Genomic DNA, 71,423 nt, shown 5'->3' on the forward strand with positions numbered 1-71,423 from the left:
GCTTGGACTGGGAGGGTATATTACCATAGCCCGGGGGGGAGTGGGTGGTGGGTATATCACTATAGCAGGGTGGGGGGGGGGCTTGGTTATCATATCATAGCCTGGGAGGCTATTTCGCCACACCGAGTGGAAGGACGGGAGCTGTACCATGCCATCGCGTGCGTGCGTGCGTGTGTGGGGTATCATGCCATATAGTCAGGTATGGGGGTATCATGCCATATAGTCAGGTATGGGGGGTATCATGCCATATAGTCAGGTATGGGGGGTATCATGCCATATAGTCAGGTATGGGGGGTATCATGCCATATAGTCAGGTATGGGGGGTATCATGCCATATAGTCAGGTATGGGGGTATCATGCCATATAGTCAGGTATGGGGGGTATCATGCCATATAGTCAGGTATGGGGGGTATCATGCCATATAGTCAGGTATGGGGGGTATCATGCCATATAGTCAAGTATGGGGGGTATCATGCCATATAGTCAAGTATGGGGGGTATCATGCCATATAGTCAAGTATGGGGGGTATCATGCCATATAGTCAAGTATGGGGGGTATCATGCCATATAGTCAAGTATGGGGGGTATCATGCCATATAGTCAGGTATGGGGGGTATCATGCCATATAGTAAGGTATGGGGGTATCATGCCATATAGTCAGGTATGGGGGTATCATGCCATATAGTCAGGTATGGGGGTATCATGCCATATAGTCAGGTATGGGGGGTATCATGCCATATAGTCAGGCATGGGGGGTATCATGCCATATAGTCAGGTATGGGGGGTATCATGCCATATAGTCAGGTATGGGGGGTATCATGCCATATAGTCAGGTATGGGGGGTATCATGCCATATAGTCAGGTATGGGGGGTATCATGCCATATAGTCAGGTATGGGGGTATCATGCCATATAGTCAGGTATGGGGGGTATCATGCCATATAGTCAGGTATGGGGGGTATCATGCCATATAGTCAGGTATGGGGGGTATCATGCCATATAGTCAGGTATGGGGGTATCATGCCATATAGTCAGGTATGGGGGGTATCATGCCATATAGTCAGGTATGGGGGGTATCATGCCATATGCCATGTTGCCAGGTAGCCAGGTTGGGGGGGGGGGGGGATTTTGCTATAAATAGATCATCATACCCCATGCCATAGACCAGAGGTATATCTATCATAGGGTGGGTGTTATACACAGCTGGGTGACAGTCATGTGAGAGCTGTAATGGCAGTATTGGTAGTCACCCAGCTTTTCTAGAAGAATTAGGACACACAGATATAATACATCATATATTATAAAGCACCGTCCATACTCACCTGGGGATGAGCGCTGCTCCTGGAGGTATCAGGGGGAGACGGAACAGCCGCTCTGTACTGTCCTCTATGGTCAGATCATCTCATAACACACAAACATAGCAGGTATTAGAGCCTAACAGGCTAAAGGACCTTTGATGACGTCACGATCATGTGATCAGTTCTAGGCGGGGCCAGGGTGTTAGTCTCTAGCAGGCCAAAGGACCTTTGGTGATGTCATGACCATGTGATCAGTCACATGTATCTAGCTGCACTGAATAAGGCAGGGGTCTCAAACTCTAATTATCTGGGGGCCACTGGAGGGTCGCATGTGCCGCTCAGCATTCACCAGCAGCAGTACCCCCCCCCCCCCCATATAATCGATCGATCTATCTATCTATCTATAAACAAAGAATTGCAGCAGCACTCAAAATATTTTAAAAAAAATGTGTGACTTTATTCACCAAACATTGTCAAGCAACAAATGGTACAAAGTGCTGGGTATCCAGGCATGCTGGGAGTTGTAGTTTTGTAGTTGTTTTGCAACAGCTGGAGGCTCCCTGGTTGAGAAACACTGCCTTAGGGTACGTTCACTCTACGGAATTCCGGCGAACTTAACATTAGTGTGAATGGGTCTCCGCGAGGCCCTTCCACACTGGAATTTTAGCGGTTAACAATTCCGCCACTAAAACTTCTGCATAAAGAAAGAACATGTTCATTCATTGCGCGGATTCCACGCGCACTGCATAGCCGTCAATGGTGACGGCTCAGTGCCCCGCGGCCCTAGCGGCAAAGTATTTTTGCTGGCGGAAAATCCACTCGTCTGAACGTACCCTAAGGGTGCGTTCACACTGCGGAATCTCCGCTCGCTGAATTCAGCGAGCGGAGATTCCGCAGTGTGAACGCACCCTTAGGGTACGTTCAGACGAGTGGATTTTCTGTGCATATTTCGCTGCAGATCCCCCGCTGAAGGACCTCTGTATGCTGCCTTTACATGTGCCTGCTAAGAGTGGCAATACACCACTACGAGCAGACACACTGCGATGTGCGAGTCGCCGCGCGCATGCGCAGTTTACTCACACATAGAGCTGGATGAGCGGCCGCCATGTGTGCTAGTACACCGCGCATGCTTCAGTGTGTCTGCTCATAGCAGTGTATTGCTGCTCTGAACAGGCTCATATAAAGGCAGCACACAGCAGTCCTTCAGCAGCGGATCTGCAGCATAAAATACGCTGAGGATCCGCTCGTCTGAACGTGCACTTAGGGTGTTGCTTAGCATTGTACCTGGGGATGTAAGGTTGGCAGGTATCTGTTTTGTGCTGATTTTAATGCCAGATGAGGCTTGGTCTTTGCAGTCAGCAGAGCAGTGATGACTATGAGGGAAATTTATCAAAACCCGTTCAGAAGAAAAGTTGCTGAGTTGCCCATAGAAACCAATCAGATCGCTTCTTTCATTTTTCACAAGTCTTTTCAAAAATGAAAGAAGCGATTGATCTGATTGGTTGCTATGAGCAACTCAGCAACTTTTCCTCTAGACAGGTTTTGATAAATCTCCCCCTATATACTCAGTGACCCCGCTCTATTGGGGAGATATATCAAAACCTGCGCAAAGGAAAAGTCGACCAGTTGTCCATAGCAACCAATCAGATCGCTTCTTTCATTTTTGATGACGCATCTGAAAAGTTAAAGAAGCAATCCGATTGGTTGCTATGGGCAACTCATCGACTTTTTCTCTGCGCAGGTTTTGATAAATCTCCCCCTATAACATTATATGGTCTCCACTTCAGGACATTGATTCCCTAACAGGGTCTTACTATAGGAGAGACCTGGGGGGAGATTTATCAAAACCTGTGCAGAGGAAGAGTGGTGCAGTTGCCCATAGCAACCAATCAGATTGCTTCTTTCATTTTCCACAGGCCTCTAAAGAGGCCTGTGGAAAATGAAAGAAGCAATCTGATTGGTTGCTATGGGCAACTGCACCACTCTTCCTCTGCACAGGTTTTGATAAATCTCCCCCCTGGTTCTTAACTTAATATACCAGGCCCTTTCTCTACGTCGTTGGGTTCCCCTAAATTAGGGGCCAATATCATTGCCTAGCTATCTACACAGACCTCTGTTTTGTCATCCGCCGTCTATCTACCCGTGTGCATTTCCACTAGGAGTTGGTGTCTCCCATCTACTACATGATGCAAGAGTCATTCTTCATTACCCAATTAAGATAGGGTGTGGCCCTAATGATTGAATACATCTACAGTTCTATGGGGGGAGATTTATCAAAACCTGTCCAGAGGATAAGTTGCTGAGTTGCCCATAGCAACCAATCAGATCGCTGCTTTCATTTTCCAGAGGCCTTTTCAAAAATGAAAGTAGCGATCTGATTGGTTGCTCTGGGCAACTCAGCAACTTTTCCTCTGGACGGGTTTTGATAAATCTCCCCCTATGTCCGCATTCTTGGTCACACACCTATGGTCCTACATCTGTGAATATAATTGGGTATTGATGCTCTAATGCTGTATCAAAGCTGTACCAATGTTCTACTAACATTATACTAATGCTGTACTAATATGGTACCAATATCATACTTCTATCTAGTAATCCATCTTTCTATTGATGTATCTATTTGACGTACAGCTGACTCTGACTGACACAGACTCTTTAGTTATTATTTTTTGTGGACACCTGTCTAAAACTCCTATACATCCACTCTATCTTCACTTATTGTATCAATATTTTTATGGTATCTGATGGTACACTTTATTCATCTCTATGAATGGGATTTCCTCTTATCCCTGATGAGCCCCTAGAATGTGAGGGGTGAAACGCGTTGGCAAGAGAGGTTTTGCCACTAATCACCTTTATGTTTTGTACCTTCCTCCCCATTCCACACTTAGCATTTAGGAGATCTTTTGTGTTTAGGGATATTAGGTTAGGGCGTCACCTGTACCCTCCATCCCCATCCCTTCTACTTCATGTTATTTATGTGTATCCTATCTTTGGTTATTTAATCAATATCTTCGCCTTATTGGTCTTTTTTCCAGTTGGTAATATATTCTCCACTTCATGACCGAGTTGCTGGGGCTCCTAAATGCTTTCACTTCTTAATAATACGGCTGTGGCTGACTAGGCGGGAAGAAATTCCAGTAACTGACTTGTTGCAGTGATGGCTCCTATTACATGACCGCACTAGATTAGTGAGCTCTATGGAACAACCCATTCTGTAATATATACTTTTTAGAAGGTGACTGAATTGGCACTGATCCTGAGTTATATCCTGTATTATACTCCAGAACTGTACTCACTATTCTGCTGGTGAGGTCACTGTGTACATACATTACTAATCCTGTACTGATCCTGAGTTATATCCTGTATTATACTCCAGAGCTGTACTCACTATTCTGCTGGTGAGGTCACTGTGTACATACATTACATTACTTATCCTGTACTGACCCTGAGTTATTTCCTGTAACTCTTTTTATTATAAAAATGCAAAACACATCTGATACAAAACAACAAAAACAAGCTTAACCAGCTATAACAAACATAACAAAAATAAAATTACAAAAACAAACTCTGCCTAACCGGCCATCCCAAATTTACTAAAATACACTTTTACTTTTTTCCCCATACCAAAATAACAGACACAAACATGCATTCCAAAAAATGAACATAAAAATAGCCCAACTTGGCTTAAAATATATAAAAAATATATAAACATAAAATTCAGCACGACTTGGCTATAAAAACAAAAGAAAAGGAACATAAAAAGTAGTACAACTTGGCTATAACTAAAAAATTACCCTTACCCAGGGGAGAAAAAAAATAGCTTAGCACAACTTGCTACAAAATAACGCTCTGCCTCCAAACCAGAGATTCGTTAATTTCTAACGATAATTTGTTTTCCCTTAGTCCTAACAGTAGCACAGATGGGGTATTCCACCCCCCGCGAACTGGTAGGACAGATGGAAGTTTTATTGAACCTAATTAAACAATCAGTAAAGACACACCCACAACCCCCTGTATAAGTAAGAGGGTCATCCTCTGCCTCATTGTGTAGTAACAAGAAGAACTAAAGGCAAATAATAGAAGAAAATAACTTAACTAGGGAGGGAAAGTTGTGCTACTGTTAGGACTAAGGGAAAACAAATTATCGTTAGAAATTAACGATTCCCTTACGTCCTAACCAGTAGCACAGATGGGGAAATGGCAAGCAGAAACCCTATGAGGGAGGGCTCTCATGCCTGACGGCAGATAATACTGTCCGTCCAAATGAGGAAAAATCGGCCAATCTACTGTCAAGTCTGTAGTGGGTGATAAATGTGGAGAGTGAACTCCAGGAAGCAGCTTTGCATATATGTTCCAAGGGAACAAGACTCCTTTCCGCAAAGGAGGTAGATACAGACCTGGTGGAATGAGCTTTTACAAACTCAGGAGGCTCCTTACCTTGGGATACCATGGCAATACGAATGGCATCTTTTACCCATCTACTGATGGAGGGCTTTGAAGCTTTAAGACCTCTCTTGGGTCCTGAAAAGAGAATTAGCAGATTTTCATCCTTCCGAAACTCCAAAGATCTTCTTATATAGATCTGGAGACATCTCGAGATATCTAGGCAATGAAGAGCCCTATCTTCATTGGAGGATGGAGGAGAAGAAAATACTGGCAGGGATATAACTTGATTTATATTTTGGAATGATGGAACTTTAGGTATAAAGGATGGCATGAATCTGAGTAACACTCGATCCGGCAAAAATTTAGTATATGGTTCAAGTGCCGAGAGCGCTTGAAGTTCCCCAATCCTTTTGGCTGAAGTGATTGCCAGTAAAAAAGTTATTTTAATGGTAACAAACTTCATGTCCACCTCCTCCAAGGGCTCAAAGGGGGAAGATGCTAACCCCTTGAGCACCATCGATAAGTCCCATGCTGGGACAGGTTGTATAATTGTAGGTTTTAACCTTGAGGATCCCCTCAAGAATATTTTGACTAGTGGGTCTTGAGACAATGGTTTATTGAGAAAGGCAGAGATGGCTGATACCTGAACTCTGAGTGTGGAAGGAGATATATTCTTGTCTAATCCCTCCTGGAGAAAGTTGAGGATTGTGGCAACAGCTGGATTCTGTCCAGGTAGTTGTTTCTTGGAGCACCAAGACTGAAAAGTTGTCCAAATTCTTTTATAGGCTCTGTTAGTGGACTCCGCTCTGGAATGCGAGAGGGTATTCAAGACCGCACTAGAAAGCCCTTCTAGATGTGGAAGGGACTGGTCAACCTCCAGGCTGTCAGGTTGAACATTTGAAGATTTGAGCAGCTGTGAGTGTCCCCCGACACTAGTGCTTGCTCTGGGGGAAGCCTCCAGAATTGTCCCCGACTCATTTGCAAGAGTTGGGTAAACCAAGCTCTCTTGGGCCAAAATGGAATTATGGCTATGACAGAGGCTTGGTCCTGCCTGATTTTCATCAATACCCTTGGGATCAAGGAAATTGGAGGGAAGATGTAGCCCAGCCTGAACCTCCATGGGATTGAGAGAGCATCGATTGCTACTGGGTTGTCTTCCCTGTACAGGGAACAAAATCTCACCACTTTGGTGTTGAACCTTGTTGCCATAAGATCTATTTCTGGCATACCCCACCTGAGTGTTATTTGTTTGAACATCTCTGGATGGAGAGACCATTCTCCAGTTGAAAGTCCTCTGCTCAGGCGGTCGGCGATCACATTGAGAGATCCCCGAATGTGAACTGCCGACAGGTGGGTTAGGTTCCTCTCTGCCCAATCCAAGATCAGATCCACCTCTCTGAGGAGGCTTTGTGATCGAGTGCCTCCCTGCTTGTTGATGTACAATACAGCCGTCATGCTGTCGGATTGGATCTTTACTGCTTTCCCTTGAAGAAGAGAAGCAAAGTGGAGGAGTGCTAATCTGATGGCTCGAATCTCGAGGAGATTGGAGGTTAACCCTCTCTCCTGAGGAGACCAAGCTCCCCGCACTAACAGATCCAAGAGATGCGCTCCCCAACCTACAAGGGACGCGTCGGTAGTAAGTATGATCCAAGGGGGTTGGATCATTGACTTGCCGTCCTCGAGGTGAGACCACCATCTGAGAGAGGACCGGACTCGATAAGACAGGGAGTGGCACTTGTTTAGGCCCGAGGGCCTGAGATTCCAAGTGGTGAGCACCTCTGATTGAAGAGGGCGTAGATGCCAAAGAGCCCAAGGAACCGCATCCACGGTAGCGGACATAAGTCCCAACATCCGCATGAGAGTGCGAATGGAAACTCTCCGGGGTACAGAGAGAAAAAGGGCCGATTCCTGAACCCGAGATTTCCTCTCGGGAGAGAGGTAAAGTGTCATGGAGATTGAGTCGACTATGAAGCCGAGGAACCTCACTGAGGTCGTTGGGAGGAAATTGGATTTGGCCCAATTGACTATCCACCCTAACTGGTGAAGGAAGGATACTGCTAGTTGCAGATGTTGGGACAGGATCGCAGAAGAAGGAGCTCTGAGGAGCCAATCGTCTAGGTAGGGAACGATGCTGAGCCCCTGGAGCCTTAGAGCAGCAACTACCGCTACCACCACTTTGGTAAATGTGTGTGGGGCCGAAGAAATTCCAAACGGGAGGGCTAAAAACTGGAGGTGTTTTAGAACTCCCCCTACCTGAACTGCGATCCTTAGATACTTTCTGGATACCGGATGAATAGGAATATGAAGGTAAGCATCCTTTAGATCCAGAGTAGCCAGGTAATCCCCTGGCGAGATGAGGTTGACCACAGATTGAATAGTTTCCATACGAAAGCGTTTGTGCTTTACATACTGATTGAGATATCTCAGATCTATAATCATCCGCCAGTCTCCTGTTACCTTGGGAACTAGGAAGACTGGAGAATAAATTCCTGACCCCCGCTCTGCAAGAGGAACTTCCTCTAAGGCATTCTTCTGGATGTATTCCAGAATGTAGGTTTCTAGCGCCCCCTGTTTGATTGGTGAAAGAACTCTTGTCTCCACATAATTGGATGGGGGAATTGATTCGAGGTCTATCGAATAACCATCCGAGATTAATCTCAGGACCCAAGGATCCTGAATGTGGAGGGACCAGGCGCTTGAAAAGTGGTGAAGACGACCACCAACTGGAATCTGGGGGGCAGGATGGGAAACTGGAAAGGTCACCTCGGCAAGGAACCCAGAGCTTCGTAGAAGCCCGCAGTCAGAGCTTTCTGTTGTCTTTGGGGCCACGGGAGCGTTTTCCTCCCCGGCGTTGATTACCCCAGTCTCTCTGAGGCTTAGGCTGGGGGGCTGATCCGCCCCCAGAACGCCGCCCTCGACCACGAAAGGAGGAATAAGGAAGGGACTTGCCTTTCTTGTCAGAAAGTCCCTCCATAATGCGGTCCAGCTCAGCTCCGAAAAGAATGCCGGGTTCGTAAGGCATAGCACATAAGGTGTTCTTGGAAGAGTTGTCAACCTTCCAAGGTTTTAACCATAGAGGACGTCGTCCAGCGGAAGCCAGGGCCATAGACTTGGAGGCCAATTTAAGATGCTGGGTGGAAGCATCGCACAAAAAATCAACGGCCAGATTGGACGTCTTGAAGGATGAAAGAATTTCATCTCTAGGAACCCCCTGGTCCAAATCCGACTGGATGTTAGAAAGACGGGTCTTCAAAAAGTTTGCTACCTCAGGGCAAGCTATCGCCACTGATGCAGACGCAGAAGCAGTGGAGTAGGAGCGCCTCATGGCACAGTCAGCCTTCCGATCCATTGGATCCTGCAAGGAAGACCCATCCTCAGCAGGGACCACTGTCCTCTTGGACAGTTTGGCAACTGCCATGTCAACCTTAGGGACAGGGCCCCAGGAGGAAAGCTGAGATTCCTGTATAGGAAACATGGTCTTAAATCTTTTAGTTAAGACCGGACCCTTTTCTGGTTTTTTCCATTCCGTTCTAAGCACGGACAGAAGGGTATCATCCGCTTTAAAGACCCTAGGTCCCTTAGAGGCGGAGGTAGAGGCTTCCCCGGGATCAACATCCTGGTCCCCCGACCGGATGGATCTCAGAAGACGCTGGGTCTTTTCCAGCGGAAAGAAATAGGATGCAGTGACCTCCTCATCCGAAGAGGAGGACTTGGAATCTTCTCTCTCCTGATCCACAGACGTCTCCATTCTGGGAGGTGAAGAAGGTCTGGCGCGTTTCTGAGAGACAACGTGTTTCAGCTCCTCAATAGAGGCTTGCATAGCCGACATGTTAGAGGAGACCCACACATACATATCTTGGACTGTAGGTTCAGTCTGGTGGGAAGGTAGAGACTTAGCCCTACAAGGAGGGCACCTGGAAAATTCATAATTATCCTCAAGGGGAGTATTGCAGTCATGGCAAGAGAGGTGCTTGCGCTTGGCGGATCTTTTTGCCAAGCCTTCACGATCCCCTGAGCCCTCGGTCGACATATCTAGGTAAATATGAGAGGAGGATTAGATAATGTAGCGGCAAGAAAAAAATTGCGGCTAGCTAAAATATAATAAAAATACCCAAAGTTCTCAGCAAGAGACCATGTAAGATAGAGAGATAGGGAAACAGTAGTATCCGCAAGGATGCACTACTAGACTCAAAAAGACAGGACTGTGGAAGTACCAACAGCTCTGCGCTCTAGGAGGCTGAATGACAGCCTAGGGGGAGTTTAAATATCCTCCTGGCTGGCGCCAAAACAAGACTCCGCCCACAAGGCGGAGTTACAGATAAAGAAATCCTGTCTTAAAAAAACAGGAGAAAAACAGGAAAAAAAGGAACCCTATTAGTTAGAGGGTTATGGAAGAGGCTCCTCGCTCGGTTTCGCCGCATTATTAGCAAAAACGGCGCAAAAAAACGAGCCGGGAGCGAAGAGAGAAACAGGAAGTGACGTCAGACGCCGCTGACGCACTTCCGGCCGGGGCCGCGATTGGAGTCGCGGCTCCGAGGTATAGAAGCAGATGGGCGCAAACTATGCCCAAATTTGCAAGTAAGAAAAAAACCCCCCTCCTACTCATATAACAGGAGTAAGGGGGTCACCATCTGTCCCACTGTCCGGGAGGACAGAAAAAAACACAATGGAGCAGAGGATGACCCTCTTACTTATACAGGGGGTTGTGGGTGTGTCTTTACTGATTGTTTAATTAGGTTCAATAAAACTTCCATCTGTCCTACCAGTTCGCGGGGGGTGGAATACCCCATCTGTGCTACTGGTTAGGATGTAAGGGAACCACAGGTGAAAGAAGGGCAAGGAAAAGCAGCACGGAGATGCGGCCGGAGAGAGGGCCCAAAGAGCCCAGCCCCACGCACCGCCCCCGCACGGCCGCAAGGCCCGCGAAGCACACCCAGCAAGGGAAGGAGCCGAGGACGGCCAGAGAGGATCCCCGTGCGGTCCAGAAACCACCGGACCCAAAAAGAGCAAGCCAGTACCGAAGAAAAGGACAACACCGCCGAAAAGCGAGACCGCGAAGCCGGAGGCGAGGAGAGCAGAGACACCGGAGGGAAGCAGCCCCCCCCCCCAAGGAGGGGAAAAATAAGAAAAAAAAATAAAAATAATGTAATACACAAACATGTATACATGCATATACACAAGCATACACATACATACATACATATATATATATATATATATATATATACACATATACACATGTATATACACATAAATGCACACATATACACACACATACATATACAATAAACATACACTGCCACTATACACTATATAATATAAAACAATATAAATACAAAACCAAATATATACAAAAATCACAGACAATATACAAAAATATAATAAATACACTGCAGAAAATAACAGAAAACACCTACACTAAAACTGTCCCCTCACCCACACCACCCCTCCTGTACATGGGTCAGAGTCCATACCGTCCATACAGTTCTCAAAGTCCAGTCCTTAACTGACCCATGTCAGGTCCCCAAAACACCACTCAAAAAAAAAAACACCACCCACAAATACACCCTCCCCACCTAACACTCCTCCCAACCAACTTATATACAAACTTATATACACACTGAACCACAACCCCCTTTAGGCCCAAATTTGGTTGCATGTAAGCCCTTCATACCATATCAGCTTAAAAACAAAACAAAAAGCTAATGTGCACATGCATCAGCCCTCCACCAGGGAGAAGGATGGCAGATCTGATACATAAATCATTTTGTACTCTTTCCCTAACTCCCCCTACAATTCTCCCTAATTCTATCCCTGCAATAAATCTGACCCTGCCCTCACCCTATCTCTACCCCTACAACACTGCCCCTAACCAAAAATAAAAGGTACTCTACCCAAAAGGTTTAGTACCTAGGGCACATGAAATGAGAAACCTCTCCACAGGAGAGAAGCCCTACTGGTACCAAGACCGCCCACCCGGTTGTAAACCCCTATATTAAAGGGACAATGAAGCAGGAAATGGTCCATGCTTTCCAGCGTGTCCCCACACTCTTCTCGGGGACATCCCCGGTCATCAGAGTTCCTGTACTTCAGGTTGTCCTTTACACATAGCTTCCCCTGAAAGCAGCGCCAGGCCAAGTCCCAAAACTTCTGGGGGATCCTTTTCATGTTTAAAAGATAAAACCCCACCCTCAGATCCCGACCTGGGCAGTCCCTGAGCACTAGAGGCTTCTGGAAGTCGGTCAACAGAACCCGTTTGTCAAGGAACTGCCTTGACTGGGTCCTGATCTCCCACACTCCCAGACCCCACCGACGTATCGCCTTCACAGTCGGGGTAGCGTAAGCCGGAAGATATCCATGGGGCGTACGGAGGTCCTTCACTTGCCCTCCTGTCTCCCATTCCTGGAAGAAAGGCCGAAACCATTCCCTGCAGGAGAGTACCCAGAGCTGCCCGGCATGAGCCCATCCTGCCCTTCCCTACCAACAGGTTGGGTGGGCTTCACAACTATTGCGCCCTCAGCCTTTTCTGATGCCATACTGTACCCCCCATGCTGGCCCCGCTCCACCACAGGAACGGGGTCTGGCAGTTTGGGGGAGCCCGCAGCCTGAACCAGCTTTGTAGCTGGCCCAGACTGCTGGAAAGGGACAAATACATATTGCACCTTTTCCTTGGTTTTGCGCTTCTTGGACCTCTGCTGGACCACCACATCCTCACACTCATCGTCCCCAAAGGTGAAATTCTGGAGGTGGACTGGGGACTCTTGCATCACAATTGCCCTCAGTAGACCCCCAGCCTCACCCTCCACGTCATCCTCCTCACTCTCACTTGGTGGTAGTGCCACCTGTCCAGCCTCAATGTAGCTGTCCTGGGTCTTTGTGTCACAGGGAGTAGCTACAACTTTCACACTTTCCTCCATCTTCTCCTCTTCCTCCTTTACATCTTCACCACCATCCTCACTATCTTCACCGCCACTACTCTCCCCATCATTCACCTCCACTTTACCTGGGGATTTCATGGCGGCAAACCGATCGCTGTTGATCAGTTTCTCCTTAAAGAGACGCTCCCCTCCAGTATCTCCGCTCTCCTCGCCTCCAGCTTCACAATATCGCCCCTCAGCGATGTTATCCTTTTCTTTAGTTCTGGCTTGCTCTTTCTTGATCCAGTGCTCACCAGACTCTGGGCCGCACGCAGATTTTCTCTGGCCATCCTCAGTTCCCTGCCGCACTGATCATACTCCGCAAACCTTGCGGCCATGCGGGAGCAGTACGTGGAGCTGGACTCCCTGGGCCCACTCTCCGACCACATCTCCACACTGCTTTTCCGTGCCCTTCTTCCACCTGTGGATCTCTGGCTGGCACCCGTAACCTGAGAAGCAGAGCCTGCATTGCCGCAGACTCTGCCAGATCTTCTCCCGGCCGGAACAATGGCTGTAGAAGTTTTCACTCCACTCCCCGCCAGCCTAGAACGAGAAGTGGAGCCATGAGGCTCTTCCCCAGGAATCTGCCACCTTCCTGGGAAAGCAGGTGGAAAAATCAGCCTCTCTCCTCTGGAAGTCTGGAGTCTCAGCTACAGACAGACGCACCTAGTGACCACACCCTCCAGAGCTGTACTCACTATTCTGCTGGTGAGGTCACTGTGTACATACATTACATTACTTATCCTGTACTGATCTTGAGTTATATCCTGTATTATACCCCAGAGCTGTACTCACTATTCTGCTGGTGAGGTCACTGTGTACATACATTACATTACTTATCCTGTACTGACCCTGAGTTATATCCTGTATTATACTCCAGAGCTGTACTCACTCTTCTGCTGGTGAGGTCACTGTGTACATACATTACATTACTTATCCTGTACTGATCCTGAGTTATATCCTGTATTATACTCCAGAGTTGTACTCACTATTCTGCTGGTGGGGTCACTGTGTACATACATTACATTACTTATCCTGTACTGATCCTGAGTTATATCCTGTATTATACCCCAGAGCTGTACTCACTATTCTGCTGGTGGGGTCACTGTGTACATACATTACATTACTTATCCTGTACTGACCCTGAGTTATATCCTGTATTATACTCCAGAGCTGTACTCACTATTCTGCTGGTGGGGTCACTGTGTATATACATTACATTACTTATCCTGTACTGATCCTGAGTTATATCCTGTATTATACTCCAGAGCTGTACTCCCTATTCTGCTGGTGAGGTCACTGTGTACATACATTACATTACTTATCCTGTACTGATCCTGAGTTATATCCTGTATTATACCCCAGAGCTGTACTCACTATTCTGCTGGTGAGGTCACTGTGTACATACATTACATTACTTATCCTGTACTGATCCTGAGTTATATCCTGTATTATACTCCAGAGCTGTACTCACTATTCTGCTGGTGAGGTCACTGTGTACATACATTACATTACTTATCCTGTACTGATCCTGAGTTATATCCTGTATTATACCCCAGAGCTGTACTCACTATTCTGCTGGTGGGGTCACTGTGTACATACATTACAGAATTTGATCTCCAATATCTGGTTAATGGCTGCAGATAGTTTCCTTTTAGCATTTTTCAGACATTATTGACAAGATGTCGCTGCTTTTCTTGGCCTGTGAGAGGGTCGCCCACTTTTCTGCCTCTAATCCTATATAGACTCTCATGTAACATGAACTGGATCTTCTCACTCATGGAATCGATTCCCACTTGAACTACTACAAAAGTTTACCTATGGAAGCCATACAACAGCTATGTCACTGCATTGCAAGTGATCTATCAATAAAATGACCCCAGGAGATTGGGTAAGTCTTGAGGACTCCTATTAATTCAGCTTTTCTTTGGTTTGCTGTACTTTTTATTATAAATAGTAAATTGTGGCGACTGTATAATCCATGAGGTACAAGTGCAAGAATTTGACAGGTTACAAGGGACACACCACAAAGACACCAGCGGCACCAGATAGATAACAGCACAGTGTAAGGAAACAGCACACCAAAGTTTATTTGCATAGCAAACAAAAGACAAAATCATCGATGAGGCTACAGAATCTTTGGCAAAAACTTTTAAAGGGGTACTCCTCCTGCCACGCCCCCTCCCATAGACTTACATTGAGAGGCGTTGACTGACAAAATGAGGGGGCGTGGCCGACCCCCCACAGCACGCACACAGTGTTCAGCTGGCCACTAGAGTGCCCCTTTAAAGATAGCAAAAAAGAATGAATACCCTATCCGCAGGTGTCTGATTGCGGGGTGGGGGGGGGGACCGACTGCTGTTACCTCCCGTACAGGGCCCAGGCTCGGCTCCTGGAAAGGACGATACGCACCCAGCATGTCAGCTGGTCACAACAAGTCCCCTCCATTCACCACTCTACACAGCGTTCCTGCGTCTCTGCCTCTCCCATGGGCTATATTCACATGGCAGAATCTCTGCATGTGGATTCCGCATCAAATTTTAGGGGTACTCCGGTGGTAAACATTTTTTTTTAAATCAACTGGTGCCTGAAAGTTAAACAGATTTGTAAATTACTTCTATTTAAAAATGGTAATCCTTCCAATACTTATCAGCTGCAGTAAGCTCCACAGGAAGTTCTTTTCTTTTTTAATTTAATTTCTGTCTGACCACAGTGCTCTCTGCCGACACCTCTGTCCATGTCAGGAACTTTCCAGAGCAGGATGGGTTTGCTATGGGGATTTGCTCCTACTCTGGACAGTTCCTGACATGGACAGAGGTGTCAGCAGAGAGAACTGTGGTCAGACAGAAAAGAACTGCAAAAGAGAAAAGAACTTCCTGTGGAACATACAGAGCTAATTGGTACTGGAAGGGTTAAGAGAAGCCATTTACAAATCTGTTTAATTTTCTAGCACCAGTTGATTTAAAAAAAAAAAATAAAATAATGAAGTTTCCACCCAAGTACCCCTTTAAAGCCCAATAGACTTCAATGGGATTCCGCATTTCCTTTCAGACTTCAGAATTTCTGCATGCGGATTCTGCACAAGCCAGAAACCACCCAAATGAATGCGGAAACGGAACTGGTGCAGATGTGCAGGAAATTCTGCTGTGTGAATATAGCCTAAGAGATGATTGGAGGGGGCGTTTCTACCAGCAGAGCAGTGATGGGGTCCCGTACAGGAGACCACCCAGCGGTCGGACCCCCCACAATCAGACATTTATCCATTTTTATTTCCCTGGACATCTTCTTTTAACACAGTGTTTTCCAACCCGCGTGACTCCAGCTGTTGCACAACTACAACTCCCAGCATGGCCGGACAGCCTTTGGCTGTCCGGGCATGCTGGGAGTTGTAGTTTTGCAACAGCTGTAAACGGGTCAGGTCCTGTCTATTGTTACCTATGTTCATGGATCCTGCTCTAAAGCATATCACTAAATCTCAGGCATGATGATAACCCTCATAGTAATGTGCAACAAAATTTCAATAAGAAAAGAGAAACAGATTAGAAACAATAATAAAAAATAAAAAAAGGAACATGTTTAAGCTTCTGGCACTAATCAGGAAAAAAATTTAGGCAACACGTTCCCTTTAAAGGAGCAGTGCAGCGAAAATAACTTATCCTCTATACTAAAGGATAGGAGATAATTTATAGATCGTGGGGGGGGGGGGGGGTTCGACCGCTGGGACCCCCGCGATCTCCTGAATAGGGCCCGGCAGTCTGCCGGAATCGGGCATTCCGACCAGGAAGCCGCGGCCAACATGCCCCCTCCATGTATCTCTATGGGATACATGGAGGGGACGTATCAGCTGCTGTTCTGTGCAGGGGTCGACACGCTCACTCTTCCAGTAGACTGCCGGGGCCCCATTCAGGAGATCGCGGTGATCCCAGCAGTCGGACCCCCAGGGATCTAGAACTTATCCCCAATCCTTTGGATAGGGAATAAGTTATCTTTCACTACACTACTCTTAAAGGGGTACTCCGCCCCTAGACATCTTATCCTCTTTCGAAAGGATAGGGAATAAGATGTCAGATCGCGGGGATCCCACTGCTAGGGAACCCCGGGATCTCGGCTGCAGCACCCACCTGTTGCGGCTTCCGGCAGCGCTGGAGGCTCTCATCTTAACGCCTCACGACCACGGTGATGGGAGATTGTGACGTCACACCCCGCCCCCTCAATGCAAGTCTATGGGAGGGGGCGTGACGGCTGTATTGAGGGGCGGGGCATTATGTCACACGGGGGAGGAGTCGTGACGTCACGATCTCACGTCACCGTGGTCGGGAGCCGAAGCCTCCAGCATTTCCGGAAGCTGCATCAGGTGGGTGCGGCAGCCGAGATCCCGGGGGTCCCCAGCGGCGGGACCCCCGCGATCTGACATCTTATCGCCTATCCTTTGGATAGGGGATAAGATGTCTAGGGGCAGAGTACCCCTTTAAGTCTATGTTCATGCAGAGGAATTTTTGCGCAAATAGCGGGCACCGGCAGAAAATGACGGTGCTAGAACCAGTTTCTGAGCAGTGGATTCCGCCAAAAGAATTAACATTTCAATTCTTTTGGCGGCGGCCGGAATCAGGATTTCCACGGAAGATATTTCTGTTATGTGCACAGTGCAGCAGAATCCCACTTAAAACAATGGGACTCTGCTGCAATCCGTTTTCTGAGCTGAATTATTCTGCCGGATTCCGCTCGGAAATTCCGTTGCGTGAACATGGCGTAGAGACTTGTCACTGGTGCAGAGACCTTACTGTTATACTGAAATTCTGAGGCAACTGAAGGGATACCGAACCAAACAAAAAGACTTCTGTCTTTATTAACTTAAGTCTTTATCTGCGCATCTGTTCTGATGTCCCGATACAAGCTAGCTGGGTCATCGACAATGATGTTGACAGTAACTTAGATACACAATACAACACTGAACTGATTTTCATGAAGTAACTTTCCTTTTATAGAATGTTCTGGTAGAACATTCTGCTTCCAGAATCTCTGGTTGCAGAACAGTCAGTACAGAAGTCTCATTTATGGAGTCATGCTCATTGTTGTGTTTATTGCTGCAGTCCTACTTGCACAGATGACTCCTGCATTGGAACCACAGACATATGTCCCTCCTGCACTGGAACCACAGACATATGTCCCTCCTGCACTGGAACCACAGAAAAATGTCCTTCTTGCACTGGAACCACAGACAAATGTCCTTCTTGCACTGGAACCACAGACAAGTGTCCCTGCTGCACTGGAATCACAGACAAATGTCCTTGCACTGGAACCACAGAAAATTGTCCTTCTTGTACTGGAACCACAGACAAATGTCCTTCTTGCACTGGAACCACAGACAAGTGTCCCTGCTGCACTGGAGTCACAGACAAATGTCCTTCTTGCACTGGAACCACAGACAAGTGTCCCTCCTGCACTGGAATCACAGACAAATGTCCTTCTTGCACTGGAACCACGGACAAGTGTCCCTCCTGCACTGGAATCACAGACAAATGTCCTTCTTGCACTGGAACCACAGACAAGTGTCCCTCCTGCACTGGAACCACAGACAAATGTCCCCTGTGCACTGGAATCACAGACAAATGTCCTTCTTGGATAGGAATCACGGATAAATGTCCCTCCTCTATGGAAGTTTCTGGCAAATGCCCCACCTCCACGGAGGCCTCTGTGATATGCCCCACCTCCATGGAGGCCTCTGTGATATGCCCCACCTCCATGGAGGCCTCTGTGATATGCCCCACCTCCATGGAGGCCTCTGTGATATGCCCCACCTCCACGGAGGCCTCTGTGATATGCCCAACCTCCACGGAGGCCTCTGTGATATGCCCAACCTCCACGGAGGCCTCTGTGATATGCCCCACCTCCATGGAGGCCTCTGTGATATGTCCCACCTCCACGGAGGCCTCTGTGGTATGTCCCACCTCCATGGAGGCCTCTGTGGTATGTCCCACCTCCATGGAGGCCTCTGTGGTATGTCCCACCTCCATGGAGACCTCTGTGGTATGCCCCACCTCCATGGGAGCCTCTGGGATATATCCTGTTTGACTTGATGGTCCCTGCAAAGCTTCTTCCTGCAGAGAGGTGATCAGTAAGTGCCCCTCACACACAGATAACCCTGGTGCATGTTCTTCGTGTGCAGATTCCTCTACTACAGGTCCAAGGCTCCCTTCAGCCGCTTTCCAGTTTCTTAATGATACAGGATGTGGAAGACTCAGAAACAGTCTGCAAAATTTGTAGGCCTTTGGGGAGGAGTTGTACAGGCTCAAAGCAAACTCTTTCATGAGGCTGCAGTACTGGGTAACACTGTGCCGCCGGTAGCCATTTTTCAGCTGCTGTGTGAACAGAACCCGAGTGAGGCCACTGCAGTGCTCCGCAATCACCTGCTCCGGCTCTCTCTCCATCATGTTATTCTTCCTTAAGTCGACCAGTGTCTTTTTCAGGCTCTTGATCTTGACGCCCTGACGCAGGACTTGCTTCTGTAAGGTTTTGATCTTTCTCCTCAATTTAACAACTTTTGGGTCGGCAACAGGAGCAGGAACATCGTTCTCCTTGTCGCCAGACACAGAAAAGTATGCATGGTCAAAGGGAATGTAATCTGCCGCGTTCTCACAGGGATGACGGGACACAACATTACAACTAGTCTGGGTCACTTCAATTGTCTTAACTGGTTCTGCCTCCTGCTCCTTGCACTGCGCATTCTCTGTTTGCCCAGGAGCAGATTTAGTTGTTGTCCTGTCACCCTCCATTACCTTCTGATCACCCTGGATTTGTAACTCCAAATTTACAACCCGAGTTTCTCCTGCCTGCTGCTCATCCTGCTCTTCCTCCATCACCTTCTCACTCCGCTCTTCCTCCATCACCTTCTCACTCCGCTCTTCCTCCATCACCTTCTCACTCCGTTCTTCCTCCATCACCTTCTCACTCCGCTCTTCCTCCATCACCTTCTCACTCCGTTCTTCCTCCATCACCTTCTCACTCCGCTCTTCCTCCATCACCTTCTCACTCCGTTCTTCCTCCATCCCCTTCTCACTCCGCTCTTCCTCCATCACCTTCTCACTCCACTCTTCCTCCATCACCTTCTCACTCCGTTCTTCCTCCATCACCTTCTCACTCCGCTCTTCCTCCATCACCTTCTCACTCCGCTCTTCCTCCATAACCTTCTCACTCCGCTCTTCCTCCATAACCTTCTTACTCCGCTCTTCCTCCATCACCTTCTTACTCCGCTCTTCCTCCATCACCTTCTCACTCCGCTCTTCCTCCATCATCTTCTCATCATGCCCTTCCGCTGGCTGCTTCGCACCCTGAGTTTCCTCCCCATTCTTCTTATTCTGTGTTTCCACCACTTGCTTTCCTTTCTGACCTTCTCCCACCATTTGCTTGCCCTGTGTTTGCCTGCTCACAGCCGTCTTCTCAGTTTCTGTTCCCTCGTCACTCTGTGATTCTACCATCAGCCTCTCAGCATGTGATTCCACTGCTTGCTTCTCAACTTGAGATTCCATCTTGCCCCTCTCAATCTGCGGTTCCACCACCTGCTTCTCAATTTGCGGTTCCACCACCTGTTCCTCTACTTGTGATTCCCCAACCTTCTTTTTCTCCTCACTCTGAACCCCCTGTGTTTCCTCGGCTCGATTGTCGCCATGAGCCCCTTCCTCCACTTTCTGTGTTCCCCCCTCTTCGCCATGTCTTTCCTCCACTTGCTGGTCACACTGTGTATCTTTTTCCTCCACGTGGCTGCTGCTCACACCAGATTCGTCAGAGTTCTCAGTTTTAATTTTCTTAGCTTCTGTAGTTTCGTTTGCCACCTTCTTGGTATATTTTCTCTTTTTAGTCTTCTCTTTTTTTTGGATGGGGTAGAGCGGAGTGGGCACAGCGTCCATGCGTAGGTAAGGAGTTGCCGCCCCAGGACGTATCATGTAGTCTTCCTCTGTGAAGTGGTCGCTGCAGACTTTGCTGTGAATGGTTGGTTTCCAGTCATCTCTCTGGATGGCTTCAAGCCACTTGGCGAGACGTTCCGGGTCTTTCATGGGAAACCTGTAAGTTGAAAGATACAAATTTTTATTCAATAAAAAAAAAAAATCTGTAAAACATTCTCATTTTGTGTTTTAACTCCTGCCACTTTGCATTATTTCTGCTTACTATAAGCAAATGGGAAAAATCTATCTTCAGAAAACAGATGTCAGAGGTTATATGAGAATAATGACTAAGTGTAATGCCAAAATGACAATTAGCTGATCAAAACCACACTGCGATACACATAGGGTCCAATCACAGTGCAAAGTCTATGCTGGATACAACTGTAGCAAACCCTCAGTCTATATTAAAGTTGCATAACATGTGGTGCCCTGGTTCTGTGTAATTTACTGGATGTGACATATGCGAATTACCTGAAGAAGTGCTTGCCGCATCCCTTGTGCATGCGGTTCTTACATCCGAACATAGAGCACACCGTCATCTCGCCACTGCAAGAAAACAGAAGGAAATAGTCATACAGTAGTGTAATATGGGGCTACAGCGGTGTATTACAGTATAATATGGGGGTACGGCAGTGTATTACAGTATAATATGGAGGTACAGCAGTGTATTACAGTATAATATGGGAGTACAGCAGTGTATTACAGTATAATATGGGGGTACAGCAGTGTATTACAGTATAATATGGGAGTACAGCAGTGTATTACAGCATAATATGGAGGTACAGCAGTGTATTACAGTATAATATGGGGGTACGGCAGTGTATTACAGTATAATATGGAGGTACAGCAGTGTATTACAGTATAATATGGGAGTACAGCAGTGTATTACAGTATAATATGGGGGTACAGCAGTGTATTACAGTATAATATGGGAGTACAGCAGTGTATTACAGCATAATATGGAGGTACAGCAGTGTATTACAGTATAATATGGGAGTACAGCAGTGTATTACAGCATAATATGGAGGTACAGCAGTGTATTACAGTATAATATGGGGGTACGGCAGTGTATTACAGTATAATATGGGAGTACAGCAGTGTATTACAGTATAATATGGGGGTACAGCAGTGTATTACAGTATAATATGGGAGTACAGCAGTGTATTACAGCATAATATGGAGGTACAGCAGTGTATTACAGTATAATATGGGGGTACAGCAGTGTATTACAGTATAATATGGGGGTACAGCAGTGTATTACGGTATAATACGGGGGTACGGCAGTGTATTACGGTATAATACGGGGGTACGGCAGTGTATTACGGTATAATACGGAGGTACGGCAGTGTATTACGGTATAATACGGGGGTACGGCAGTGTATTACGGTATAATATGGGAGTACGGCAGTGTATTACGGTATAATATGGGGGTACGGCAGTGTATTACGGTATAATATGGGAGTACGGCAGTGTATTACGGCATAATATGGAGGTACGGCAGTGTATTACGGTATAATATGGGGGTACGGCAGTGTATTACGGTATAATATGGGGGTACAGCAGTGTATTACGGTATAATATGGGGGTACGGCAGTGTATTACGGTATAATATGGGGGTACGGCAGTGTATTACGGTATAATATGGGGGTACGGCAGTGTATTACGGTATAATATGGGGGTACGGCAGTGTATTACGGTATAATATGGGGGTACGGCAGTGTATTACGGTATAATATGGGGGTACGGCAGTGTATTACGGTATAATATGGGAGTACGGCAGTGTATTACAGCATAATATGGAGGTACGGCAGTGTATTACAGTATAATACGGGGGTACGGCAGTGTATTACAGTATAATACGGGGGTACGGCAGTGTATTACGGTATAATACGGGGGTACGGCAGTGTATTACGGTATAATACGGGGGTACGGCAGTGTATTACGGTATAATACGGAGGTACGGCAGTGCATTACGGTATAATACGGGGGTACGGCAGTGCATTACAGTATAATACGGGGGTACGGCAGTGCATTACGGTATAATACGGAGGTACGGCAGTGCATTACGGTATAATACGGAGGTACGGCAGTGTATTACGGTATAATACGGGGGTACGGCAGTGTATTACGGTATAATACGGGGGTACGGCAGTGTATTACGGTATAATACGGGGGTACGGCAGTGTATTACGGTATAATATGGGGTACGTCAGTGTATTACGGTATAATATGGGGTACGTCAGTGTATTACGGTATAATATGGGGTACGTCAGTGTATTACGGTATAAAATGGAGGTACGGCAGTGTATTACGGTATAACATGGGGGTACGGCAGTGTATTACGGTATAACATGGGGGTACGGCAGTGTATTACGGTATAACATGGGGGTACGGCAGTGTATTACGGTATAACATGGGGGTACGGCAGTGTATTACGGTATAATATGGGGGTACGGCAGTGTATTACGGTATAATATGGGGGTACGGCAGTGTATTACGGTATAATATGGAGGTACGGCAGTGTATTACGGTATAATATGGAGGTACGGCAGTGTATTACGGTATAATATGGGGGTACGGCAGTGTATTACGGTATAATATGGGGGTACGGCAGTGTATTACGGTATAATATGGGGGTACGGCAGTGTATTACGGTATAATATGGGGGTACGGCAGTGTATTACGGTATAATATGGGAGTAGGGCAGTGTATTACGGTATAATATGGGGTACGGCAGTGTATTACGGTATAATATGGGGTACGGCAGTGTATTACGGCATAATATGGGGTACGGCAGTGTATTACGGTATAAAATGGAGGTACGGCAGTGTATTACGGTATAACATGGGGGTACGGCAGTGTATTACGGTATAACATGGGGGTACGGCAGTGTATTACGGTATAACATGGGGGTACGGCAGTGTATTACGGTATAACATGGGGGTACGGCAGTGTATTACGGTATAATATGGGGGTACGGCAGTGTATTACGGTATAACATGGGGGTACGGCAGTGTATTACGGTATAATATGGGGGTACGGCAGTGTATTACGGTATAATATGGGGGTACGGCAGTGTATTACGGTATAATATGGGGGTACGGCAGTGTATTACGGTATAATATGGGGGTACGGCAGTGTATTACGGTATAATATGGGGGTACGGCAGTGTATTACGGTATAATATGGGGGTACGGCAGTGTATTACGGTATAATATGGGGGTACGGCAGTGTATTACGGTATAATATGGGGGTACGGCAGTGTATTACGGTATAATATGGGGGTGCGGCAGTGTATTACGGTATAATATGGGGGTGCGGCAGTGTATTACGGTATAACATGGGGTACGGCAGTGTATTACAGTATAATATGGGGGTACGGCAGTGTATTACAGTATAATATGGGGGTACAGCAGTGTATTACAGTATAATATGGGGTACAGCAGTGTATTACAGTATAATATGGGGTACAGCAGTGTATTACGGTATAACATGGGGTACGGCAGTGTATTACAGTATAATATGGGGGTACGGCAGTGTATTACAGTATAATATGGGGGTACGGCAGTGTATTACAGTATAATATGGGAGTACAGCAGTGTATTACAGTATAATATGGGGGTACGGCAGTGTATTACAGTATAATATGGGGGTACAGCAGTGTATTACAGTATAATATGGGGGTACGGCAGTGTATTACAGTATAATATGGGGTACAGCAGTGTATTACAGTATAATATCGGGTACAGCAGTGTATTACAGTATAATATGGGGGTACGGCAGTGTATTACAGTATAATATGGGGGTACGGCAGTGTATTACAGTATAACATGGGGTACAGCAGTGTATTACAGTATAATATCGGGTACAGCAGTGTATTACGGTATAATATGGGGGTACAGCAGTGTATTACAGTATATTGTATAGCAAATTATAGTAAAATACAATATACAGTCAGAGCGGAGGTCCCCGGTGATGGAGGGCGCACTGTCCCGGTCACACACGTACCCGGAGCGGTCTGTGTTCCCCGTTTCCCCAGTTTCTCGGTCTTCTCCAATATGTCCGCCTCCCCCTCTCTGCGCTCTCTAGCGTTCGCCGCGGACACTGTCACGTGACCCACTGCTTATTCTCGCGAGTGAACTCCCCCTGAAGTACCGCCCTCCATAAGTTCTCGCGGGATCTGCCGCGATCTCTCTCTTTCTCTTGCGGCCGCCGTCATGGTAGGTAGCGAGGCTGGGGCGCGGAGGCCGGGACCGGGAGAAGTGGGATGTAGCGGCCGCTGTGTGTCCGGGGGAGGTCGATGGGCGGTCCGGGGGTGTTTTGTAGGGTCTGAGCCCGGTGTGTGCGCTGTTATACGGGTGTAATGAAGTGTGGAGAGCGGCATGTGCTCGGAGGCCTGAGGGGAGGCCATGCTGCTCCCGCACAGTACAGAGGCCTCAGTGTGTGGGGACATAGGGTCCCGCTATATCATAAACTGCAGTGTTTACCAACCAGGGTGCCTCCAGCTGTTGCAAAACTACAACTCCCAGCATGCCTGGACAGCCTTTGGCTGTCCGGGCATGATGGGAGTTGTAGTTTTGCTAGATGTCCCCATAATATGGAGGTACAGCAGGGTGTAGGTATATAGGTTCTCCTAGTATATGTATATAGAGGGATAGGTGACCCCAGTATCTGTATATAGAGGTACAGCAGGGTGTAGTTATATAGGTGCTCCTGGTATATGTATATAGAGTATAGGTGACCCCAGTATCTGTATATAGAGGTACAGCAGGGTGTAGGTATATAGGTGATCCTAGTATATGTATATAGAGTATAGGTGCTCCTAGTATCTGCTTATAGAGGTACAGCAGGGTATAGGTATATAGGTGATCCTTGTATCTGTATATAGAGGTACAGTAGTGTCTAGGTATATAGGTGATCCTAGTATCTGTATATAGAGGTACAGTAGTGTCTAGGTATATAGGAGATCCTAGTATCTGTAGATAGAGGTACGGTAGTGTCTAGGTAGATAGGAGATCCTAGGATATGTATGTAGAGGTACGGTAGTATATAGGTGATCCTAGGATCTGTATATAGAGGTACAGTAGTATATAGGTGATCCTAGGATCTGTATATAGAGGTACAGTAGTATATAGGTGATCCTAGGATCTGTATATAGAGGTACAGTAGTATATAGGTGATCCTAGGATCTGTATATAGAGGTACAGTAGTATATAGGTGATCCTAGGATCTGTATATAGAGGTACGGTAGTGTATAGGTGATCCTAGTATATGTAGATTATGATGATACAGCAGGTTATGTTTAAATTTACAAATTTTCTTAACTTTTCCAGTGACTAAATCTGTAGTAATTTCTGTACCAACAATAACTAAAATCTGACTAAACTGTTCATTAGAGAAGATACCGGATAAGATCCCATCAGATCTCATGTCTGTAGTCAGTGACCGAACCTTAATCCCATAGGTCATAACTGGTTAATAGTGATTGATTTCGTGTACAACTTAAGCTTTTTCTCCCGATTCTGTCACGTGATCAGGACGCGGTAAGTCTACGGTGCGTGCCGTGATCACGTGACACAAAGCCGGGAGCAAACGTGCTGAGTACCGTCTTCTCCTGGCTCGTTCTGTTGATCTGTGGTGGGCTGAACACTTGGACCCCCGCCGATCAAAAAGGTTCTGTGACAGGTACTCCAGCTAAACCCATTAGATTTTATTAAACAAATTCTACTGGAGACTAATTTAGATGACTAAACCTAAATCAAAATTTGCTGCCAAAACACTAATAGAAATATATATGCGCAAAACTTCAACTCCCAGCATTATTTTTTATACTTTTTATTAGGGATCGACCGATAGTTTTCTTTTTTTTTAGGGCCGATACCGATAATCGGTGGAGGTTAGTGCCGATAGCCGATAACTTATACCGATATTCCGGTATAAGTTATCGGCTATTTATCCCCCTCAACACCGCTGCAGGTCATTGATTTAAAGCGGGCGCTTTAAATCTATGCACTGCAGTGGCTTTTGCGGTGCCATAGGCCACCGCCGCCACCACCCGCTTCTCTCCCCCTGCCTGTCAGGGTGGTCCGGGCCATCCATCCTTCCTTCCAGTAGTGTCCGGGGGTGTTTCGGGTGAAGGGTGAACCGGTCCGGGCTGTCCTTCTTCTCCGGCGGTCATCTTCTCCACTCCGGGCAGGCTTCGGCCTAGTAACGCAGCATAGACGCCGCTGCGCAGTGACACCTGTGCGCAGCTACGCACCTGACGTCACGGCGTAGCGGCGTCTATGCAGCTACTAGGCCGGAGCCTGCCCGGAGTGGAGATGACTGCCGGAGAAGGACAGCCCGGACCGGTTCACCCTCCACCCGGAAAGCCCCCGGACACTACAGGAAGGATGGATGGCCCGGACCACCCCCAGCCCAGCACTGCGGTGGGTCGGGGGGCGCGGTGCTGGGGGCGGGGCATTATCGTCAAGGTAATTGCGGATACCGATAATGCCCAAAATCGTGATTATCGGACAATATCGGCCATACCGATAATCAGTCGATACCTACTTTTTATACCTTTTTTTATACTAAAAATTGAAATTAAAATTGTAAAAATTTGGAAAATTTACCGTAAATTGTAGAAAAATAAAAATTAACTTTTTTTAAAATAAAATGTTTTTAGGGATTATCGTGGGAAGACAGCAGGGTATGAGTCCTTTGACAGTGTTAGGGGCAAAACATAGATATGGGGGGCACAGTAATGGTGGTTGGGTGACCACTCCCCTTTTAGTCCTATCATATCCGTACCTCTGGACCCAGGTAACAATGTGTATGTCATTTACATATCTCCCATACAGCCGTAGGTTTAGATTGGTCTGATGCTGTATTCAAGTGTCTCCAGCTGTTGCAAAACTACAACTCCCAGCATTCCGGGCATGCTGGGAGTTGTAGTTTAACTGCTGCAGGTAATCTGGTTGAAAAACGCTGCCATAGATTAATGCAGTGAAAGGGGGTGTTTGTGTGTTGGTGCCAGACGGGGAGTGAAGAGCGCTGCTGTGCACTTCACCCGGCTGTTCCTTGCAATCACACTGGTTCTCAGTGTGATGGAAACATTTTGAGACTGATTTTTCTAGGTCAGATGTGGTACTATAACTCCCAGCAGTGTGACAGCTGTGAAACAATATATACCTGTCGCATCAGTATCTATCACTATAAGAGAACATTCGCACGTACCGTATCCGCTGCAGATTTTATGCTGAGCAATCATTATATCTAATTGAACACAGCAGCAAATCTACAGATGTTACTGTACATGTGAATTATCCCTAAATCTGATCCACAATTTGATCTTTACCTCTGGCGATTTTGGTTGGTCATGTGACCTTTTCTGGGACTCCTGTCTGGCAGAGATAATTGGAGCACTTCCTTTTTTATTCTAGCAGGCACTACCTCTGCTTGCTGCTCCATCGGCAGCTGTCGTATCCGGCCTGGCAACACGCAGCATGTAAACAAGCGTGTGCCCATTCTCGTTAAAATACATTACAATTGCAGAATAATCAGAAATCTACATGTTTGTCACAACCCACCGAGACTAGAGTCACATCCTGGTCTGTCCGTGGCCCTGGTGTGCTAGAGTCCTCGGAGAGCAACCACTGCGCTTTATTCACTGGCGGGGTCTCCTTGTGGCGCGGCCAGTCACCAGCTCAGTGACATCTAATAGTGACTCGTTAGGGTGATTGGCGCGAATCACGGTGCTGGTGTCTAATTATTCTCTTCTTCAACAGCCAACCAAGGCAAGAAAGACCAGGAAGCTCCGTGGGCACGTCAGCCATGGCCACGGCCGTATTGGTGAGTGGAGACTTCACCTTGTACACACTGGGGGGCAGCACTGCGCACCTGAGCAGCTTTTAAAAGGGTTACTCTGGTGGAAAGTTAAACAGAAATGTAAATTCCTGCTATTCTAAAATTTTAATCCTTCCAGTACTTATTAGCTGCTGAATACTACAGAGGGAATTCTTTATCTTTTTGGAGCATAGAGCTCTCTGCTGACATCACGAGCACAGTGCTCTCTGCTGACATCTCTGTCCATTTTAGGAACTGTGTATATGTTTACTATGGGGATTTTCTCCTATTGGACAGTTCTTAAAATGGACAGATGTCCGCAGAGAGCACTGTGGTCATGTCAGCAGAGAGCTCTGTGTTCCAAAAAGAAAATAATTTCCTCTGTAGTATTCAGCAGCTAATAAGTACTGGAAGGATTAAGGTTTTTTTTAATAGACGTAATTTACAAATCTGTTTAACGTTCTGGCACCAGTTGATTAAAAAAATATTCACGATGTTTATTGATCGGTGTTGTCAAACTAAATGGAGAAAGCAATGTATCTGCTCTCTAGGCTTCTAATGCCTAATTTATAGGGCTTGAGTACCCCCTCATTTTGGGGTGCTAACTCCCATAGCATAGTGGTTTCCAAACTGTTCATGTTCTGTCTGGACATGCTGGTAGTTGTAGTTTTGAAACAGCTGAAGGTACACAGTTTGATTACCATTCTATACTCCAGTGTTTCCATGCCAGGGTGTCTCCAGCTGTTGCAAAACTACAACTCCCAGCATGCCCAGACAGCCTCTGGCTGTCTGGGCTTGATGAGAGTTGTAGTTTTGCAACAGCTGGAGACACCCTGGTTGAAAAGAGAGTGCAATAGTCTGTCATAAGGGATCCAATGCCTCCGGTCTTCGCTCCAGTGTTTCATAACCAGCGGACGTCAGGTGACCCAGCTGGGTAATCGGAAGGTAGAGCAGATAGTACTGCTGATCATTTAGTAGTATTGATATTCTCTGGTGTACGTGTCCTGTGTATATATGTATTTTGTAGTAACTTTACCTCTGAACCCTGAGACTAGAGTCACATCCCGGTCGGTCTGTGGCCCTGGTGTGCTAGAGTCCTCGGAGAGCAACCACTGCGCTTTATTCACTGGCGCGGTCTCATTGTGACGCGGCCAGTCACCGGCTCAGTGACAACATCCCGCTTACGGGGCACGGATCTCCTTTCTGGGTGTGAATGCTGTGTGAGAATCTACTGCACTGTTCCTCAGCTTGTAGATCTCCAGTTGGTGCAAAAACTGCAACTCCCATCATGGTGCGTCCTGCCGATGCTTTCTATTCAGGAGATCCTGTGGATCGAGAAATGTTAGAACGGAGGAGTACCCCTTTAATGATCTGTTAGTCAGATAAATAACTGGCGTCCTGTATTTCTGAAGTTCTTCTGATAACTTTCTGTTCTTTCATCCTCTAGGCAAACACAGGAAGCATCCAGGAGGTCGCGGTAATGCCGGTGGTCTGCATCACCACAGAATCAACTTTGATAAATAGTGAGTTCCTCTTATGTCGGCCTTCAATGTGTCCAAGTGTTTCCCAACCACTGTCTCCAGCTGTATTTTTGCACTTTTTTTTTATATTTTTGACCAGTCCAGGGTTTGGTAGCATTGCTGACCTAACTAAAGCCCAAAACAGTGGACACAGCTTAAAGGGGTTCTCCGCTGCCCTGCCTTCCGGAGCTCTGCTCGCAGCGTCTGGAAGTTCATTACTCCGTATGCGGGCTTCCGTGTTCGAGGCCGCCCCCCTTGTGATGTCGCGCCCGCCCCCTCGTGATGTCACGCTCGCCCCTTCAACGAAAGTCTATGGGAAGGGGGCGCGACCGCTGTTACGCCCCCTTCCCATAGACTTTCGTTGATGCGGCGGGCGTGACGCCACGAGGGGGCGGGCATGATGTCACGATGGGGCGGCCTCGAACACGGAAGCCCGCACACAGCGTTCAGAGTAATGAACTTCTGGATGCTGCGAGCGGAGCTCCGGACGGCAGGGCAGCGGAGAACCCCTTTAATTCTGATTTCTTCACAACTATCTTTTGTGCTGACCTCCTACACCCAGCACTGGGACCGGATGCCGCTGTTATGTCACTTGTCCCTATTTTGAGATTGGTTTGTGTTGGTTCAACATAAACATTAACTGAGACCCCCCCCTTTGTCTTCCTCCAGCCATCCTGGTTATTTCGGAAAGGTCGGTATGAGACATTACCACTTGAAGAAGAATCAGAAGTTCTGCCCCACAATCAACCTGGACAAGCTGTGGACATTGGTGAACGAGCAGACCAGGGTGAACCACGCCAAGAACCCTGAGGGCCCCGCACCAGTCATTGATGCTGTGCACGCAGTAAGTGGGAATTAGAAAAAAATATATAGGTATAGATAAAATAAATTAATAAAATATATAAATTTTTTTTTTTTTTGACCATCAAAGCAGCAGATTCTTATATTTTTTTTTGTTTTCTGGATAGCAATGAATATGACGGCACTCTGCTCTCCTAGAGCCCTGCAGTTGCTTGGTTACATAGTATCTGCTGTCTTAATACAGGTAGCTAAGCAGCGCTAGATATTACTTAACCTCCAGACCTGTGGTTTGTTTTTACTTTGAAAATTTAGCATTTAAAGAAGCTCTGTCTAGTCTCTTGCAAGATGAGTTGTATTTCCTAATGGGACCGGTATGGTGAACTCTTAATCTATTGATCAGCATTACATTTTTTTTAAATATCTAAGGCAGTGTCTTCCTACCAGGGTGCCTCCAGCTGTTGCAAAACTACAACTCCCAGCATGCCCGGACAGCCTTCGGCTGTCCGGGCATGCTGGGAGTTGTAGTTTTGCAACAGCTGAAGGCACCCTGGTAGGGAAACGCTGATCTGAGGTGAAGCAAAATTGCAGTAGTGCATTGCATTATGTTTTTGGTGGCTTATTGTGCAGAAAAAATGCTGTGGAAACTCTGTTCTACTTGTCAGTACAAATGTGGTGTTAGAACTTGTGCACAATGTGTTCTGTGGGTAACATTACCTCTGAACCCCGAGACTAGAGTCACATCCTGGTCACGTCCATGGCCCTGGTGTGCTAGAGTCCTCGGAGAGCAATCACTGCGCTTTATTCACTGGTGCGATCTCTTGGTGGCGCAGCCAGTCACCAGCTCAGTGACACGTCCTCCTTCCGGAGAAATATTACTGCTTTTGGAAAAAAAAAACTTGCTGGCTGCATTCCGGAAGTCACAAAGCAGCCATATTGGGGGTAGGTTGGTTTTGCAGGAGAAGTTTTTATTTAATTTTTTTTTCCATAGTGCAGTATGATGGTTGTAGGACGCCCGCTAATGGTGGATATATCCTTCCTTTGTAGTTAAAGGGGCACTCCGATGGAAACCTTCAACTGGTGCCAGAATGTTAAACAGACTTGTAAATAACTTCTATTAAAAATATCTTTATCCTTCCAGTAGTTATTAGCGGCTGTATACTACAGAGGAAATTCTTTTCATTTTGTATTTCTTTTGTCTGACCTCAGTGCTCTCTGCTGACGCCTCTCTCCATGTCAGGAACTGTCCAGAGCAGGAGAAAATCCCCATAGAAAACCTATGCTTCTCTGGACAGTTCCTAAAATGGACAGAGGTGTCAGCAGAGAGCACTGGGGTCAGACTGGAAAGAACTACACAACTTTCTGTGGAGCCTACAGCATCTAAGTACTGGAAGGATAAAGATTTTTAATAGAAGTAATTTACAAATCTGTTTGACTTTGTCACCAGTTGATTAAAAAAATTCCACCGGAGTACCCCTTTAAGGGGTTACCACTGGTTTACATATCACTGCATACAGCGCTGTACAGTGTTGTATTCTTGCTATGTGAGGCAAAAACATTGGATTTAGAGATGAGCGAGCTTACAGTAAATTCGATTCGTCACAAACTTCTCGGCTCGGCAGTTGTCTTTTCCTGCATAAATTAGTTCAGCTTTCCGGTGCTCCCGTGGGCTGGAAAAGGTGGATACAGTACTAGGAGACTCTTTCCTAGGAATGTATCCACCTTTTCCAGCCCACCGGAGCACCTGAAGGCTGAACTAATTTATGCAGGATAAGTCAACTGCCGAGCCGAGAAGTTCGTGGCGAATCGAATTTACTGTAAGTTCGCTCATCTCTAATTGGATTGCTTAGGTACTTGTGTCCACATCTTTGCACTATGGCGGGAGGCATTGCTATGTGCGGTACTTCATCCTCTCCTCTCTTTGCAGGGTTACTACAAGGTTCTTGGGAAAGGCAGACTACCCAAACAGCCAGTGATCGTAAAGGCAAAGTTCTTCAGCCGCCGGGCAGAGGAGAAAATCAAGGGAGTCGGAGGAGTCTGTGTGCTGGTGGCATAAACTGTGCAGGAAACATTAAACTTCCATTCTTTCCATTCTGTGGTCACTTGTCTGTTCCTTCTGGATGTCTCATCCCCCCCCCTCTTCTGCATTGTGTACATAGAATGGCTGTGGGCTACTAAGCAATGAACATTCTGCAGTCATGTGACTCATTTGCTGCTTATCAGACAATAAAAGGGTGACATGACTGCAGGGTCACACTACAGCCTGGATATATGGGGGGGGGGGGTAGCTCTGCATAAGAGCTATATACCCAATGTAGGAGAAGATTTCGAATTCAAAAACATTAAGTATTCAACATAGGGTAAAAAGAGCCTGCAAGGCAATGAAATAGCCAAAGTGACCATGTAGGTCCAAATATATACAATGCTCAAAGAATAAAAACATGAAATTAAGTGGCAAACATTCTTAGGAGGGAGGGTGAGAGACAAAGGGAGAGCGTGTAGGGAAAGCAAAGGAGAAGGCAGGGAAAAGGTGCATGAGGGAAAAGCAGTGGGGATGATGAAGAAACAGCCCGAGAGGGCAGAGGTATGAAGTAGGGAGAAAACGATACACTAGGAGGCATCACAGAGCAGCAGAGAACACAACAGTATGCAAAGACTAATGGAAGAGAGAAGGGCAGAGAGACTGAGGGGATAAAAGTGTGGCTACCGGAGGGAAGAAAACAGACGGAGTGTTAACCGCCCCTGAGCGAAAAGCGTCCGAAGAACAGAAACTAGACCAGGGCAGCCAGGTGGAAGTCTAGCGTGTCAGAGGGAGAAACAGTTCCTCCATGTGTTGAGGCTACCTCAGCAACCCACTCTTCTACAGTGGGGGCCTCTGAGTGCCAGTGTTGAGGGATGACTGTCTTAGCCGCTTGTAAGAGTTGAGGAAAGAGCAAACGCTTGTATTTGGGGGGGGGGGGGGGGCTGGGGGGTTGGCCATGGGAAGAATAAATAGCAGCACTGTGAAAAGTTCACATGGGATGGATATTCCTGATACTGTTAACACTATGGAAAGGACTGAATGCCTAAAAGACAGTGCTGGGCAACTCCACAAAGTAGGAGTCATCATGCCCTCAGCAGTTCCACACCTCCAACAAGATGCAGGGACTGACGGGTACCAGCGGTGAAGCACTGACTGCACTCTGTATCAGCGAGAGGATTTTGAAGCTGGTCTCCTTGGCAGCTATGACCGCTTTGAGTCAATCAGAAGCAGCAGGATCATTGCTCAGGAGACTATTGATGGCCCAGCTCGGCCTCCCACACCACACAGTAGGAGGGAAGGGCTTGTAACCTATGTAAGAGCATATAGGAGGGAAATGTAGTGCTGTGGGCAGGATGAGGCCATGCAGAGTTGTTCAAAGGGGGTTAGCAAGCGTGAAGCGGAGAGGGTTTTGTGCAATGAGGAGTGAAAGGGTTATAATTGGCGATATTCAAACAAAGCCCGGCGGGAGACTGGCCAAGACTCCCGAAGAGCCTCTAGGGCAGTGATGGTGAACCTATGGCACGTGGCCATAGTTTGCCATCAGACCATTTGGGACATCCCTGTGTCCCAAAAGATCTTTTCGGGACACAAGGTCACTGTTACCTTTCTGTGGCCGCGTTAACTTTAAAAACGCAGCGACGTCTCTGATGTCCCATGTGTGCGCCCATAGCAACAGCGGAGCATCGAGGAGGACGCGTGGGCATGGTAAGTTACCTGCGTGTCATCTTCAGTGTTCCGACCACTGCTCCTCCGGTCCCGGGACCTACTGCTATGGCCTGTAGGCTATAGCAGTAGATTGTGACCCCTGATCGGTGGTTGGAACACTGAAGTGGGGCAGTACACAGACATACAGCCTCCAGCCATACACTGTATATGGCTGGGGGCTGTATGTCTGTGGGGGAACTGCGCTGCCAATCTATTGTGGGGAACTATAAACTTATCAATTTATAAAAACAAGTTTGGATCATTGAACTGTTTTCTTTTAAAACAAAAGATGTTAGTTATGGCAACTGTATGAGTTGGTTGTGCTAAATAGAGATGAGCGAACTTACAGTAAATTCGATTCGTCACAAACTTCTCGGCTCGGCAGTTGATGGCTTTTCCTGCATAAATTAGTTCAGCTTTCAGGTGCTCCCGTGGGCTGGAAAAGGTGGATACAGTCCTAGAAGACTTTCCTAGGACTGTATCCACCTTTTCCAGAGCACCTGAAAGCTGAACTAATTTATGCAGGAAAAGTCATCAACGGCCGAGCCAAAAAGTTTGTGACGAATCAAATTTACTGTAAGTTCGCACATCTCTAGTGCTAAACTTAAACCTCAGTATTTTGGCTTGCTGTGCTGGCACTTTGAGGGGAAAAAAGTTGGCGTGTGTTACGGTTTGGGCACTTGGGCTCAAAAAGGTTCGCCATCACTGCCCTAGGGGCTTGACGATCCCCTCAGCAAGAACGTGGCAAAGGCACATAGGGCGAGAGAGAAGCGACCTGGGGGGGGGAAATCGGGTGGTCAGATGGGAAGCAGAGGGCCAGAATGGTCCACGAGGGAGCCCCCACCACCTGCAGTGTGTATGGATGTTAGGGTATGTCTAGTGGAGAATGAAAGTGGGAGATGGCCTAGGAGTGAAGGAGACCAAGTCCAGGGGAGCGTGGAGAGAGACTGTGGGCAGAGGGCTTGGGCAAGTTTCACCCAAAGTTTATGGTCTGGGTTGTGGAACCAGTCCAGAACCCTTGTGTGAGTGCATGCAAGATAATAGAGCTGGCAATCAGGGAGCCCAACCCTACCTGAAAGTCTGTTGGGTCAGTAGGAGTCTATTGATCCTGGGACGGGAGGACGACTACACAAAAGAACTGAAGCATCGTTGAAGTTGTGTCCAGAACACAGTGTGGATGTGTATCGGGAGCATTGAAGCAAGTACAATAACTGTGGCATGATCGTCATCTTCAGTATGGCAATCCGACCGAACCAGTAAAAAACTTAAATTCCAAGAGGTCAAATCAGAGTGGATACAGGCTAGAAAGGTCAAGAAATTAAGGGAGAACAGGGTAGTCAAGTCGGCAGGGAGGACCGTCCCCAGGTAGGAGATGTGAAAGAGAAGGAAGAATGAAGGGTTGTTGGCTCGTGGTCTGGTAATGAAACGCCCAACACATTGGAGTAATTGATTTTCAAGTTGGACCAGCATCCAATCCTGGAGAGCCTGGTCATCCGGGCTGGGAGAGATTCCTCTAGATTAGTAAAATAAACTAGGAGGTCATCCGCAAAGGCCGCACATTTATATTCATGATCACTGACCATGAGGCTGTGACTGTTGGGATAAGCGCAAATGGAGGCGAGCAGGTGTTCCATCACCAGAACATATAACTAAGGAGAGAGGGGGCAGCCATGTCTAGTTCCATTCCGGATGCTGAAGGGGGAGGACAGGGAGCCATTGATTTTCAAGCGTGTGGATGGAGAATTATATTGTGCTAGGATTTTGGTGATGAAAACGGGGCCCAGACCAATGCGTTGGAGGGTTTGTGCTAGGGGGGGACCAGGACACATGTTCGAAAGCTTTTTTGGCATCTAAAGAGAGGACCATTAGAGGGATTAGTTGTAAACGGGCATAATGCATTAGATCTAAAGTCTTGAGCGTGTTGTTCCTAGCTTCCCTCCCTGGCACAAAGCCTACTTGGTCCAAGTGAATTAGAGAAGGAAGGACCACGTGTGCCAGGGTGGATTTGGGCGGGAAAGGGGAAGAAGAGGAAATAGAATTAAAGGCGGTTAGCATGAGGGAGGAAAGAGAAGGTTCTAAAGTTTTATAGAATCTGGCTGTGTAGCCATCAGGGCCCGGACTCTTGTCACACAGAAGGTCCTTGATCACCCGAGAAGGCCGAGGAAGGGGCCTCCAGTTGGTTTATCTGATCAGGAGAGAAGGAAAGAAAAGAGGGGGGGGGGGGGGGAGGGAGGTGACTCAGGTGAAGAAGGAAGAAAGAGAAGAAAGTGTGAAACACAGAATATCAGGGGTTGTGTGAACTAGGGATCTGGGGGAGGACTTAATGCAAGGGATATGGGATTGCGCAAGCCAAGAGCGCAACGCTCTGGCCAACATGCGACCACTCTTATTGCCATATTTGTAGAATTTTCTAACTTCTAATCTGGCAATTTCAAGGTCCTGGAGAACCGGTGTGGAAAGGGATCGCTTGTAAGCCAGTTCGAGGGAGGTAACTTTGGAAAGGGCTGTGCGCAGGTCAAGAGCCTTCTGACGCTTAAGGCAGGCGCGATGTAGCATGAGTACAACCCTAAGGACACATTTGAGGGCTTCCCAGCGAACAGGGGGTGGAGTGGGGGCGGTCGCATGATCAGCAACAAAGTTGGCCACAGTCTGGGAGAGATCAGTGACACGCAGTATCTAGTAGCAAGGAGTCATTCAACCTCTAAGACCATGCAGGGTGGGTCAAAAATAGAGCAATACATGGGTGCGTGATTAGACCACAGAATGTGCCCAACCGAAGCTGAGGTCAACCAAGATAGGGAACTATGTTTTATCAGGATTAGGTTGATGTGGCTGTAGGAGGCATGAGGGGGAGAATAGAAACTATAGTCCCTGTCAGAAGGATGCAAGAGACGCCAAGCATCGCACAACTGGAGCAGGGCTAAGGAACGTTTCACCTTCTTAAAGGGGTACTCCGGTGAAAACCTTTTTACTTTTAAATCAACTGGTTGCAGAAAGTTAAACATATTTGTAAATGACTTCTATTAAAAAATCCTAATCCTTCCAGTACTTATTAGCTGCTGAATGCTACAGAGGAAATTCCTTTCTTTTTGGAACACTGATGACATCACGAGCACAGTGCTCTCTGCTGACATCTCTGTCCATTTTAGCAACCATGCATAGCAGATGTATGCTAAGGGCAGCATGGTGGCTCAGTGGTTAGAACTGCTGCCTTGCAGTGCTGAGTACTTGGGTTCAAATCCCACTAAGGACAACAATAAATAAAGCATTGTTGTTATTATAATAACGTCAGCAGAGAGAACTGAGCTCGTGATGTCATCAGAGAGCATTCCAAAAAGAAAATAATTTCCTCTGTAGTATTAAGCACCTTATAAGTACAGGAAGGATTAAAAATTTTTTAATAGAAGTAATTTACAAATATGTTTAACTTTCTGCCACCAGTTGATTTAAAAGAAAAAAGGTTTTCACCGGAGTACCCCTTTAACAGCAGCATGTGAGGGGGAAGGGCATGACATCCCATATACAGCAGAGTACTGAGGGTGCAGTCCTGCAGCATGGAGTGGGGGGGTCTTTGGGCTGAACAGGAACCCCCTCCAGGAGTAGCTCCAGCACGGGGCCCTGAGGTAGCTCATGTGTTGCACCGGCAGGAGCTGGAGAGGGAGCCAGGGATAGATGGTCTGGCTGCAGCACCTCTCTCACCTTTAATGTCTGCGGCAAGTCAGAGGCTCCGGTGCTGTGTGCAGAAGGAGGCTGTGGAGCAGGCACGTGAGGGCTGCAGGCTGTCAGCGGAGCTGGGCGGAGAGGTGAGGCGGCGGGCAGCACAGCAGCTGCCTGTTTGGTGGAAGTCCCGGAGGCTCGCCTGCCATCTTGCGCGCCAGTGCAGGGAGCCAGCTTACAGGGAGATGATGCTACGGGGACTCCGGAGCCCGCCAGAGACCCGCGGCTGGAGCCCGGAGTGGCGGAGGGCGATGAGGCAGCAGGAGGTGGGTGGATGTCCATTATAGAGGATGGAGCAGGCCGTGCTACAGTGGCTGGGACCCTGTGAAATAAGATGAAAGGTCACGCTGGGGTGATGAGGGGACCCGATAAGGCTTCTGGACATTTGGATGGCGTGGGCCTGATGGGACGACGGCCTGTTCTGCAGACCCCCCCCTTCCTGGGTTCCTGTACGAGGTGGCTTAGGCGCCTGCTCTGTTGCCTTATTCATTGGCCAGGATGGCTCCGTGGCCGAACCATCTACCCCCCCCCCCCCCTTTTTTTTTTTTCGCAGGGTCCAAGGTTTTGCCCCTATGGGGTGTTTCCTCCCAATGCTGTAGGTTGCTACATGTGCTTCTTACTTACCTCTGGGGACACAACATGGCTCCTCCGTGCCTCAGTGTGTTTTCGCAGGATCCCTGGGGACTACGTCCACCCAGTGCTTTGATCCGTTACCATAGGGCGACATTTCCTTGCTCCTACAGTACATGGCGCTCTTGGGAAATTCCCTTCCACAGGGGATACTGGGATCAGGAAGCTTGGCACGGTCAGTGCCTGAGTTTCGTCTCCACCTCCCCTTGTTTTCCCCTCCACTAGGGGGACTATTTCACTGAGCACTTTCTTCTGCCAAGATGGAGCCATCTTGCACTTCCCCCTACATGGTGGGGTAACCTTGCTGGGACTTTGTTTTTTTTGCTGGGAGCGATCGTAAGTGCTTTTTGCCGGCTCTGGTTGTGTATGTACTGCTCACTATTGCAGCCTGGCTCTGCCACTCCAATCTTTTGGAGTAACCTTCCTGTGCCCAGAGCCTGGGAGTCCCAGCTGGGTTCCCTTTTGCTTTTCCCTCCATTTTCGTCCTGACAAGACGTTGCTGGGAGTGCTTTGGTTCGCTCCGACCGCTGGGTCCAAGACCAATTAATCCTTGTTTTGGGCTCTCTCCTAGACTGCTGTGGTCTACCTTATTTTCTGGGTCAATCCTCCTAGTCCTTCAGGTTTTCGTGATGATTGCGGTCCAAGGCACTTGTAGTGACCCTGCCCAGGCTTCTCCACGATTCCATTGTGGGGTGGTCGTTCTGAACCGCTCTTCTTCTTGTCCCGATATAGAAGCATGTTTCCCGGAGCGTTTTGCGTTTATTGGTTTTGCTCCCCGTACAAGTGGGGCACCTCCCGGTGTCTCGAGAGTCTCCAGTTCCAAGTCGCCCTTCCGGTTTTCCGGGTTACTTCTTACATTCCTTTTACTCCTTCGGGGTCCATTTACTCTGGAGTTGGACGGCAAGTCTGTCTACTGGGTTGTTCCAGTCGGGCCATTTTTCGGCTGCAGCATGGCTGTGGTTTCTTCCCACTGTTCAGCCTGTGTGGTGTCCTCTCCGAGTCCGCTCTTCTCCCCGGGTGCTCACACTGTGCCCCTGGGACAGTGTTTTTTGGCGCCTACAGCTTTTTGGTTCAGATCTTCTGCACTATGTCTCTCCGGAGACGGTTCCCGTCTCTTTTCCAGAAGTTTCTGGTCTTCAACTTGACCGACTCGCCTTCGGCTCTCCCTGGCGTTTTCTCGCCAGGTTCTCTGGTTTCGGTTGGTCCTCTGTATGGGGGTCTCTTGTTGTTCCCTTTTCCTTTTTTGTTCCCAACCGGGCTCTCCTTCTGTCTGGATCTGTGCTTCATGGAGTTGGTTTCCTACCTCCTTCCAGGTTGGTTCGGCCCATTAGTTCTCTGCATCTCCCTTTTGTCTCTCTCTGTGGCCTGTTGGTTTAGAGTCTCTTCTAGGGACTGTCCCTTCCTTGGCTTCCTAGTCCATCTCCATGGACAGTGAGAACTGCTGGATGCTCAGTTCCAGGCCTCGGTTGCCTTTTAGCCCAGGGTCTCCTCCGTGAGTCTTACAGCCGGCTGGGGTTCAGTCTCCGGACTGATTCCCTTCCTCTGGTGTTGTTCTTCCCACCCCAGGGACTGCTTTGGTACATCCCATGGTCTCTGTGTCCCCCAATGAAGAGCGACCGAGAAAATATTTTTTTTTGTACTCACCGTAAAATCTTTCTTGTAATCTTCATTGGGGGACACCGCACCTACCCATGTCTTCATAGCCTTTTCCGGTTCTTGAGTGTTTCTCCGGGATTCCTTTCAAGGGTCCTTCGTACTTGTCTCTTGGTTGGCTTCTCCTACTGCTTTGTGACCAAACTGATTACCTCACTTCCAGTGGGCGGGTATTTCCTGCCAGGGAGGAGCCGACTTTTTTTTCCCTAGTGGCAGACATAGCCCAGTTATTTGATCCTCTCCAGGAATAACAGGTACAGGAATTGTCACCACGCTTTCCAAAATCCCTGAATGACATACAAATCTTCGTCCTCCGCTCCCTGCCCTCCTGCTTCTGTACTTGGTGTCAGTCTTTAGTTCTGGAATTATCTTTACGCACAGGGAAGCTCAGGATGAACAGCTGGGTAGTTTCCTGTATTAGGTAAGTAGGTCCCTTCAATAGGTAGGTAGTTTCCCCCATTAGGTATGTAGGAAGGTTCCCTTTCACCAACATAAAGAAGCAAGAAAAAAACAAAATAACTTACCTTCTCCCGTTCCCACTTAGAGCAGCAGAGTCTTCTGCCGTCTATATTCTGGAGCAGGCCACACCATAAAGCAATGACATAGCACACAGCAGTGCCAGGACACATAGCCACACCCCATGGAGACCATGTGATTTATGTTGTCTCTGGTTGCATGCAATGCTGGGAAAGGTATGTAGGTCCCTGCACTTGTAGGCTGTAGGCCTAAAGCTGCCTGTGGCCTACACAAGTAAGTGATGGGACAAGGAGCTCCATCACAGCTACAGGTGAAAGTGACAATCGTTCTTGCCCTGATTCCCTGGTGCTAGTGGCCACCATCCACCCGAGCCTGGTAGCTTGTGGTGCTCTAGGTGGGTGGCCTGAAGACACCCATACAGTTGAAAGGGGTACAGGAGTAGGGCACTTAAAATCAGCAAAACTTGCGTACACCCCTGCAGCCATCCAAGTTTCTCCCTCCATGTTCCCAGAAGGAGACGGTCAGCAGGTCAATGCACCATCCAGAAGGGTTGTATAGTCGCAGATTGGCTTCAGAAACATGACTGCAAGTTTTTCTTGTTTCCTCGGCCTTCACAGTCACTAGATCCTAATCTTATAGGGGGGGAGATTTATCAAAACCTGTCCAGAGGAAAAGTTGCTTAGTTGCCCATAGTAACCAATCAGATCGCTGCTTTCATTTTTTGAAAAGGCCTGTGAAAAAAATCAAAGACGCAATCTGGTTGCTATGGGCAACTCAGCAACTTTTTCTCTGAAAAGGTTTTGATAAATTTCCCCCTTAGACATTCATGGGATGAGGTAGACAAAGAGCCATCACTTACTTGTGTAGGCCACAGGCAGCCTCAGGCCTGCAGCCTACAAGGGCCATTAGCTCAGGACCTGTGAGAAGGGATCCTATCCACATGGGCAGATATTCCTACAGAATGGTTTTATAACCCAGCGCAATGGTCTCTAAACTAAGGACTTCCAGATGTTGCAAAACCACAACTCCCAGCATGCCCGGACAGCCAACGGCTGTCCGGGCATGCTGGGAGTTGTAGTTTTGCAAAACATGGAGATCCCCAGTTTGACTAGCAAAACCTATGTCATCATGCTGGGAGTTTAGTTTTGCAACATCTGGAGGTCCACAGTTTGGAGACCGCTGACCTAGGGAAAGCTATGCCATTATGATGGGAGTTGTAGTTTTTGCAACAAATGGAGATCCCCAGTTTGACTAGCAAAACCTATGTCATCATGCTGGGAGTTGTAGTTTTGAAACATCTGGAAGTCCACCATTTGGAGAACACTGACCTAGCGAAAGCTATGCCATCATGATGGGAGTTGTAGTTTTGCAACATCTGGAGGTCAACAGTTTGGAGACCACTGACCTAGGGAAAGCTATACCATCATGCTGGGAGTTGTAGTTTTGCAACATCTGGATGTCCAGCGTTTGGAAAACACTGACCTAGCGAAAGCTATGCCATCATGATGGGAGTTGTAGTTTTGCAACATCTGGAGGTCAACAGTTTGGAGACCACTGACCTAGGGAAAGCTATGCCATCATGCTGGGAGTTGTAGTTTTGCAACATCTGGAAGTCCAGCATTTGGAAAACACTGACCTAGCAAAAGCTATGCCATCAGGATGGGAGTTGTAGTTTTGCAACATCTGGAGGTCCACAGTTTGGAGACCACTGACCTAGTCAAACCTATACCATGGCGAAGTGCTGATGTTGGAATTCCGCAATTCCACACAAATTCCCTTCCCCAAAGTTCTCTGAATGGAATTGTGGAATTCCACCGAAATTATGTCTTAATTCTGCGCTCTCTAAACACCAAATTTTCCCGAAATTCAAGCCCCATCGAGTTCAATCGGATTCCTCCCACGATTTCGCAAAAATTCCAAAAACTGGTCTTTACATTTTGCCAAATGGCCGCCGGCGGAAATTTCGCTGCATCAATGAGACATCGGAATCCCATTGAGGTTTATAGGCGGTAGATTCCGTCTAAATTTACCTCCCATGTGCACGTGGCCTCGGGGATATTCGTCACTCGGATATCTTTTTTTATTTTTTTCCCGCATGCTCCGCAATTCCCATAATTTTCAGCCACTCGCCGGAACTGCAGCTGTGTGGGAAATTTGTGAATCAAACATCCCCCATTGATAGAAAAAAAGGAAAAAAAAAATAAATAAAAAAATACGAAAACCAAACCTATTGCCGTAACGACTTTCCGCCACCAGGTGGCAGCTGAAGAGGGATTCATTGTCTGCCAAGAAGAACTGAATGTGCATAGAATGGGCAGTAGCTGTGAATTCCTTATTGCTGACAAATAAGATTGCTACGCTGTCCCTTTAAGAAGGAGGGGAGGGAGTGTGCCTGGAAGACACATCTTCTTTTTTTTTCTTCTTTTTTTTTTTTTGATCCATTCAAACATGACTATTACCTGTCCGCAGGAGGGGACAGGGGGGGTCTGGTGTCAGGGCTACTGCTACCATGTGTCACTTCCTACCCTGCCTGTGACTGCAGCACCAGGAAGCTACTGATACTACTGTAGCCTCTTATCACTGAGCTGCTGCTGCGGTGACATGGCTCTATTCTGAGGGATGGTACGTTAACCCCGTAACTCCTACCATGGCTGCCAAAGACGACCTGTACAGCAAGATCATCCCCAGGAAGAACAGGCAGCCCCGCACCGGGACCATCAAGCATGGATCGTCCCTCGAAATCCTACTCTCCATGGGATTCCCGAAAGCCAGGGCGTGAGTTTCACCCTTTTACGCTCTCCTATATTACGGGTGGTTATGTTGCCTGTCCTCCCGGTGATCTGGCTAAATTCTTGCATGGTCTGCGGAGTATTAGGGGGGGGGCCCCCCTGGTATTTTTTGGCATGTGTTCCCCCCCCCCGGTGTTGTGATTTCCTGCGTTACAGATGGACTGCAGTGTAAATAAGACACAGCTGCAGTGCTGGAGGGATAGGGGGGTTCATACTGGGATAAGCGGAGACACGTGACATGGGAGTGGGGGGGGCCGGATAGGAAAAACTTGTGAAAAGAGGTGCCGCAGCAGCCGCTTGGCTGGGGGATGCGTATTCGCAGTATGTTTCGACTTAATCTGGGGGCCTGGACCTCGGTTGCATTTTGCGCATCTGTTCTTGACGTAACTGTTATGCCAGTCCTTGCAAAACTACAACTCCCAGCATGCCCGGACAGCTGTTGGCTGTCCGGGCATGCTGGGAGTTGTAGTTTTGCAACATCTGGAGGTGCGCAGTTTGAACACAACTCCCGGCATGTCCAGCTGTCCAAGTTTTGCAACATATGGAGGCAGCAAAACCTAAGCTGTCATGCTGGGAGTTGTAGTTATGCAACGTCTGGAGGTCCACAGTTTGGAGACCACTGACCTAGAGTGACCTATGCCATCATGCTGGGAGTTGCAGTTTTTCAACATCTGGAGGTCCACAGTTTGAAGGCCACTGACCTAGCGATACTTACGCCATCATGCTGGGAGTTGTAGTTATGCAACCTCTGAAGGTCCACAGTTTGGAGACCACTGACCTAGCGAGACTTACGCCATCATGCTGGGAGTTGTAGTTTTGCAACATCTGGAGGTCCACAGTCTGAAGACCACTGACCTAGTGAAACCTATGCCGTGACATGGGAGGAGGGGGGAAAGGAAAACTTGTGCAAGGAGGTTCCGCAGCAGCCATCTGGCTCAGGGATGAGTATTTGCAGTGTTTTACGTCCATTCCTGAGGCCTATGTCATTGTCGCATCTTTCTCTTCTCTGCTTCTTGACGTGACTATTATGCCAGATCTCCAGACCTTGCAAAACTACAACTCCCAGCATGCCCGGACAGCCAACGGCTGTCCGGGCATGCTGGGAGTTGTAGTTTTGCAACATCTGGAGGTCCACAGTTTGAACACAACTCCCAGCATATCAAGTTTGCAACATCTGGAGGTCCACAGTTAGGAGACCACTGACCTAGTAAAATCTATGTCATCATGCTGGGAGTTGTAGTCTTGCACCGTCACGTGTCGCAGTTACATCCGCTGTGTGTCTATGTTACCGTGGGACAGTTTCGAAAAAAGTATATATTTTTTTTCCAAAAACTGACGGAAACGCATCACAGCAAATAGCACCCTGCAGAATTGAGGGAGGTCGGAGCCTTTTTTATTTTCTTTACAGGTTTAACAATGGAGCGACGCTTTTTCAGGTGACCCTAATGACATCGCATAATATTGTATTTTTACTATTTGGGACCCAGAGGCAGCAATCGGGACAGTGTAACTTTTTGCACCTTGTTTTAGATTCTGCCTCCTGTGTAGGCTGTAGATCATGGTTGGGGGTGTTATGGAAGTTCAGGACCCCTTTAACCCCTTAATGACCAAGCCCATTTTCACCTTAAGGACCAGGCCAATTTTATTTTTACGTTTTCGTTTTTTCCTCCTCACCTTCTAAAATCCATAACTCTTTTATATTTCCATCTACAGACCCATATAAGGGCTTGTTTTTTGCGTGACCAATTGTACTTTGTAATGAAACCTCTCATTTTACCATAAAATGGACGGCGAACCCAAAAAAAATTTTTTTTTAGGGAGGAAATTTAAATGAAAACCAAAATTTTGCACATTTTGGAGGGGTTCGTTTTCACACTGTACAATTTACGGTAAAAATGACATGTGTTCTTTATTCTGTGGGTCAATACGATTAAAATGATACCCATGGCTAGATACTTTTATATTTTTGTACCGCTTATAAAAAATCTAAAACTTTTTGTACAAAATCAGTAATCTAAAATCGCCCTATTTTGACCACCTATAACATTTTCATTTTTCCGTATATAGGGTGGTATGGGGGCTCATTTTTTGCACCGTCATCTGTACTTTTTTTTAGATACCACATTTGCATATATGAAACTTTTAGATCATTTAATTTTTTTTGAATAAAATGTGACTAAAAACCAGCATTTTTGGAATTTTTTTTATTTTTTACGTTCACGCCATTCACCGTATGGGATCATTAACATTATATTTTGATAGTTCGGACATTTACGCACGCGGTAATACCAAATATGTTTATTTAAAAAAAAAATTACGCTTTTTGGGGGTAAAATGGAAAAAACTTACAATTTTCATTTTTATTGGGGGAGGGGATTTTTCACTTTTTTTTTACTTTTTATTTTTACATTTTGCAACTTTTTTTTAAACACTTTTTATGTCCCCATAGGGGACTATCTATAGCAATCCTTTCATTGCTAATACTGTTCAGTGCTATGTATAGGACCTAGCACTGATCAGTATTATCGGTGATCTTCTGCTCTGGTCTGCTCGATCGCAGACCAGAGCAGAAGACCCCGGGAGACGGCCGGAGCCAGGTGAGGGGACCTCCGGCCGCCATGCAGGACGATCGGATCGCCGCGGCAGCGCTGCGGGCGGTCCGATCATCCAATCAAAGTACCGCAATTCCGCAGATGCCGTGATCTGTATTGATCACCGCATCTGAGGGGTTAATGGCGGACATCCGCGTGATCGCGGATGTCGGCCATTACGGGCGGGTCCCCGGCTGCTGCTAGCAGCCGGATCCTGCCGTGTATGACGAGAGCACCCTGCCGATGCTCGCGGTCACACACAGGACGTAAATGTACGTCCTGGTGCGGGAAGTCCCGGCAAACCAGGACGTACATTTACGTCCGTGGTCGTTAAGGGGTTAACATTTTCTGGAACGTTCAGCTGGGTTATTGTAAAAACATTTTGGCAGAATACAATGGGGGAAGATTTATCAAAACCTGTGTAGAGGAAAAGTTGCACAGTTGCCCATAGCAACCAATCAGATCGCTGCTTTCATTTTTAACAAGGCCTCTGCAAAATGAAAGAAGCGATCTGATTGGTTGCTATGGGCAACTGGGCAACTTTTCCTTTGTACAAGTTTTGATAAATCTCCCCCCAATGTCTCCCCGAAGTTGTGTAAGAGAAGTATTAAGGACACTTGGCAGAAGAGCTAGTAATTTCACCTTGCAAATAGTGCAAAGCTGGCGGTAGTGTTAGTCATTCAATGGTTAGAGCAGTGTTTCCCAAGCAGTGTGCCTCCAGCTGTTGCATAACTACAACTCCCAGCATGCCCGGACAGCCTTTGGCTGTCCGGGCATGCTGGGAGTTGTAGTTTTGCACTAATATACCTCTATAGACATTTACATTATATGTGACCGCCGCTCCTCTTATAACGCTCCAGTACAGCGTTCCCTCAACATACGATGGTAATTCGTTCCAAATGAACCATCGTTACTTGAATCCATTGTATGATGAGGGATCCGTGCAATAATACAGTGATTCCCCGACCTACGATGGCCCCGACATACGATCATTTCAACATACGATGGCCTCTCAGAGGCAGCATCAACATACGATGCTTTTGTATGTCAAGGCTAGAGATGAGCGAACTTACAGTAAATTCGATTTGTCACGAACTTCTCGGCTCGGCAGTTGATGACTTTATCCTGCGTAAATTAGTTCAGCCTTCAGGTGCTCCGTTGGGCTGGAAAAGGTGGATACATTCCTAGGAAAGAGTCTCCTAGGGCTGTATCCACTTTTTCCAGCCCACCGGAGCACCGGAAAGCTGAACTAATTTATGCAGGAAAAGTCATCAACTGCCGAAAAGTTCGTGACAAATCGAATTTACTGTAAGTTCGCTCATCTCTAGTCGGGGCCATCGCATAAACGACTATCCGGCAGCGCAGACTGCTTCAGCATCCACCGGATAGCCGTTTAATGTGCCCCGTGTGCTCCGGTGAGTGTCACTCATCTGTCCCTGACGTTCCGGACCGTCCTCTTCATGCTCCGCTGCATGGCCGTTGCTCTCTTTTGTTGTCATCACGTTGCCGCGCACGGCGTCCCCTCATTCAATAGGAGCGGTGTGCGCAGCCACGTGATGACGGCGATGGAGAGTGACGATCCCGGGCAGCGGTGACGGTCCGGAGCAGCGGGGACACGTGAGTATAACTTTCTATATTACAGTGGTCCCTCAACATACGATGGTAATTCGGTCCAAATGAACCATCGTTACTTGAATCCATCGTATTGTGGTGGCGGAGGAGAGGATACTGTCTTGTGGGGGTGTAGGGTATTTAGGGTGTTGCTGTTCAGGATAGTTAAGGGCGCTGTTAACCCTTGTCACTCGTGACGCCAGGGTGAGGGTTAAATGCTGTGTTTGTTGATAGGCCTATTGCCACCCTTCCCAAGAGCAATAGGTGATGCAGAAATAAAGGATTGTCCACGACCGCTGTTAACTGAAAACTTGCAGGAACTTTTACTGAGGAATTTCTGTGCATGTAGTAACAGTCCAGATAACAGAGTCTCTTTACATACAGCTTGAGCAGCGATTGACAGTCGGTTGGGATCAGATAAACCCAATTTAGCTTTTTAAGGATTATGTAGCAGAGATCCGCCGGATTTAGGGAAGTAATTAGGTCCAGTGATCTTGCGATGAGTAGCGGGGAATTGCTTAGTCTGTCCGGTATGTTAGAGGCCGAGGCCGCAAGGCTTTGGCCTAGTAAATCGTCTTGTAAGCTGCGGAGGTCCTACCTCTTCCAGAATCAGCAACCCAAGAGAGCGGATCAAGATGGCGCAGGTCCCTTATATGGGCAGGGGCCGGCCGTTTTGGATTGGTCCGTAACGGCTGTCACTCACCGTTACAGTGCATTGTGGGTGAACACGTCAGGGGAACCTCCAAAGGTCCTGTAGCAAAACCATAGAGTTTCAACCTGATCACGTGACCCGCAGGTCCTTCTACGCTCCGAACAGGTAGATAACTGAATATATACATATTTATCCTTATATTAATGTTAAATAGAGCTGCTATATAGTCATCGACTAAGTGAGAGGTGACAAGGGGAAAACTACAAAAGAGGGACCCCGACGTCCTAGGGACTCTGACTATGGGGACCTCTATACAGGTAACGTATACAATACGGTACCGGGACACCACAGTATGTTGAGGGATCCGTGTAATAGTAATATAGAAAGTTATACTCACGTGTCCCCGCCGCTCACCGCTGCCTTGGATCGTCGCTCTCCATCGCCGCCATCCTGTGCGCCAGAAATTGTGCCAGAATTGAAAAAACCCCAACCAACTCTCCATTTTGCAAAGAAAACCCGAAAAAGGGGCGTGGACGCTGGGAAAAGGGGCGTGGTCTCCAAAAAGGGGCGTCTTTCCGACATTTTCACAAAAACCCAACATATATACTAAGGTTTCCACATAAAATGTGGTGGATTTGAGCTGAGGAGAACCCGACAGATCAGAGCAGTTGTAAAAAAAGCAAAATGTAGGGAAACCTTAGTAAATACCATGGAAAATAAATTGTAGGGAATTAAAACCCACAAAGAAACCTACACAACACTCTTAGTACCGTATATACTCGAATGTAAGCCGAGTTTTTCGTGCTGAAAATACCCCCCTCGGCTTATACTCGAGTGAACTCTCCGCCCTCAGTGGTCTTCAACCTGCGGACCTCCAGAGGTTTCAAAACTACAACTCCCAGCAAGCCCGGGCAGCCATCGGCTGTCCGGGCTTGCTGGGAGTTGTAGTTTTGAAACCTCCGGAGGTCCGCAGGTTGAAGACCACTGCGGCCTTCGACATCATCCAGCCCCCCCTCTCACCCCCCTTAGTTCTGTACTCACCTCCGCTCGGCGGGATGTTAGGGTGCGCTGGTCCGGTGCTGCAGGACTGTCCGGTGGGGAGGTCGTCCGGTGGGATAGTTGTTCCGGGCTGCCATCTTCACCGGGGGGCCTCTTCTCCGCGCTTGGGGCCCGGCCCCGGAATAGTCACGCTGCCTTGACGACGACGCAGAGGGACGTTCATTACCAACGTCCCTCTACGTCATCGTCAAGGCAATGCCTCTATTCCGGGTGAAGATGGCAGCCCGGAACCACTATCCCACCGGAGGACCTCCCCATCGGACAGTCCTGCAGCACCGGACCAGCGCACCCTAATGTCCCGCCGAGCGGAGGTGAGTACAGAACTAAAGGGGGTGAGAGGGGGCTGGATGATGTCGAAGGCCGCAGTGGTCTTCAACCTGCGGACCTCCAGAGGTTTCAAAACTACAACTCCCAGCAAGCCCGGACAGCCGATGGCTGCCCGGGCTTGCTGGGAGTTGTAGTTTTGAAACATCTGGAGGTCCGCAGCTTGAAGACCACTGTATCAGACATTGACAAGCGGTGATGATGAAGGGGGGGGTGATTATGATGACGTGGTGATGATGACAAGGGGATGATGAGGGGGGGGTGTGGGATGATGACAAGGGGATGATGAAGGGGGGGTGGGATTATGACAAGGGGATGATGAAGGGGCGGTGTGGGATGATGACAGGGGGATGATGAAGGGGGGGTGTGGGATGATAAGAGGATGATGACAAGGGGATGATGAAGGGGGAAGGGGATGATGACAAGGGGGGATGATGACAGGCGGTGATGATGAAGGGGGGATGATGACAGGGTGATGATGGTGAGGGTGTTAATGACGGGGGTCTGGATGATGACATGGGGGGGGATGATGTATTTCCCACCCTAGGCTTATACTCGAGTCAATAACTTTTCCTGGGATTTTGGGGTGAAATTAGGGGCCTCGGCTTATATTCGGGTCGGCTTATACTCGAGTATATACGGTAAATTAGGGCCAACATGTTATTAGCGATCCCTCTTATAACGTTCCAGAACTATTATAAGCTAGGGGGGTTTTAGGGTTAGTGTCCCTTAAGAACACTAAAAGGACTGCTGGGGTTAATAGTGAACAGCTCAGTTACATAAGATTGTAAGCTCAGCGGGTTAGGGAAGTTGTTTCTTGGGTGAAGAAGAAGCAACTTCCTTATGTGCAGCGCCTCTGTATATACAGTGAGACGGACTTCTCGGTCACGCTTGGTCATTGACTCTTGAGAATATCTTGTGACCGCTCACCCTTCATCCTGTTTCACTTTTCAGAGGACTGTACATTATACCAGACCTGATATCAATGTACCATGTACTGTTTGTGCTATATAAATATTATTATCTACCAAGATATGCTAATAATAATAATTATGTATATATATTCGTACCAACAAATCCTGTACTTTACAATTGTCAGCTGACATCGCACATTGTTGGCTTATCATAGGGCCCCGGGAACCATTGACAGGAATAAAAAACTTGAAGTTGGCGCTGCTGACTCTTGTGAGAAGGATGAGGCTAAGCCAGAGGTAATGGAAAAGTCCTCAGCCAGACATTTTATTGAAAGAAAATAAAAAACACACAGGATTACGCGTTTCGGGAGGATCCCTCCCTTCCTCAGATCTGAGGAAGGGAGGGATCCTTCCAAAACGCGTAATCCTGTCCGTTTTTTATTTTCTTTCGATAAAAAAAATGTCCTGCTGAGGACTTTTCCATTACCTCTGGGTCAGCCTCATCCTTCTCACAAGAGTCAGCAGCGCCGACTTCAAGTTTTTTTTCCCCTGCCTTTCTTCTTCTACCTATTCCAGGATGACTTTGTCTCCTCCTGCAACCCTTTGGCTCAGCAGCGGCTCGCACCTACAGTACCCCAACTTGATTGTGGGTTACATGCGCATTTACTACTATCACAAGCTATCTATAAGCTACGCGGGGCTGCCCCCCCCCCCCCCCATCCCCCCCCCCCCCCCCTCCCACTCACCACTATCTTACCCCTGGGTAATACACAAGGCGGTGTCCGCCGCTCTTATTCCTTTTTCCCTCCACAGACAAGGGAACCATTGAAGGCGCCACTCTTGCCCTCAGGTTGTGTGTGGTATTGCAGATCATTTCCATTGACGTGAATGGAACCACTCATTTTCCAATATCTTATTACAGAATTATGTGTTAAGGACAATATTAAAGGGGTACTCCGCTGCTCAGCGTTTGAAACAAACTGTTCCAAATGCCGGAGCTGGCCACGCTCTGGCCAGCTTTGCATTACATAAACAGCCTATTGATTTCTATGGTAACTGTGTAATACTTCATTTGTCCTGTGGTGGTGCTGCAGGGAAATTGAATTCCCCATCACAGATTGCAGCTGGTCACTGAGGTCCTTCTTGTTTATGGGGGGGGCTCTGAACAAATATGTTCAGAAAACGGGCCAACTCTTTCACTAGTTGAGTGCGTTCAATCCAATAAACTCGTGAAGCCATAGCCCCGCCTCCTCATGACGTCACGGCCGCCCCCTCAATCCAAGTCTATGGGAGGGGGCGTGATGGCTGTCATGCCCCCTCTCATAGACTTGCATTGAGGGGGCGGGGCTATGACATCACAAGCTCCCGTCGCCGGCTCCAGCGTTCGGAACAGTTTGTTCTAAACGCTGAGCAGTGGAGTACCCCTTTAAATCCTGGACTTTTGGGGTGGCTACTAGACGGGCTAAGTTTTTTTTTTTTTTTTTCTCTAACGCCCCCCAAAAAATTAAAAAAATAAAACACCACAAAAAACCCCACTGTGATTAGAGGTTAGCTGAAAGCCAATTAGGATTTATGAAATTTGAAACCCACGTGGCGCTTTTTCACTAATCTTTGGCGTTTTCTGTGTTTTTAGGCTCGCAGCAGACTTTAGCAAATTTTTTTTTTTGGGCTATGACGTTTCTCTCCCATAGAAGGTCTATGAAAGAAAAAAAAAAAAAAATAAAAAAACAAAAAAAAAATACCATGTAGGTTTAGCATTAACGTTTTTTCTGGGCGTTTTTTTCATCACGTGATAAAAGAATCACAGGATAAAGACAAGGGAGAGAAAAAATAGCCTTTGGCTGTACATACAGTATTTTTTGGCTGCTTTTTATAGTCGTAAAAAAATTGACTGTTTTTGTAAAAAGCTGTTTTATGCAAATCAGTTAAAAATCTTCCAATTTGGCCGCATTTTACCCAAAATTGGCTGAAGATAAAAAACATGTTAAATAATGTAATACCCTTTTTAAAATGACCCGATTCCCCTCGTGTGCACTACTGGCCAAATTTCCATCGTCAACAAATGGAACACTTTATTATTTTAAAAAAAAATTAAAAATCTACCTTTTTTGATCTTTTTTTTTCTTTTACCAATTTTTGTAACTTTAAGGTGTTTGTTCACACGGGTGGATTACTGGCGGATTAGGGAACATTCACATGGGGGGATTACCTGCGAATTTTCCGCAGCGTATTTGCTGCGGAAAATCTGCAGTGGATTTTGCTACCATTGACTTCAATGGGTCAGCAGAAAATCCACAATAGGGGCAGATTTGCAGATTTCCCTTTGGACCCATTGAAGTCAATGGTAGCAGAATCCGCTGCGGATTTTCCGCAGCAAATACGCTGCGGAAAATCCGCAGGTAATCCATCCATGTGAATGTTCCCTAAGGGTGCGTTCCCACAGGGCGTATACGCAGCGTATTTGACGCTGCGCAAAATGTATGTCAGCAGCGGGAAATACGCTGCGTATCCCTTGCTCACTATACACACAGGGCTTTCCGGCGGCAGCCCTATGTGTGTAGTGAGTTTTGGAGGCGGGGCCGCGCGTCACAGATACGCCGGCACGCGGCCCCGCCTCCAAAACTCACTACACACATAGGGCTGCCGCCGGAAAGCCCTGTGTGTATAGTGAGCAAGAGATACGCAGCGTATTTCCCGCTGCTGACATACATTTTGCGCAGCGTCAAATACGCTGCGTATACGCCCTGTGGGAACGCACCCTTAGGGTACGTTCAGACGAGCACATTTTCGCAGCGTATTTGTAGGGAATTAAAACCCACAAAGAAAACTACACAACACTCTTAGTAAATCAGGGCCACTATTCTTGTGGGGGTAGAGGGGGGGTTGCAGGTTTCTTTGTGGCATTTTTATTTTTATTTTTTTGTTTCCGATTAAAGTCAAAAACAAGATTTGTGTGTTTGTAGCCTAAAAACTTTTTATAGCTAAAAAGAAAAAACACCCAATTTTACTGATGCCCGCTGCCAGTAGGGTGTCAGCGTGTTGGTGTAGTGCGGGAAGACGTTGTTTCTGATCTGATTTCTCCATTTAGGATGTCTTATTGTAAAATGCTGAGGCAGTGTTTCCCGACCGAAGCGTTTCCAGCTGTTGCAAAACTACAACTCCCAGCATGCCCGGACAGCCGTTGGCTGTCCGGGCATGCTGGGAGTTGAAGTTTTGCAACAGCTGGAAACACCTTGGTTGGGAAACACTGCGCTAAGGAGTTTTTTTCACCCAAATCTTTGCCCTAGCGGCCGTTGGGTACCTTCAGTTGGTGCACACTGAATAGAAAAGGGCCTTGCTGCGGAGTGTTACTTGGAGTAGGCTGAAACTCTGCAGTCTGTCATCTACTGTACACTTTATGTAATTAAAGGATAACACACAACAATAATCCCTTTATTATTATTATTTTTAGTATCTTACTTTTTTACTGCTCTCTGTGTCTTGGCCCAGTACGGTCCTGACAACCTTTTTGCAAGGGCATTTCGACCCCCTCCTGGACATAAAACCATAGTTATCGTTCGCCATTCGCATCTGTCTTGAAGATCATTGACAGAAGGAGGAGGCGTCAGGTCCTGTGCTCACCAGTGGAAAAAAACTAAAAAAAAACGCCAAAACGGCTTCCATGGCGTTTTTTCATTGAAAAAATGCTGCAGCCAGATGTTAGCTGTAAATCAATGAGAAATCGCTAAATTCTTTTTCCACTTTGCGTTTTTCAGTTTGGCTTTTTTTAAATCCTTTTGGTGTTTTTTCACTCTTTTTTTATTTTGTATTTTTTTAGCTCCTTGGCAGTTTTGCAAAGTCGCAGCATGTTGAGCCTATGGCGTTTCCCCCCCCCCCCCCGAAATCGTGGCATTTTTCTCCCATAGAAGTCTATGGGAGTAAAAAAAAATGCCAAGAAAAACGACATGTGGGTTTTAACTTTGGCGTTTTTTTTCTTTCTTTTTTGGACTCCAAAAAAGTGATGGAGATACCTTTTTTTGGAAAATTTCATAGGGTAACATAAAAAAAAGAAAAAAAAGATACAGTAGTGATGGAAAAAATTGTATCTAACGAAATGTATGTTTTTATAACAAAATTTTAACAATTTTTTAAAACAGGGATCAATTTATGTGGGCGGGCAGGGACCTAAAAATTTAGCCGACAATAATAAAAATGTAGTGTGTGTGTGTTTTTAATTTTTTTTTCTTTCATTTTTTGAGTAGTACTACTACTCCCAGCATGGAACATACTGTTCCATGATGGGAGTAGTAGTACCTGTACTTCTGACATCAATTATGATCTACCTGTATAATCTATAGATGCGGCCTCTCTTCTATGGTCCCCTGCACTGACGTAAATATACACCTATTCATATTTCCCACAGAGAGTTGTGATTGGCTGGAACCATCTGGCCAATCACAGCTCTCTGTGGGAAATAGGAATATGGGTATATATACGGCAGTGCAGGGACCATAGAAGAACGGCCGACCGCATCTATAAATTATACTGGAGGATGTCAGGAGTGTCTATTAATGCAGGTACTACAGCTCCCAGAATGGAGCAGAGTGTACTCCATGTTGGGAGTAGTAGTACCTGCAGTTAAGGACAGATCACAGCAGGCGTCACTCCTGACATCCGCTGCGATCATCCTTCTTCCCTGAGATGCGGAGCGGCTTTCTCCAGTGCTCGCATCTCTGCTCTGTACTCTGGCTGGCCGGCCACTCACTCATTCATGCTGTGTTCCATGCTGGGAGTGGTAGTACTACCTAAAAAATACTTTTTTAAGTGAAAAAAAAAACACACACACACACTACATTTTTATTATTGTCAGCTACATTTTTAGTGCCCTGCCTGCACACGTAAATTGATCCGTCTCATAATTAATACAAATTTTGTTATAAAAATATGAATTTCACTCCTGCATCTTTTATATATACATATATATATATATATATATATATATATATATAAATATATATATCGTATTTTTCGCCCTATAGGACGCACCGGCGTATAAGACTCACCCAATTTATAGGTGCAAAATCTAAAAAAATAAAGATTTTGAACCCAATAGTGGTCTTCAACCTGCGGACCTCCAGATGTTGCAAAACTACAACTCCCAGCATGCCCGGACAGCCAACGGCTGTCCGGGCATGCTGGGAGTTGTAGTTTTGCAACATCTGGCGGTCCGCAGATTGAAAACCACTGCATAGGAGGTAATACTCACGTGTCCTCGCTGCTCCGGACCCGTCACCGCTGCCCTGGATGTCGCTCCATCGCTGTCGCCGTGTCCCCGTCGCTCCGGAACATCTCTGCTGTCGGCCGGGTATCCTCGCTCTCCGTCGCCGCCATCACGTTGTTACGCACGCCGACGCACGTACGAGACGACGAGGAAGGAGAGCGCCGGCCATACAGGGGATCCCTGAACGGAGAAGACACCGAGGAGGCAGGTAAGGTCCCTCCCGGTGTCCTGTAAGCACAATCCCGGCTATTCAGTCGGGCTGTTCGGGACCGCCGCGGTGAAATTCACCGCGGCGGTCCCGAACAGCCCGACTGAACAGCCGGGTTAGTGTCACTTTCCCTTCAGACCCGGCGGTCAGAGTCTGAAGGGTTAATACAGGGCATCACCGCGATTGGTGATGTCCTGTATTAGCCGCGGGTCCCTGCCGTTGATGGCCGCAGGGACCGCCGCGATAGGGGTATATTCGCCGTATAAGACGCACCGAATTTTTCCCCCCCAGTTTTGGGGAAGAAAAAGTGCGCCTTATACGGCAAAAAATACGGTATATATTTGTTTTGGTACCCAAGAAATTTTGATAAAAAGGGGCCAAAAATGCAATTTCCACTCAAAGGCAAAAAACGCCAGAAAAAAATTAAGAAAAAAACGCCAAACACAGGAAGATGCTGTGGCGTTTTTTTTTTTTTTTTGCCGTTTTTTTGGGCCACAAAAAAACCAAGTAGAAACTTAGCCTTAGTAAAGCTTTCACTGGAGTCTGATAAAGTCTGAATTCTGTCTTATTAGGGACAGCGCGAGAGAGAGAGAGAGAGAGAGTTCTCCATCCACCATGCTTTACACTGCTGCTCGCATTGGCTATAAATTCAATCTCCGCAGGAAGTCAGTGCATACAGGGTTGATCACAATAAGGGCAGAATGATTATGAACGCCAAATAAGTAAGTGACCCCCCCCCCCCCTTCCCTAGTGGGGGAAGCAATTATTCATTTATCAGATTAGTGGTGACTGTGAACATACAATTCTTTATTATCAGTTTGTATGTTCATGTGCGGAGTGGAAACTGTGTGTATATAAACTGTAAATCCAAATTTATACACTACAGATGAGTCACCGGCAAACAGCGTGGGCGTAGATTCCACAAAATGGGGCAAACGCGACTGATTGGCGGCGGCCACTCAACCCAGATCTGGCGTTCAGTCCTCTGCCAGGTCTTGTCCTCCGCTCACAATTCGCTTGTAACATCCGCAGATTTTTATATGTCCTTTTACGTTAATGATGATGAAATATTATACGCGTAACCTGCTACATGACCGCGCCGTCTGCCTGCGATCATCCGACCGCGTCGCCAAGGGGCCTGTGTGATATGTGGAGCTGCGACGGTCGCTCTAATTTTTGTGACAGTCTCAAAAAAAAAAAAAAAGATATACACAGTCATGGCTGTAAATGTTGGCACCCCTAAGTATTTCTCACAGGAAAGGATTGCAGTAACACATGATTTGCTATACACATGTTTATTCCCTTTGTGTGCATTGGAACTAAACCAAAAAAGGGAGGGTAAAAAACCAAATTGGATATAATGTCACCAAACTCCAAAAATGAGCTGGACAAAATTATTGGCACCCTTAACTTAATATTTGGTTTCACATCCTTTGGAAAAAATAACCGAAATCAGTTGCTTCCTACAACCATCAATAAGCTTCTTACACCTCTCAGCCGGAATGTTGGACCACTCTTCCTTTACAAACTGCTCCAGGTCTCTTATTGGAAGGCGCCTTTTCCCAACAGCAATTTTAAGATCTCTCCACAGGTGTTCAATGGGATTTAGATCTGGACTCATTGCTGACACTTCAGAACTCTCCAGCGCTTTGTTTCCATCCATTTCTGGGGGCTTTTTGACGTATGTTTGAGGTCATTGTCCTGCTGGAAGAGCCAAGATCTCGGATGCAAACCCAGCTTTCTGACACTGGGCTGTACAGTGCGACCCAAAATCCGTAGGTAATCCTCAGATTTCATGATGCCTTCCACAAGACGTTTTCCCAGAAGGATTTTGGTTACTCAAGTTCACTTTGGCAAAATGTAGTCTTGTTTTTTTATGTCTGTGTCAGCAGTGGGGTCCTCCTGGGTCTCCTCCATAGTGGGGTCCTCCTGGGTCTCCTCCATAGTGGGGTCCTCCTGGGTCTCCTCCATAGTGGGGTCCTCCTGGGTCTCCTCCATAGTGGGGTCCTCCTGGGTCTCCTCCATAGTGGGGTCCTCCTGGGTCTCCTCCATAGTGGGGTCCTCCTGGGTCTCCTCCATAGTGGGGTCCTCCTGGGTCTCCTCCATAGTGGGGTCCTCCTGGGTCTCCTCCATAGTGTTTCATTTCATTTAAATGTCGACGGTTAATTCACACTGAAACTGATTCTCCCTGAGCCTGCAGGACAGCTTGAATATCTTTGGAACTTGTTTGGGGCTGCTTATCCACCATCCGGACTATCCTGCATTGACACCTTTCATCAATTTTTCTCTTCCGTCCACACCCAGGGAGATTAGCTACAGTGCAGTGGGTTGTAAACTTCTTGATAATGTTACGCCTGTGGACAAAGGCAAATCTAGATCTCTGGAGATGGACTTGTAACCTTGGGATTGTTGATATTTTTCCACAATTTTGGTTCTCAAGTCCTCAGACAGTTTTCATCTCCTCTTTCTGTTGTCCATGCTTAGTGTGGAACACACAGACACACAATGCAAAGACTAAGTGAACTTCTCTCCTTTTTATCTGCTTTCAGGTGTGATTTTTATAATGCCCACACCTGTTACTTGCCCCAGGTGAATTTAAAGGAGCATCACATGCTACAATTTTGAAAGGGTGCCAATAATTTTGTCCAGCCCATTTTTGGAGTTTGGTGACATTATGTCCAATTTGCTTTTTTTCCTCCCTTTTTTGGTTTAGTTCCAATACACACAAATGTGCTGCTGCAACCCTTTTCTGTGAGAAATACTTCATTTTCTAGAAAAATTTCAGGGGTGCCAACATTTACGGCCATGACTGTATATATATATATATATATATATATATATATATATATATACAAGAAAAAAGAAAGTATTTTTTTTTTTTTTTTTTTGTATATATATATATATATATATATATATATATATATATATATATATATACATCAAATAATGGTGAAACAAACAACCGGTTGTCAGATCGCACCGACCTTTAAGGGGGACAAACTGATGATTTGTCTCTTGCAATTGGATCTGTTTTGGGCTAAAAACAAAGAAAAAATTTTGAAATTTTTTAATTTAACTTTTCTCTTTTTCTCACCCCTTTTATCTATAAAAATCAATTAGGCATGCGTTTTCCTGTCTGTAATTTTTTTAAATATATTTATTTAGTAAATATTTTATATTTATTTCATATCTTTGGAGCAACAATAAAGCTCCTTTTGCTCTTTATTTAGCATTTTAATTTTTTTTTATGTATTTAAAGGGTTATTCCAGCCTTATACATCATATCCCCTATCCAAAGGATAGGGGATAAGATGTATGATCGCAGGGGTCCCACCACTGGGACCCCCGCAATCTTGGTGCAGCCCCGGCATTCTGTGCTAGGCGCTGCCTCCGAGACGGGGACGTGGTGTCACGTCACGGCCACACCCCCTGGTGATGCCACGCCCCTCCGTTCATGTCTATGAGAGGGGGCGTGGCGATATTAGGGGCCAGAAAACCCCTTAATTTTTTTTTTTTTTTATATATTTATTACTATTTTATTACATGTATGTAAGATGCAAATAGACATTAGAAATTAAACACAGAGGAGGAGATAGAACAAGAAAAATTAAAAGGCAAGAGAATTCTTTGGGAATTTGCACCAAGATTAGTCCCATAATATTTGCCACATGTCTTAGGCTTGCAGACCACTTGGCAGGAAAAAAAACATAAACGTATTTTGTTTTGTTTTTTGTGCAGTCAAAAACACTGTGTCCAATTAGCTGGGAGTTAATAGGAAAATATGAAACGCCATACCCACATAGCCTATTTTTTTATTTTGTATTTATTTTCACTCTTTTTGTGGCATTTTTAGGTTTGGGCAGTTTTTCTAAATCGCAGTATGCTGACGGTATGGTGTTTTTTTTCATGAAATGTTGGCTTTTTTCCTAGTTTGAAAAAGATGCTAGAAAATATGCTACGGTATATGTTTTTAATATTGTTTTTTTATTATTGTTTTTCCTCCTAATTCTTCAAATAAAAAAAATCAAAAGAATCACACAATAATAAAAAATAAAAGTTATGTGATAAAACGCCAAAGGAAGAAAACTATACTAATACACACTGGCCAACATTTATCATTGTCTTTAGACAGTTTTTTGTTACTAGAAAAGGTGCATAAAAAGGCGCAAGCAGGGTTTATTTGTGCCTTTTTTGCGCCTTTTGGTTTACACATTTCTGCTGATTTTGAGTTGCAATCCACAGATTTTGGCAATACACGTGATATGGAAGGGTTTTATGAACTGCGCCTTTTTGTGAAAAGGTGCAAAAAAGGTGCAAAGCCACTGAAAAGTCTCTTAAACTAAACCAGCCCAGAATTAGCTTAGCTGTTTGGTGTATGTGAAGAGAGAAATTTCAGAAAATGTGATCTGCACAAAATGTATCAAATGCTTTGGCCGGCATTTATCATTGTAGGTGTAAGTGAAGCATTTATCATTGTAGGTGTAAGTGAAGCATTTATCATTGTATGTGTAAGTGAAGCATTTATCATTGTAGGTGTAAGTGAAGCATTTAGGCTAGGTTCAGATTACGGAATCTCCGGGCAGAAAATTTCCGCCCGGAGATTCCGAGTACGGCCGGCGCTGACTGAATCAGTCGGCGCTAGGACCGCGCGGACACTGCAGTCTCCCATAGACTGCAATGTGTTCCGTGCGGATTTCCGCCTGAAGAAAGAGCAACCCCTTTCTTCAGGCGGAAATTTCCAAGCGGATTTTCCGTTCACAAATTCCGCTTCACAAATTCCGAAGTGTGAATTTGTGAACGGAAAGCCATTCACTACACTATACATTTTAGCAAGCAGAATTTCTGCCTGCAATTTCAAAGCAAAATTGCAGGCGTAAATTTCGTAGTCTGAACCTAGCCTTATCATTGTAGGTGTAAATGAAGCATTTATCATTGTAGGTGTAAGTGAAGCATTTATCATTGTAGGTGTAAGTGAAGCATTTATCATTGTAGGTGTAAGTGAAGCATTTATCATTGTAGGTGTAAGTGAAGCATTTATCATTGTAGGTGTAAGTGAAGCATTTATCATTGTAAGTGTAAGTGAAGCATTTATCATTGTAGGTGTAAGTGAAGCATTTATCATTGTAGGTGTAAGTGAAGCATTTATCATTGTAAGTGTAAGTGAAGCATTTATCATTGTAGGTGTAAGTGAAGCATTTATCATTGTAGGTGTAAGTGAAGCATTTATCATTGTAGATGTAAGTGAAGTATTTATCATTGTAGGTGTAAGTGAAGCATTTATCATTGTAGGTGTAAGTGAAGCATGTTTTTACACCTTTTTGTGTGCTGGTAATGTGTAGAAGCACCAAATTTATTAAAAAGTCACAGGGCATTTGATAAATTTTGTGCAGGTCACATTTTATGAAATTTCTCACATAAACCAAAAAGCTGAGCTAAGTCTGGGCTGGTGTAGTTTTAGAGACTTCAGTGGCTTTTCGCTTTTTTGCACCTTTTCACAAAAAAGGCACAGTTCATAAATCCCGTCCATATCATGCCTATTGCCAAAATCAGTGGATTGCAATTCAAAATCAGCAGAAATGTGTAAACCAAAAGGCATAAAAAAGGTGCAAATAAACCCTGCTTGCGCCTTTTTTGCGCCTTTTCTAGACACAAAAAACACGCTAAAGACAATGATAAATGACCATTTAATAAATTTGGTGCTCCTACACATTACCAGCACACAAAAAAAAGGTGTAGAAAAATGCTTCACTTACACCTACAATGATAAATGCTTCACTTACACCTACAATGATAAATGCCAGACACATTTTTTTTTTTTTTTAAAGCCCGGGCGTATACTGTAAGTTTTTTTTTTTTTTGTGAAGTTTTTTCCGGCCGCAAAACCGTCAAATTTAGGACGTGTGTAATCCCAGCCTTAAAGGGTACCTGCCACCATCTCCATTGCTTTTTATTATGCTGCTGGTATGTTGGCCTCTTCATTACCTGCCCCCCACAGTTTTTCTTTTTAATTTTTGCCCTGCATTTCCTTCATAATCCTCTTTCAAAGCTTGCTCACTGCAGGCAGTGTTAAAGTGTACCTGTCGTCAACAAAAACTTTTTATATAATGTAGATAATACAATTATATGTATATTTGTAATATACATCGGTTAAAAAATATGTATATTTATGGGGAAAAAGTGCTGTCCCTGCAGCTATTGCCTGTGATGAGTCCAAATACAGGAAGTGAGGGCGGGACAAGCAGGGTTCTGTGCAGGCTCCTGGCTTGTCAATCATCCTCATGTGTGAGCCTATAGCATGTCACAGAGCCTCAGTGCACAGAGTCCTGCTTGTCCTCAGTGTACAGATCCCTGCTTGTCCTCAGTGTATAGAGCCCTGCTTGTCCTCAGTGTACAGGTCCCTGCTTGTCCTTAGTGTACAGAGCCCTGCTTGTCCTCACTGTACAGAGCCCTGCTTGTCCTCACTGTACAGATCCCTGCTTGTCCTCACTGTACAGATCCCTGCTTGTCCTCAGTGTACAGATCCCTGCTTGTCCTCAGTGTACAGAGCCCTGCTTGTCCTCAGTGTACAAAGTCCTGCTTGTCCTCACTGTACAGAACCCTGCTTGTCCTCACTGTACATAGCCCTGCTTGTCCTCAGTGTACAGATCCCTGCTTGTCCTCAGTGTACAGGGCCCCGCTTGTCCTCACTGTACAGATCCCTGCTTATCCTCAGTGTATAGATCCCTGCTTGTCCTCAGTGTACAGAGCCCTGCTTGTCCTCAGTGTACAGAGCCCTGCTTGTCCTCAGTGTACAGAGCCCTGCTTGTCCTCAGTGTACAAAGCCCTGCTTGTCCTCAGTGTACAGAGCCCTGCTTGTCCTCAGTGTACAGAGCCCTGCTTGTCCTCACTGTACAGAACCCTGCTTGTTCTCAGTGTACAGAGCCCTGCTTGTCCTCAGTGTACAGAGCCCTGCTTGTCCACCCTCACTTCCTGTATTTGGATTCCTCATAGAGACACACAGGCAATAGCTGCAGGGACAAAAATATACAACATTTTTTTAGCCAATGTATATTACAAATAAACATATAATGGTATTATCTACATTATATAAAAAGTTTTTGTTGATGACAGGTACACTTTAAATGTAGCTGAGGTGCGCCATGCAGCGTGCACAGCGCTTGCTCCCGCCTGTCTGATTGACAGGCAGGGAGCTGCGCTGTGCTCATCAGTGTCCCGGTTGCACTATGAAATTTAGGATTCGTGCATGAGTCTGAACTCTATGAGAGACTTGCGGTCGGGACATGTAGGGAGACCCCTAGTGGTCAGTTTTTACAAGTCAAAATAAATATATAAATATAAAAAAATTTTTATGACATGTTATTAGAAAGTTGTTTCTAATACATTAATTAACAACATATAAAAAGTTTTTGTGATGACAGGTACTCTTTAAAGGAGGACTAAACCTAGAAATGATCGATAGAAGTAAACAGGAGATAATCTTTCCCCATATAGATCTGTTCTGTGTTTTCTGCTGTGGGAAGTGACTGAGAGGAAGGAGTTTAGTCTAGGGTCCGGGTTTAACAATTCTTATGCCCTACTGCAGAGGGGAGAGGCTCCTGCTGCAGACAGCTATATCACACCCAGAGGCAGGACAATGAAAGGAAGAATGAGGACACCTAGAGGAGATTTCTTTATCTATTTCTCAGTTTTATATTTGCAATGTGAGATGAAAAGAAAAAGAAAAGGAAGGGGGAAATTAAGATTATTCTTATTTTTTTCCGGGCATTTTGCATTTTGTATATTTCGCGTCTACTGAATTCCTTGGGCACAATATACAAGTATGCATACATAAGGGGAAGGGGAGGGGATGGGTCATGTGTCTTCTCACTGGCTGTCTGGACATACTGGGAGTTGTAGTTATGCAACAGCTGGAGGCATTCTGGTTAGGAAACACTGTCTTGGAGACTGCCAAGCTAACCTGGGGAATTTTAAGTATGCAAAAAGTATGCAAAGTAGCTCACCTCCAGAATGCAAAAAATAAAAATAAAAAATTGCATTCTAGTGCCACCTCCAATAGGTGGCGCTGAAGAGTATGGTCTTTTTAGTAGAAAAAAATCAAGAAAACTATTTCAGCTCACCACTCTGCAATGCTGGATGATCAGAAGTCAGATAGAAGAAGAAACCGACGCGTTTCGAGCCTAGTCTGGCTCTTAGTCGTGGCACGACTAAGAGCCAGACTAGGCTCGAAACGCGTCGGTTTCTTCTTCTTCTTCTTTGTGTGTCGTATATCCATGGATATCCTATGTTTTTAACCTGATGGATTAAAAGTCAAGTTTTACGTATTTTTCACCTCTCAAGTGGACTAGCTGGAGGTCCGTGCTTTTTTGCCCATTCTTTGTCCATGGTCTTTTTAGTACAGCATACATGTATGGTAGCCTTCAGGTATCCTAAAGGGGGGAGTCTAATGCAGTGTTTCCCAATCAGCGTGCCTCCTGCTGTTGCAAAACTACAACTCCCAGCATGCCCGGACAGCCGATGGCTGTCCGGGCATGCTGGGAGTTGTAGTTTTGCAACAGCTGAAGGCCCCCTGGTTGGAAAACACTGGTCTATCAGTATGCTGCACGTTCTCCTTGCTCAGTGACCTTGGTTCTGCTTCCCTTATGTAAACCACAACCTGCACACTTCTCGTGTCTCGTGTTCTGCGCTCGCCCCCTCTGACCTTTTATCGTATTGATCGACGGCTTCGCAGCGATTACGTCATCGCTTCTACAGCTAAATGTTTTTCCACCGGTAATGACCACACACTGAGCGAAACTGATAGTTATGTGACCCCCCCCCCCCCCCTTCAAGTCATTGGTCGCATTGTGAAATATCCAAAAAAACTGGTATTACTAGTGAGACAATCGCTTATTGTCAATTTCCGTCCTTTTTGACCATCCTCATCTTGCCAGTTCATGACACGGATACCGAAACGCACAGTAAAAAAACGGACGCGAGGGCTGGGATTACACTCCAAATACTCACTGCGGCCTGGTGTTTTTTTGGGGGGCAAGAATGCTGCCGCCAGTTGTTAGCTTGGTGTCCATAGGAGTTTTTTGTTTTTTTCACACAACAAAATTTCCGAACAGAATTCCGCGGAAACATTCCGCCGCAGTGGAGTCCCATTGATTTCAATAGGATTCTGCTGCACTGTGCACACGGCGGAATTTCCGCCATAAATCCCAATTGAATATTTCTGCGGATTGCGCTTTATAGCAACGGCACATTTCCGAGTGGTCGTAGTTTCGCCAAATCAAGCAAATGCGCAGAATGTCCGGGCAAACATTCCGCACATTATTGGCCCTGTGAATAGGGCCTTAAGTGGTGTTTTTAGGCACAGGGTCAGTTTGTCAGAAATGTTCTGGGTGTGGCATATTTTTTATTTTAGAGAACTTTTGGCATTCTTATGGTATCTCCAATAGACTTCTATAGGTAAAAAGAAAAAAAAAAGGATTGGGTTTAGTTTTTTGGTAAACCCCCCCATTCGAAATGAGGCCACCTCCGCGTGGTGGATGGGGGACACGTTTTGATCAAAAAGTGCGCTAAGAGCCTCCATTTTTTGACCAACCTTCTTTTTGTATACTCTGTATTTGCCACAGCAGCGTGCACCCATGTATTAGGTAGTAGTGCTGGCTATTCATAATTTTTTTTCTTCTTATTTCCAACACACAACGACCAAAGGCGTCCCATCTATAGTAATAGCAGGTGGTGGTATACAGGGTCCTTACCCCTCTTGGATATATAAGGTGAACTCTGCATGTGAATAGGGCCCTGGTCAGAAGGGTCAAGCAATGTGCCTTGTTTTCCATCAGAGCTTCCTATGAGTTGGAGGAGAGCCCACGGGGCCCAGGAGTGGGGCCAGCACTGATGTCTGTGACAATGTATTTACTGTGTCTTCACATTTCTGACACTTTGTAACAGGAACTTATTGTTTCCTAAAATAGCAAGTGCAGTTCCGTGTCCATGGGCCATCTCTAAAGTTCCCTTTATGGGACAAACCTGATCAGCTTTAGGTTACCAGACTAGACTGAATGGTTTCGACAAACAGAAATGGCTCCAGTCCATCGTTGGTTTGGCTGTGTAATACAATTAAAGCTTTGATTTGTTACAGAATACATGAGCAGTAACATTGGGAGGTGGTGGTTGGGTTTGGACGACCACTACAGTCACCTGCATGTGCGTCCTGTAAGCTGTCAGTTCCTTCTTCTGCCATTTCTTTCCACAGGCTACAGGTCCCTCTGGGGCACATTCCATGAGATATCGGGACAGGACTCTTACTACTTACTGAGTAGAAATATGTGGTGACCCACGGTGATGGCGGGACCACAGGGTGTAGCGGTGTAGGTGGATGGGGGCAAGATGGCATTAACCCCAGGGGCAAGGTGTTATTAATCTCTAATGTTCCTGACACCAGAGTGGTCTTTGGGTATCGGGAACCACCCAGACGCTATCTCCACTATTCCAATAGCTAGGCAGTGAAAATGAGAGTCTACAACCAGGTTATGGTTTAACGGAGGCTTTACTGAGGTCAGATAGGTGTTATCATCTTTACACCTCGGCCAGAATCCCAGAGAGGTGGCCAGGAACACAGAAGGACCTCGCAGCTTGCTGGGACCAATTATACTTGTAAAGGACTTTAGAAAATTGACTTGAGGCTTGACTAGACTGTAGATAGTGACAGCAGACATAGACTTGACTTACTGGAATGACTGTAGATTTGAGGCCTTCCAGGTGCTGGACACTAGCACTGAGATCTCTGGTGTTTGCTGGTCTCAGTAAAGTGATAGAAGAGAGAGAATTGTAATGGCCGCCCCCTTATATAGAGGCAGGAACTGAGCCAAAGACCATTGGTCAAGCTGTGGTTCATGTGTTAAACTAGTGCCCTCATGTGACATCTCACAGGTCCTTTAGACTGACTATACATTGATGAACTGACTACAATCCTATTACAATAAATGACAGTATAGTAACAGCAGGGGAGACACTGCAGGAGAGCCCCAGGTCACTAAGGGACTCAACCTGACAGGGCCTAAGTGTAGTGCAGAACCATGTCCTGTACTGGGATATCACAACTGCAAAAGGAGCACATGATTAGTCACTTTATGGTGGTGTATTCCAGTCACTGTATGGGGGCATTATCCAGTCACTGTATGGGGGCATTATCCAGTCACTGTATGGGGGCATTATCCAGTCACTGTATGGTGGTGTATTCCAGTCACTTTATGGTGGTGTTATCCAGTCACTGTATGGGGGCATTATACAGTCACTGTATGGGGGTGTTATCCAGTCACTGTATGGGGGCATTATACAGTCACTGTATGGGGGTGTTATCCAGTCACTGTATGAGGGGGTTATCCAGTCACTTTATGGTGATGTTATCCTGTCACTTTATGGTGGTGTTATCCAATCACTGTATGGTGGCGTTATCCAGTCACTGTATGGGGGTGTTATCCAGTCACTGTATGAGGGGGTTATCCAGTCACTGTATGGGGGTGTTATCCAGTCACTTTATGGTGATGTTATCCAGTCACTTTATGGTGGTGTTATCCAGTCACTGTATGGGGGCATTATCCAGTCACTGTATGGGGGCGTTATTCAGTCACTGTATGGGGGCGTTATCCAGTCACTGTATGAGGGTGTTATCCAGTCACTGTATGGGGGCGTTATCCAGTCACTGTATGGGGGTGTTATCCAGTCACTGTATGGGGGTGTTATCCAGTCACTTTATGGTGGTGTTATCCAGTCACTGCATGTGGGCATTATCCAGTCACTGTATGGGGGCATTATCCAGTCACTGTATGGGGGCATTATCCAGTCACTGTATGGGGGCATTATCCAGTCACTGTATGGTGGCGTTATCCAGTCACTGTATGGTGGTGTATTCCAGTCACTTTATGGTGGTGTTATCCAGTCACTGTATGGGGGCATTATCCAGTCACTGTATGGGGGTGTTATCCAGTCACTGTATGGGGGCATTATACAGTCACTGTATGGGGGTGTTATCCAGTCACTGTATGAGGGGGTTATCCAGTCACTGTATGGGGGTGTTATCCAGTCACTTTATGGTGATGTTATCCAGTCACTGTATGGTGGTGTTATCCAGTCACTTTATGGTGGTGTTATCCAGTCACTTTATGGTGGTGTTATCCAATCACTGTATGGTGGCGTTATCCAGTCACTGTATGGGGTGTTATCCAGTCACTGTATGAGGGGGTTATCCAGTCACTGTATGGGGGTGTTATCCAGTCACTTTATGGTGATGTTATCCAGTCACTTTATGGTGGTGTTATCCAGTCACTGTATGGGGGCATTATCCAGTCACTGTATGGGGGCGTTATCCAGTCACTGTATGGGGGCGTTATTCAGTCACTGTATGGGGGCGTTATCCAGTCACTGTATGGGGGTGTTATCCAGTCACTTTATGGTGGTGTTATCCAGTCACTGCATGTGGGCATTATCCAGTCACTTTATGGTGGTGTTATCCAGTCACTGTATGGGGGCGTTATCCAGTCACTGTATGGGGGTGTTATCCAGTCATGATATGGTGGCGTTATCCAGTCAATGTATGGGGGTGTTATCCAGTCATGGTATGGTGGCATTATCCAGTCACTGTATGGGGGTGTTATCCAGTCACTGTATGGGGGTGTTATCCAGTCATGGTATGGTGGTGGTATCCAGTTTCTGTATGTCATTGTTATCTAGTCACATTGTGATGGTGTTATCCAGTCATTGTATGGGGGGTGTTATCCAGTCATTGTATGGGTGTGCTATTCAGTTACACTATGGAGTGTTATCTAATCATGGTATGAGAGTGTTATCCAGTCACTGTACGGGGGTGTTATCCAGTTATGGTATGGTGGTGTCTCCAGTTTCTGGATGTCATTTTCATGTAGTCATATTGTGGTGGTGTTATCCAGTCATTGTATGGGGGATGTTATCCAGTCACTGTATGGTGGTGTTATCCAGTCATTGTATGGTGGTGTTATCCAGTCATTGTATGGGGGATGTTATCCAGTCATCGTATGGGGGGTGTTATCCAGTCATTGTATGGGGGGGGGGTGTTATCCAGTCATTGTATGGGGGGTGTTATCCAGTCATTGTATGGGGGACGTTATCCAGTCATTGTATGGGGGGTGTTATCCAGTCATTGTATGGGGGATGTTATCCAGTCATCGTATGGAGGGTGTTATCCAGTCATTGTATGGGGGGTGTTATCCAGTCATTGTATGGGGGGTGTTATCCAGTCACTGTATGGTGGTGTTATCCAGTCACTGTATGGGGGTGTTATCCAGTCATTGTATGGGGGGTGTTATCCAGTCATTGTATGGGTGTGTTATTCAGTTACACTATGGGGTGCTATCTAATCATGGTATGAGAGTGTTATCCAGTTACATTATGAAAGTGTCATCCAGTCACTGCACGGTGGTGTTATGAAGTCACAATATGGCGGTATTATCTAGCTATGGTATGGGTTGTTATCAAGTCACAGTATGGGAGCATTATCCAGTCTTATTATGGGGCGGTGGCATGGCGGTGTTATTTAGTTATGCGCGGTTATACTCAATCTCTGGCTGGCCTCGCCCGCTCACCTGGGCATGCTGAAACATCTAGTTAATTCCCTATGACTAATATCTGGATGAATCTTCACAGAGTCCTCAACCATACATAATTGGTATTACTAGGGGCAGATGACTGGACACTATTAGTAATGCACCCCCCCCCCAGCGACGTCTTCTGCAGCATTGGTGGAGGATGGAACATGCCTTTTAAATGCAATAAAATCTCTGGGAAGGCTCAATTATGGCTTGTTAAGTGCTCAGTAAGAGCTTGTCAGGGCTCGCCGACATGGAAGAGGCTCTAATGTGCACTGCCGTCTATAGTGATCTCAGGACAGGAGTATAGCAGCTGCCAGGCAGTGACAAATGGGGCAACATAGTCCGGAGGATAGGAGGAGTAGTCCTGAGTGGAGACCACTAATGCCACTTTCAGTACAAGCCTATAGGGCAGTGTTTCCCAACCAGGGTGCCACCAGCTGTTGCAAAACTACAACTCCCAGCATGCCCGGACAGCCAACGGCTGTCCGGGCATGCTGGGAGTTGTAGTTTTGCTACAGCTGGAGTCACCCTGGTTGGCAAACACTGCTATAGGGGCATTAAAGGGGTACTCTGGTGAAAAACTTTTTTTTTTTTTAATCAACTGGTGCCAGAAAGTTAAACAGATTTGTAAATGACTTCTATTAAAAAAATCTTAATCCTTCCAGTACTTATTAGCTGCTGAATCCTACAGAGGAAATTCTTTTCTTTTTGGAACACAGAGCTCTCTGCTGACATCACGAGCACAGTGCTCTCTGCTGACATCACAAGCGCAGTGCTCTCTGCTGACTTCTCTGTCCATTTTAAGAACTTTCCAGGAGTAGGAGAAAATCCCCATAGAAAACATATGCTGCACTGGTCAGTTCCTAAAATGGACAGAGATGTCAGCAGAGAGCACTGTGGTCATGATGTCAGCAGAGAGCACTGTGCTCGTGAGGCCAGCAGAGAGCTCTGTGTTCCAAAAAGAAAATAATTTCCTATGTAGCATTCAGCAGCTAATAAGTACTTGAAGGATTAAGATTTTTTTAATAGAAGTAATTTACAAATCTGTTTAACTTTCTGGCACCAGTTGATTTAAAAAAATAAAAAAAAGTTTTCCACTGGAGTACCCCTTTAATACAGAAATGGGGGTAATATGAAAACTAATCCCCCCTACAAGCCTTTTATAAGGTGCCAAAATTCAGGACCATGATGCTTTGGGGCATGAAGCAGCATTCAGAAGCCTCCTAGGCCTGTGCAGGGCTTCTGTCAGACCCAAGAGACCCCCCCCCCCCCCACCCATTCCCTTCAGACTACATTCACATGGTGGACATTTTTTAGAATATCCGCTCAGAAAACAAAGGTGGACATTTATCATAAAATACTGGCGCTATAGACAGAAATGCATTTCTAATCGGATTCCGCCGAAAGGATTTGACATGTCCATTCTTTCGGCAGAGGCCGGAATCAGGATTCTGTGGCAGATGTTTCAGCTGCGGAAATTCTGTTGTGTGCACGGTGCTTCAAAATCCCAT

The 71,423-nt window shown here is 46.4% G+C and overlaps 4 protein-coding genes and 3 non-coding genes across 9 annotated transcripts in view; 5 read left to right on the forward strand and 2 right to left on the reverse strand.

Annotated features, from left to right (window-relative positions):
* TBRG1 (transforming growth factor beta regulator 1) overlaps positions 1-1,625 on the reverse strand; it is an 18,445-nt gene extending 16,820 nt beyond the window's left edge. Inside the window, exon 1 of the mRNA XM_056542419.1 lies at positions 1,321-1,625. The gene's annotated coding sequence lies outside the window, so the exon portion shown is untranslated. The remainder of the gene's footprint in view (positions 1-1,320) is intronic.
* A 15,419-nt stretch (positions 1,626-17,044) lies between these two features.
* LOC130293692 (uncharacterized) lies at positions 17,045-24,668 on the reverse strand. Of its 2 annotated transcripts, none has more exons than XM_056542699.1 (3): positions 24,551-24,668; positions 21,014-21,088; positions 17,045-20,660 (listed from the first exon to the last, which is right to left on the reverse strand). In XM_056542699.1, exons 2-3 carry the CDS (start codon positions 21,079-21,081, stop codon positions 17,681-17,683), a joined length of 3,048 nt encoding a protein of 1,015 aa, XP_056398674.1. In that variant the 5' UTR covers positions 21,082-21,088; positions 24,551-24,668; the 3' UTR covers positions 17,045-17,680. The 2 variants fall into 2 exon arrangements, with proteins under 2 accessions (XP_056398674.1, XP_056398675.1); XM_056542700.1 differs by having other exon boundaries at positions 24,495-24,632.
* A 33-nt stretch (positions 24,669-24,701) lies between these two features.
* RPL27A (ribosomal protein L27a) lies at positions 24,702-32,778 on the forward strand. Its single transcript, XM_056542701.1, has 5 exons — positions 24,702-24,762; positions 28,312-28,375; positions 29,817-29,892; positions 30,559-30,733; positions 32,615-32,778. Exons 1-5 carry the CDS (start codon positions 24,760-24,762, stop codon positions 32,741-32,743), a joined length of 447 nt encoding a protein of 148 aa, XP_056398676.1. The 5' UTR covers positions 24,702-24,759; the 3' UTR covers positions 32,744-32,778.
* Positions 28,112-28,242, forward strand: LOC130294739 (small nucleolar RNA SNORA3/SNORA45 family). Its single transcript, XR_008848612.1, has one exon. It is a non-coding gene; the product is annotated as a small nucleolar RNA SNORA3/SNORA45 family (small nucleolar RNA).
* LOC130294741 (small nucleolar RNA SNORA3/SNORA45 family) lies at positions 29,414-29,544 on the forward strand. Its single transcript, XR_008848614.1, has one exon. It is a non-coding gene; the product is annotated as a small nucleolar RNA SNORA3/SNORA45 family (small nucleolar RNA).
* LOC130294740 (small nucleolar RNA SNORA3/SNORA45 family) lies at positions 31,413-31,544 on the forward strand. The gene has a single exon (XR_008848613.1). It is a non-coding gene; the product is annotated as a small nucleolar RNA SNORA3/SNORA45 family (small nucleolar RNA).
* A 10,562-nt stretch (positions 32,779-43,340) lies between the features above and the next one.
* UBASH3B (ubiquitin associated and SH3 domain containing B) overlaps positions 43,341-71,423 on the forward strand; it is a 131,595-nt gene continuing 103,512 nt past the window's right edge. For both annotated transcript variants that reach the window (XM_056543058.1, XM_056543059.1), the window contains exon 1: positions 43,341-43,666. In XM_056543058.1, coding sequence (XP_056399033.1) covers positions 43,539-43,666 — 128 coding nt within the window. In that variant the 5' untranslated portion in view covers positions 43,341-43,538. The remainder of the gene's footprint in view (positions 43,667-71,423) is intronic.

This window comes from Hyla sarda, chromosome 10 (genome assembly GCF_029499605.1).
Source record: "Hyla sarda isolate aHylSar1 chromosome 10, aHylSar1.hap1, whole genome shotgun sequence".
NCBI classification, from domain to species: Eukaryota; Metazoa; Chordata; class Amphibia; order Anura; family Hylidae; genus Hyla; species Hyla sarda.

Bases quoted from the DNA above. Each gene is read 5' to 3' on its own strand.
- LOC130293692 (XM_056542699.1), bottom strand. From the start codon at position 21,081: ATGACGGTGTGCTCTATGTTCGGATGTAAGAACCGCATGCACAAGGGA. The intron at 20,661-21,013 runs GTAATTCGCATA...TTCAACTTACAG, and splicing joins TGCGGCAAGCACTTCTTCAG to GTTTCCCATGAAAGACCCGG.
- RPL27A (XM_056542701.1), top strand. The intron at 28,376-29,816 runs GTGAGTGGAGAC...TTCATCCTCTAG, and splicing joins CCATGGCCACGGCCGTATTG to GCAAACACAGGAAGCATCCA. The intron at 29,893-30,558 runs GTGAGTTCCTCT...GTCTTCCTCCAG, and splicing joins AGAATCAACTTTGATAAATA to CCATCCTGGTTATTTCGGAA.